We start from the raw sequence: 72089 nt of genomic DNA, 5'->3' as shown, positions 1-72089 counted from the left end.
CTTGGCGAGCTTTATAGCATACTCTTGTGCTTCAGCCGTAACCTGTGCTATCTTCATTTTAAGTTTTCTATTTAATTTTTGCATTCTCCACCGTTTTAATAGACTTTTTCGGGCGTCCCATAAATGTAGGAGATGTCTGTCTACTTCTGGGGTTTCTGTCGTTGTGTTGATGGTCTTGGTCGTTTTTGCATGAGCATCCTTCAGGCTTTGAACCCAATCTTCAATTGTTGTGATGCCGTCGTGTGGCGGTCTAATTTGTCTGAACTTATCCCAGTCTGTTATTTTAGTAGAGCCAATGTTCTTTTTCATACGGGTTGTCATTAGGGATAAGCTAAGGATTTTGTGATCGCTGCCAAGTGTTTCTTCTAGATTGGTCCAGGTGCAATGTCTTATGTTTTTGGTGAAAGCTAGGTCTGGGCAGGTGTCTCTGCTTACACTGTTTCCTATTCTAGTGGGGGACATGGTGTCCGTCACAAGACAGAGATCCAGCTGCTCAGCCGCTTCCAACAACTTGGTTCCATTCGGGGTGTCCTTGTGGTAGCCCCATGCCGTATGTACAGCGTTTAGGTCCCCCATAATAATAAGGGGGTTCGTTCCCGCTATGCGTGTGCATTCCAGTAAAAGTGGCTTGAAATCTGCCTGCGTGTTGCTTGGAGGACTGTAAAGGTTTAGGACAAACACACTCTGCTTTCTTCTTTTTTGAGAGATGATCTCGATGAGAACTTGATTAATTTCACTGAAGGGAAGGTCGTGCGGTATGACTATTAGTGTGGGGGCCACTAGTGTAGCTATTTTAGGTGCCGTGTCATGGGTGTATGTGAGGTATCCTTTGAGGTATGTTGTGCATCCTGTTTCTTGGAGACAGATGACGTCCGGAGGTATCGGTTTATTTTGAATAAACACCTGCAGGGAGCTGCGTTTCCTCTTGAAGGAGCGACAGTTCCACTGCCAGTGCTCTAGGTGGTTTGGTTGCCGGTTAGGGGAGGCAGCCATCAGCGTTACTTGCCACTGACTCGCAGTCGCTGAGATCTGCCATGCCAGCGGACCTTCGGTGGGCTTTTAGTCGAGGGTCATCGGGGATTCCCGTGCGTTTTCGCACCCCCTGAGTTATTATTTGGATTTTCGAATTGAATTCTTCTTGAACTACCGCAAATTGAGTTTGCGTGGCAATTTGTTGGTCTTGGAGTTGTTTGGCTAGTTGTGTCATGGTCTGCTGCATTTGATTAATCATTTGTTGCATTTGAGTAAGAATGCTTGGTGCGTTATCTTGAATGTGAAGTCCGAGAGATTGCGTAAGCGGTTTCTGCCGTTGCGTTTGGAGTACACTCGCCTGTTGAGGTTGAGATGCGGAGGTGTTTACAGCATTTTGTACCGGTTGTGGCTGTATCGATGCTATTGATGAGGGTTGGGGGCAGTTTGCTTCTGACCCATTTGTAGGAGTTGTTGTAGTTGTCGTTCCACCTTATTAAGGCGTTTCTGTTGTTCTGATAGTTTTATTTTCAGTTCTCTATTTTGCTCTTCGAGCCTAGTGCAATCCTGGCATGGACCATACCCGTTTAGAGCAGTGGGAGAGGCAACCTGAGCCCAGCTTACCCTTTTGCTGTCGTGCTCTAGCTTGTCTGGCGTCGCCCCTATCGCTTCTGGTGGTCCCTGCTGGTTGGACCTAATCTGTTGGGCCAGGCGTAAATGTCAAGCAACTCTACGTCTAGTTAGTGTTCAGCCAAGTCAGCTACCGCCTGCCAGCGCCATCCTCGTGATTTTTTCCCATAGCACCAACGTCGGAAGACGGCCGTGGTGCCGGGTTTTCGGTGAAGGGGGCCTTTAAAGGGACAGAACACTGGTCAAAATATGTTATGAGATTATGGTGGAGATGAAAAGATCTTGCCTCATATAGTACAGATCGAGCACTACAATATCAAAGAAAAGAGGCTTTACAATTTTAATTTGCCATTGAAAATCGCATAAAAACAACCGAGGCGCTATCTAGCGGAGAAACGCTAGTACCTTCAGTGTAGCCCCCCACGTAACTACATGTCAGCAAAATATAGCTGATTTTCGTAACTGCACATTGTTCTCTTTTCTTCTAGGAGTGCTTGCCATAATTTATTATATTTTGCGCTCTCTCCAGTGCGTTCTTAAATAAAAACCACCCTTGCTTTCGCTAGAGTCCCTAGAAGTATTTGCTAGTCTGCCGTCCGAGCAGGGTCCCCTACGGAACCGGTTGGCCGCTGCACGCATTCGCAGGGGGCGCTGCACGCATTCGGAGCGTGGTCGCGTTGTGTGCGTGGTGCTGTGGCGGTTGTGCCGTACTGCGAGTCTGCGCCGCGCTGATCCGTTGGTGCCGTGGCAATTAAGGCTCGTGCACAACGTTCACTTCTTTTCGCTCGCGAGCCGGAATGCGCGCATATTAGCTAGCATGTGTGCAAGTGTGCCTTTTTTATGGACGTGTGATCGCGTCATGTCCAGAAAACTGGGTAAGCGTGAGGCACGTGTTTCTTGCCCGGGTGCAAGAGCGGGTAGCGGTAGCGCTCGTGCAAGGTGAAATGCTCTCTTTTCAGGACACCGAAAGACGCAGGGAAGAGGCAAGAGCTAGTGGGAGCGCAACATCAAGCGCGACGGCAAAGGCAATTGTTTATTGCCTCAGCTATGGCATAAAGGAATATGTAAAACGAAAATTAAAAGGCGTATTAAATGAAAGAAAATAGGTTGGCTGTTCAAGAGAGAACGATGATAAGGCCCTTGCGTGCAAGCAATGTACGAAGATGGGTTGCTCAGCGAAAGGCCCACTGCCGTCAGGTGCCGATATTGTCGGCTTCAGTGGCGGGCAAGCCCACAAGTGGTGAATATCTTCCTCATTATTTTGTGAGTTGCAGACAGGAAATCCTGGACGTTGATATAAATATCGATATATATAAATATATCGGAGGATCCGGATCTGGGTTGCCCTCACATTACGGTAACACGAACAAGCTATAGGCGACGTTTGTGAGCGACACTTCAAACCCTGCTTTATTGAGCGAAGTTTTAAGACAGGTAAAAAGGTAATTGAGATTCCCCGGGATGTTACGCAACTCACGAAGGATACCATCTCAATGCTGTTTCTTGACACTTCAAAATACTTGTTGAAACCCCTGCCTCTCAAGAGAAAGGAGCGCAACTTATACGAGCAAAAACAGTCAGCAGGGAGACCTGCAGAGAAAGAAAAAAGCGCACTGATCCTGAAGCATCAGTGGAGCCAGTTGAAGAATACAGCGGTGGTGGATCGTGTGACGCGAGCCTGCTCCAGGAATGCAGAAAGCTGCATGCCACCGCCACTGGGGACAAATGTCGATCTTTCTGATGTTGAGCAATTAACATTCGCATAGTGCCACTCAAGCGAGGATGAATCACCGGAGGCAATCTACGCAAATCGGCGAGTTCTGTTCCATCGCAGTGATACAGGTGAAGCTGCCATGAATGCTGCTGTGTGCATTCGAGGAAACAAAGTCAAGGAGATAGCTGTAAAATCGACAGAAGAGGTAATTAATCTTCTTCAGGACATTGCGAAACTCAGCTTATGTCCTGGCAGCGGATTGAAGCCTATTACCAATTCTTTCTCTCCTACAATGGGCGTTATTTAATTTGCGACGAACTGTACCATTATTTCTGATGCAGCAAGCATATAGCCTGCAAATACTTGCGAAAGTTAACTCAGAACACCCTGTCAAGAAGAAGAAAAAAATTAAGAAACAGACTTCTAAGTCTCGAGCAGTTTGTAGTACGAAGTACAAGGTGGCAAAGCTGGTAAAAGCTCTAGGTGAAATGAAACATGAAAGTGAACACCTTTCAAGGACAGAGTTTGAAAGAAGTGTTAGTGCCCTTCCTCTCAACTAACAGCTAGCTGTTAAAATATGTTTTAGAGGTTGCTAAACGCAAGTCAACAAAAGTAATGGCATACTCTGATGAGTGGCTACTAGGCTTCATAAGCAGCAAAGAATGCCTATCAGCAGTTTGCCTGAAGCGCGGTGCGATTTGAAGGGCTCGTGTTCCCATCTTGCGTGCTTTAATTGTGCATGCATCCGAAAGTTTCTAGTTCTACATACGTGCTATAACTTAGCTAAACGTCCCAAGAAGTTAAGATGAAACTATAGCGTGAATGAAAACGCCGGCGACAGCGCTCTGTTGCTCGCACATATGGTCCTTGGAGCCTAGAATGTGCGTCTAGTATAGTCTTCAATGCAAGCGCAATTGTTTGCACAAAATCCTCAGACGTCTTCATTACAATACGGCACGGCGGTAGCTTCAGCAGGATAATAGGGTATAAAAAGCAGCTTCGTTTCTACATCGGCTCAGGGGCATGCGCGCAAAACTTCGCTCACGAAAAAAAAAAAAAAATCGTATCTGTGGTTATGGCAACAACTCGGCTGCGAATTCAATATTACGACTAAACTGAAATCAAAGACTAAAGAGCGGCATCGCATGTACAAGACACCTGACAATGAGCATGCAGCGAATGAATTTCGAAGCGCACGGGCGCGCGCGTCGTCTGCTCTGTCGGCAGTGGCACTCCGCTTCACCGCAGCGCCACCGCAGCGATCATTCAGCGGCCGCCTCCGTCGCGGCCGGCGGACGAGAGACTAGCAATATTTCTAGGGACCCTACTTTCGCACCGCGAGAGGTATGCTTTCAGGTTTTGCCACTAGAAGGCGCCACAGTGTTTACAATTTCGTGAATGAAGGAATGACAGTGCCCACTAAAACTTTCGTCGACGAGGGCGTGCGTTATTGTGCCGTAACAGCATTGAGTGTGAAACTGAAAAGGACGTTACTCTACGCAAAAAATATCTGTTTACTGTCTGGCGAGTGAATGCCCTTTTTCGGTACGTCTTTTTTGTCGACCACCAGTCGTCATCGCGGTCGCTGCTCATGGTTTTCAGCATCGGACTACATAAAAACGGGTGCACGCATTGATCGAAAAATTCCCGGTCAACATTTTTTACAGCATTTCTAACAAAACCGTTATGGAATCAAACATATTAAACATCAATCTTTCAACTGCGGCGAAAAAAAATCGAGACCTAAATTCCAGTGTTCTGTCCCTTCAACACTGTAACTTTAAAACACATTCATATCGTGCCCCCTCGGAGAAGCGTAGGATGACTGCCAAAATAAGGCCGCGTGAGAAACGAACTATCAGCAAGAAATGAAACGCGAACAAATAAGCTGAAATGCATACCCAGAAACACAAATATATTATACAGCGTCCGGAGAGGAAATGCAAGTGATGTTAACTGACACACCTAAAACACAATCTTAGCACAAGTTCGACATTAAATTAAACGACACTAGTATTGAGCTTCTTCCAATTTGCTGTTCGTGTTTCAACTGCAATGTTGGCGTTTCAGTTCTTGCTGATAGTATAGAATGATTGTATGTAGCACGGTGGCATGTAGTAGTCCGGGCGAGGCCAAAAGCTGGAGCCATTCAGGCAGACGCGCGCCTCGAGAAGCCTGAGCTATAGGCAAACAGAAGAAGATGACAAATATAACTTCGAAGGCCGAAGACAAAGGCACGCGACAAAAGAAGACGAAAGCTGTGCTGCCGGACGTGTTCGATTCGGACCGGGATGACACTGACGGCCAGGGCCAGCTGTACCCAGCGAGAATTGTGCGGCGCGCCGCTTTCCGCATCCTCAGCCTTAATTGAGGATGATTTCGAGAATGGTGACAAGTCCAGTGAAGGCGTGGAGCCGCCCACGTCGCCCCTCGACGAAGCGGAGTGCCCTTGCTACGAGTATCAGGTCCTCAAACAGGTCATGCAAGGCATTCAGAATACGGGTCCAATGTGGGTTGGCGTGCTGACGTCGGGGCTGCTGTCCGTCGACCAGCAGAGATCCCCGCAGAAGGTGCGTGTGCTGACCAGAGGAAGGCCGCCGCCGAGTCAAGGTGGATGGAGAAGAGTGGCGGTTGTGTGTTCCAGAACCAGGCGCCACTCTCATCGCCCAGCCCTGGTAGCACGCTCTTCTTCAGGCAATGGGAACTTAACCAGTGAGCTTCCATTTTATTTGTATTCGTTGCTTTACTTTGTTGTGCTTATAGGTCGAGTTTGAATGGGGTTTTATCTGTCGTACGTTTTTCTCTTCAGCCCTCTTTTTGGGCACACTCATATGCTCTTTTCGTTTTCCTTTCGCGGAGGGGAATACCACTCACCTGGTTGTCTGAAGAAACGAGTGTCCGCCAAGGGGCCTTCGCCACCGTGACCTGCTGTGAAAAGCCAGTGCCCTCGTGGACTGCAGTACTTCCGGCAGCGCTCGCGACGCCACTGCGCATGCTCCCTAATAGTCCTATTGATTTCCTACCAATAACTATGCGATAAAGAAGGCGACAATAAACGTTACTAATCTTCGCAAAGCTGCTGCACGGCAGCTTGCCGATGCTGTCTGCTGTAATTGTAAAGCTCTTCAGTGCGTTATTGTCAGTTCCGCTATAATATACAACGCATTCTTCAAAGTTTTTCAATAAAAATGTTTTCTGAACATTTGTTTCACCGTCGGGCCCATTTACTGTGAGCGTCGCTCATAGCCTGAGTCGCTTTGGGACGTTAAACCCCACAAACCAACCCACTATTTACTGTGACATAATCCAGATAAGTGCTATCCAGCGAACTATTTTCGCACTTGATTCTGGTCAGTATTTCCTCTCGTTAAAGGTCCGAAGTGTTCTATATACGTTCGGAGATCTCCCCTATACGGCGTCCCACATAGTCCATGCATCATGTCGGGAAGCTATACCTCCCAATTTACAAGTACTGATTATTGAAATTCAGGTTGTTGGGGTTCATGGGCGCAGGCTGGATTCATATTCGTTTCATGTTGGAAAATTGGGCGCTGGTGGACGAGCACAGAGGGCCCGCAACTGGCGTCTTCATATGCGAGCGCCCAGTTAACGCGTTTATGGCACATGACGTTTGCATTTCGCCAACAGTCGAATAATTCATTATGAAAAAGAAAAGGTGCAGTTACTGTTTCACGTTTCAATAAGCTCCACTTCACCTTGAGCGAAATCACGGAGGAAGGAGTGAAAAAATGTAGAGACAAACGATGCCGTTCTCTAAGGCTCCGAACTAATATTGAGCACTTGAGGTCCTCTGTGACTGAACCGGCTGATTGTAGAGATTGGAATTCAGAGGATGAGAAGGAGGAGCGATAAGGGAACGGAAATCATGCACCAGAACTGTGCCGTTAGTGAAGTATGCGGTAAAAGGTGGTGGGGCCCTGCACCATATATCTTAGGGCCCGTGGCGCGCCGCGCATTCAAAGGCCGCGCCACTTCCCAATGCTCCCTGCGCGCTGCCTGTTTCCCTCTCCCCGCTCGTTCGGGGATAAACGGTCCCGCGCCGCCGTCTCGCGCTCTTCGCTCCTGGCTCTTCACTACCGAGACGACTCGCGGTTCGCTGCCTGCCCTCCCGGACGACGACCCCGCACGTCCCCCCGCACCGCCTTGGACGACCCCCTGCTGGAGTGAGATAAAGATGTTTGACGCCATTTGGAGTTTATGGTTAGCGTTTGTGTATATGAGGCGGAGTGTAGTATAGTGGTGTTTGTGCAGTGTAATTTTGTTTTGGGTTATGTGTGTATTGATTAGTGTCGGGCGGTTTGTGTTTTAATTTGTTTTGTGCATATGTTAGTTTTATGAAGTGTTATCGCCGCGATTAGCCTTTGTGAATAGCCGCCTCACGCGTGATAGGTGGTACTCGTGCGCGTGCAGCAGTTCTGCGGCTCCCGGCCGGCCTTACTTGTTGAGTGCAATGCCTCCGAGAAAAGACGTGACGCCAGTGCGTCCGGAAGTGAGGTGAGGGACGCGGTAGAGTCTGCGCAGGTTATCGATGCGGCCGCCCTGATGAGGCAGATGAACGAAATGTCTGTGTTCACCCGTCAGCTCGGTTCGGTGGCTAGCGCCAACCAAGCCACAGCTGCGGCGACAGTCTCGCGTGCGCGGATAAATGTAGAGGTTCCCTCCTTTTCCGGCTACACGGACGTGACGTCCGTCCATGAGTTCTTGCAAGAACTCGAGGATTATCAGACGGCACTGGGTTCCCCAGACGACGTGGTGCTAGCGCAGGTAATTCCCGTGGCACTTGTTGAGCGCGCGGAGCGATGGAGACGCTGCCAGCCGGCCTTCCAGTCGATGGCAGACTGCACTGATCGCTTCCGCGCCGAGTTCTTGCAGCCCGATTACGAGCGCCGGATGCTTGGGGAGCTAGCGTTGCGCACAAAGCACCCAGAGGAGAGCCTTCTCGAGTATGTACGCGCAATGCAGGAGCTCTACAAGAGGGCAGATCCCACGGCAACCGATCTTGAACAGGTCGCGCGCGTGATCAGGCAATGCCATCCGCGCTTCAAGCCGCATTTGCGGGGACGTGGTTTTGCAAACCTCGAGGCCCTAGCACAGGAAGCGATGGTAGTGCAGGCGGATTTACTCGCTGAATTGCGCTACCAGCCACCCCCCAGGCCAGCCGAATCGCTAGAGCCGCGATGTGCCTGGGCCGGAGACCAAGACTCCGCGCCGCACGCCAGAGGCGCAGACGTAATGAGGGTAGGGCAGGAAAGGCCAGCGGAAGGCTCCGCTATTCCTCGCGCTTTTGACCCGTACGCGTTCGAGCAGCGGCATCGAGCTGGGCTCGCCAGCTACGTCCGCACAGGCGCGGAGAGAGGGGAAAGACGTCCCCAACCGCTTCGTGGAACGCGGCATCCCCCGACCGCGCGGCAGGTGAACGATCGGCTTTGCTGGAATTGCAACCAGCCGGGCCACGTGGCACTCGAGTGTCAAGCAAGGCGCATGCAGGGAAACGCGGACCGCCGGCGGCGATAATTGGTAACACCAGCCTGTCGCCGTCGGCGAGAGGATTTCAGGGTAGCCACGGCGGAATATGGGAAGTCTACTCCCACGCCGCGTCACCGGGCGACCGCACCGGTGGCGCAGAGGCTTTTGTCCCCCTCGCCTGTAGAGCGCAAGGAATGTTGTCGCGCTCGAGCCCTTTTATGCTAGTGCGGTTAGCTGGTCAAAGCTACTCGGCACTCGTTGACACGGGCTCAACACTGTCACTGGTCGAGGACGATGTGTTCGAGGCCTGCCGTAGATGTAACATCCGTGTCAGACCAGCTGAAACCCCTTTGAGCTTAGCAGCCACGACGGCAAAAGCGGAGGGAGCGGTGCGTCTGGTCCTGCGTTTTGACGGCAGAAAGCGGAGGCATCGCTTCGTCTATCTGCCCGGCTTAGCCATACCAGTTATTTTGGGAAGAGATTTTCTTTCAAGCGAAGGCAGGCGAAGGCATTGTGCTCAACATGGGGGAGAACGGCTATCGCTACAGCCCCTTCACCCCCCTCATTCCCTTTGTTAGCGCACCCAAACAGGAATGCGTCGCCCAGCGGGCGAGCGTGCATGCTTGTGTGGCAGACGGCTCCCCCGCGACACTGAATGGTAGCCCATTAGAAGCAATTATCGCGTCCTTCTCAGGAACCGGTAGTCAGCGCCGAAGGCTTGTGGAAACTTTACTCCCGTTTTCGGATTGCTTCACAGAGAAACCAGGCAGAACCGACTTGCTTCAGCACGAGATCGAAACGGGTGATGCGCGCCCTTTCAGATGTAACGCCGCGGCCGTTAAGCGCGCATAAGAGACAGCTTCTCGACAGCGCCCTTGACGAGATCATTGATACCGGCGCGGTGAGACCCTCACAAAGTCCTTGGGCGTCCCCAGTGGTTCTAGCGCCAAAGAAAGATGGTTTGGTTAGGCTGTGTGTTGACTATCTAAAGCTCAACTCACTGACGCCTACGGTTGCGTACCCTTTCCAGTCGATCGAGGCTGTGATGTACGCGTTAGGGAACGCAAGGTTCTTCACAGTCCTGGATGCAAGCAGAGGGTACCTGCAGGTTGAGGTGGCGGAAGGTGGCATTCAGAAAACCGCATTCACCTGTCACTGCGGGCTCTTTGAATTTACTCGGCTCCCGTTTGGTTTGTCTAATGCACCGAGCACGTTCTTGCGATTGATTGACATCGTGCTGGGCGATGCAAGGTTCAACTACGCGATGGCGTACCTTGACGACGTCGTGATATGCTCACAGTCGTTCGAAGAGCATCTCATTCACCTGAATTCCGTTCTTGAAAGAATGAGGCGTGCGGGTATAACGATCAACCCAAAGAAAGTGCAGTTGGCATCAAAGAGAGTGAACCTCTTGGGATTTGTGGTTGATGATGGCACTTTGAGACCGAACGATGACAAACTGCACGCAATTCTGAACTACCCCTGCCCGACGGACGTGAAAAGCTTGCGGAGGTTTTTGGGAATGGTTGCCTTCTACAGACAATTCATCCCTAGTTGTTCAGAGCTCGCTAGGCCGTTGAACCAGCTGTTGCGTATAGGCTCGAAGTGGGTCTGGGGCAAGGAACAGAACGACGCTTTTGTTGCCTTGGCTCGCGCGATAGCGAACACCGCTTGCTTGCGCCTCCCCGACCTGAACAAGCCGTTTGTCTTGCAGACAGATGCTAGTGATGCCGGTGTAGGAGCTGTTTTGTTGCAGGAACACGAGGGCAAGCTGCGCCCTGTCGCGTTCGCTAGCCGCACGCTCACATCGGCGGAGCAGAATTACTCCGTGACGGAAAAGGAATGCCTGGCGATAATGTTCGCATTGTCAAAGTTTGACATGCACCTAGACGGAGCGGTTTTCACCGTGCAGACAGATCACCAGGCACTTTCGTGGTTAAAGAGGCTGAAAAACCCCGCAGGCAGACTCGCGAGATGGGCGCTGACGTTGCAACGTTACGCGTACGCCATTGAGTACCGCCGCGGAAGCATGAATAAGGTGGCCGATGCTTTATCGCGCGCACCCTTGAAGGCTCGCAGAAGCGCAGAAGAGGCGCAGACCAGCATTGCTGAAAGCGGCGTCGCCGCTAGTGGAGAGGAGGAGAGCGCGGACGCGAGTGTCGCGCCCTGCGTAGTTAAAGAGAGAAAGGAGGCGGACAGAGTTGCCGCGCTGTGCTGCGAGAGAGAGAAGGCGCAGCAGCTGGTGGCGGCGACTACTCGCCTGCCAAGAAGCGAAGCAGAGAGAAATCTGTCTTGGGGAGTAGCGGTCAGTAGGGAAGAGCTAACTGAGGCCCAGAAAGCAGACGGTTTATGCCAGCGGGTGCTGACAGAGCTTGCGAGTAGTGCAGCTTGCACTGGAAACGCTGAGGGCAAGTACGACGCGTATCTGCTGGGCGATGATGGCTTACTGCTCCGCTACATCCCCCAAATTGATGAGGAAGAGGCGATTGCATCCCCCTTCCGAGTCGTGGTCCCGAGGAAGTTGCGGAAACGATTCCTCCAGTACTTCCATGACTCAGCGCTGGCAGGTCATGGCAGTGGCAGTAAGACTTATGACAAGTTATGCCGTGTCGCGACCTGGCCAGGTAGGCAAGCCTCGGGCGGGGAAACCCGCTGGCATGAAGAAGCCGGTGGTTAGCAACTATCCGTGGCAAGTGGTCGCGTGCGATATCATGGGACTCCTCCCTCGCTCCGCGCGCTGACACCAATATATCCTGGCAATAACGGACCACTATTCCAAGTGGGTTGAGGTTTTCCCCCTTAGGAAGCTTGTGTCAGAACGGATTTGGGGGAAACTGTTGGAGACATTCACTCGTTTCGGTTTCCCTTCCGACCTGATTACAGACAATGCTTCGTATTTCACAAGCAAAGTCTTTGTTGATTCCTGTCGGGCGCTTCAAATCCGCCACAGGAAAACGAGTCCCTGCTACGCTCAGAGCAGCATAACCGAGAGAGTAAATCGGAATGTTAAGAGTATGCTGGTCGCGACGACCGAGCAGCACAGAGATTGGGACACATGGCTGTCCGAACTGGCGTTCGCCACTAGAACAACCGCGAACAGGTCGGTGGGTATGACACCTGCTTACTTGAATTTTGGGAAAGAGATCGTTTTTCCGCTAGAGAACGCCCTACTTGACGCGGCGGGGCCCGCGCCCCCTCCACTTACGCAGTACGCGGCAAAGCTCCGCGAGCGCCTTGGGGCAGCGCAGCGCACGGCTCGTGAAAACCTCGATGTCGCGCGCATGAAGCAAGCGGATCAGTACAACAAAGGTCGTCGTCACGTCGTTTTCAACACGGGCGGCTTGGTACTGAAAAGAACGCACCCGCTTAGTAACGCAGCGCGTGGTTTCGCCGCGTCGCTAGCGCACAAGTGGGTTGGATCGTTCGAAGTTACGGCATGGACTACGCCACTCACCTACCAGCTGCGGTTGTTGACGAGCGGTGAAACCGCCGGTCCGGTGCACGTCGCAGACTTAAAGGCTTACCACCTTTGCAAGGACGATAACTGCGAAGCGGTGGAAGCTCAAGGCGATTCAGCGATCTCTCCCCCAGGAAGGCGAGCACGTAGTGGCACGGTTTGCAACCGACGCTACAACCTGAGGACCAGGTAAAACCCGTGCCTCTCGTTTAACCCCCTCTCTGCCCCTCGCAGCATGTCACCCAGGCGGTATCCCGGCACCCGGGTCGAGGGCGCCCGCCAGGTGCACGAGCAACAGAGGCTGCGCCAGCGGCCTGGAATGAGTAGGCGCGGTGCCCATCGCCACCGGCCTACCGGCCCGCAGAAGCACTGGAGGAGCCCCCCAGTGATGTGGGACACGGAAAGCGTTCGGGGGGCCCAGCCCGGCCCTGGAGCCGCAGTCCAAGCGGCAGAGGACTGTGCGGTACACCGCCACCTGGATCACGGTCGCCGACGGGGCGGCGGTCTCCTACTGCGCGCGGTCCAGGTGGCGAGACCATGGCCAGGCGCCTCCGCGGAGAGGCCCCGCAGTCGGTGCCCCTGCCGTTCCGGGGCCTTACCTTAGAGGACCGGGACGACGAGCCCCCGGCCCACTATACAGAAGAGGAGCGCGCAGGCCTGTGCGGGCTCTTCGGCACCCTGCTTGTGTGCCGCGCCATCCACGAGGCCGGGGCGCTGCATAGGAGCCGTGCAGAGGCGGCGGAGCAGCTGCACCGGGCAGTGGTCGCGGCGACCGCTTTGACAGCCGGACGGCCCGTCGAGAGGGGCAGCCCGGAGGAGGCAGCCCTACGCCTCCTTCAATCGAGCCGGCCCGAGCTGCTGTCTCCGGCGGCGGAGGCCATCATCGCCCAGGCTCGGGCAGGGCCCCCAGCGCCCCCTTCGGACTCCACGGACGTCAGCCGGGACCCGGACGAGTTGGATCGCTTGCTGGCGGACTCCAGGTCGGACGCTGAGGGGGGGGGGGGGGGGAGATGTGGGGCTCTGCGCCACATATCTTTAGCGCCCGTGGCGCGCCGCGCATTCGACAACCGCGCCCCTATCCCAAGGCTCCCTGCGCGCTGCCGGTTTCCCTCTCCCCGCTCGTTCGGGGATAACCGGTCCCGCGCGAGGGAGCTATAAAGGAAGGCTCGTGCCGCCGTCTCGGCCTCTTGGTTCCTGCTTCTTCGCTCCTGACGCTTCTCCACGGAGACGACCCGCAGCCCCCCGGACGACGACCCCGCACAGCCTTGGACGACCCCCGCGCTGACGTGAGATTAAAGATGTTTGTTATACGGCCCGTTGTGTATTTGTCGTGCGCATCCCTCGGGCAGAGGAATCGCCCACAATGTATAAGCATGAAATGTTTACTGGCTCCACGCGGCCTCGTCAGCTTCGTGAGCGGTCGCATATTTCATGACTTTGTGCAAGGACGAACACTCTTCTGCAATTGCGCATAACTCACAAAGCGATCACTCCCTGCAAGACGCTTTCTTCCTCTCCTTTATGGGGTCCATTGGTGACGGTGACGGGATTAAAATGCGCAATGGAGATGAGTTTGCGGTCAGGACGCGACTAAGGCCTAGGCGCGTTCGAGTGCTCTGGGAGTATGCATGCACCGCCGATGATGACAAACTGGTTTATAGTAGACATAAAACGCAGTATCTGTCTCACATCCTTTGAGCACCTTAACTGCATCATGGAAAGGAAGAAAACGAGAGTGAATGTGGAAAGAGAGAAAGATGTGCTGGTAGTGGAGGGCGGCGAAGAAATTTCGACCACCCGAGGACGTTGCTGTTCGCCTCCACCGAAACGCGACCACCGCGGTAAGGTTCGAACCCGGACGGCACGTGTAGGGAGGCGTGAGGCGGTGGTTGCCACCCTGAACATGCGTGTGCTTCAATCGGGCCCTGTCGAACATGTCATTATTGTTGCGAAAGCAACAACGGGCGCGTGTGACTCAGAGGTGCCGCCGCTGACGAGTGACGTCACGCCGCGCGCCAGCTGCGCATGCGCCAGGAGGGGCTCCACACGGTGCACATCTGGCGCGCCTTGGCTGGCCTTGGCCACTCCGACCTCTCCGCGGCGTTTCTGAAGAGGAGAAGGCGAAAGCCTACCCTTGCTCTCCTATCATTTGCTTCTCATCGTTTGCCTCTTTTCGGCGTTTTACTGTTACAGAAAAGGAAAGGCGCAGTCTATGGGGCCGCCCACTTTTCGCGTTGCTGCTTATCACCTTTGAATAAGATCCCAGAATTGGTGTAGTTTTGTTAGCGACAGGCAGCTTTTTTTTTAAATATATTCTCAAATAAAGCTGTAATTCGCCGGCGACAAAGCTCGCTTGTAGGGCGCTCATTTTGTGAAGGGCGTGCGTGCGTATCACACCTCGCCAATTATCAAAGCACCAGGGGTCAAAAGTCCTGAAGCCAAAGGATTTTCATCTCAGGCGCAATAAAAACCTGCCACGCCATAATTAAAGGGCGAAATGCATTTAAAATGCTTCGAAATGATTTATCACCACAGCCAGAAACTGTCTGATAGCATTTCACGGCAATTCATTCTTTAATGGCACCGTGACGGCTTTATTTTGCGGCCGAGACAAAAATCATCTGGCTTCAGGACTTCTGACTACGACTGTACATAACATGTTAGATCCAAAATTAGCTTAATTACTATATTAATCAAACAATTAAGAGGTCAATCAATTAACTAAAAAATATACTGAAATCGCCAGCTTATTTATGCCAGTGCTGAAAACAAAACTTAGAGGAGCTCGTCTTTTTAACTCAAGTTCTTGATGGCCCTACACACGTGCCTTTCATCCGTGTAGCCCCAGTCAAGTTTAGTACTAGGATATTTCATACATGTGGTATAGTAAAAGTGGAGTAAACATTGTAGCGTAAGAAAAGGATATCAGTAAAACAAATGAATGATTTTACAGATATACCCAAACATCACCTTGTCAACTGCAGCATAAATGACCCCCGTGAATAAGTGAAAGTGAATGCAGATTGGCTGTTCACAACTGATGCACACAACATTCCTTGCATATACATAAAGTGTGCTTTCTTGGACACATGACGATTAATTGCAAGAAATGATTTGCGGCTGCTCTAAAGGCCGAGACTCATTAGACAGCTGTCAAGTGGATCTTGATAAGATGAGGCCCATCAGCAGTGTGAGAAAGCCAATGCACTAATCAGTTTTTTGTGTTTGATGACACACTATTAAAGGTGATGGCTTTCTGCACAGCAGCTAATATTTAATTAATTCCACAGCTTCTTGAGAGTGTTTTTCTACATGTGCAGTGCATGAGAGTAATTGTGCATAAGCCCTCACTACATAACTGGGTTAGAATAAGTCGATGTACACACAGAATCAAGAAAACCAAGTAAAGGTTGCAATGAGCATTCAATTCAATCTTTATTCAGCATTTTTACAGAAAAATGCAAGGAGCGGGGAGAAAAAGATGCTCTGCAGCAAGCTTGACTCAGTTTGCAGTTGACTCGGCCTCAGTTCACAAGCAAACATTTTAACAAGAGGATATGTCTTCACCGGGGCAGAAGAGAAGTCTTGTCGAAAAGTTTGCTTCCAAACTGAGACTCCCCCTCAATCCTTGTTTGTTTTTCTTTGATACTAAATGACCAAGACTTCCATTTGTGACTTTTCCAATGTTCTATTTTCAAACTGATAAATACAAGATTAAAGGCACATCATCTGGCCCAAGCATTAATTGCCGTGTGCCTCCTGCACCTGATATCAGATTTCTTCTCTTTGCAGCAAAGCATTTCTAACTTTTACACCCAGCCACACGTATGGTCTTGCATCTTCCTAAGCATTAAATAAGCCACTCAGTCTCGGCAACACGGTAACTCAGAAAGGTGTCACAAACTTCTTTCAGTAAACTGCACGCTTGTGTTAATAAAGCACTATTGCATCAATGTCTAAGTAGTAGCAACATACTGTACCTGAATACGTGCCTGCGCCCGAAACAGAGTTCTCTTAAAAAAAGTGAAAAGTTTCGCTTTCTACACCTTTCTCACTTTTCCAGTTTACAGTAACAGCAGCAAGTCTGGCATTGTTCGAGTTGTGTGGAACTATAATTGGGCATCAAGTAAAGAAAGAACATAAGATATGGCCGCCATGTACCATAAACCATAAGTATGCATTATCAGCTGCTCTGCAGTGCAGCTTACATGAAAGGCAAAACTACTTTCCACATACAGACAAAGTAATCAGCACAGCCTTTGGCTGGAACATAGTGTTTCCAGTCACTGAAGCTGCACTTATGCTTTCACTTGGGGTTCACAAATGAGTATTATCTATCAATGTTTAATTTTTAAAGCAGAGTTTTTCTGCTATAACTCCGGCAATGCTGGGATCAGCTTGCAGTGAGCATGAACTTTCTTGTTTTCTCATGAGAAAACACTCAAACATCATACATGATTTATTTTTATTACAAACCAGGGAATGATACACTAGTTTCCTTCCTAAAAGCTTTGCACTGCTCTTCTGAGTCCTAATCTTTGAATAGCTGTAACAAACACATAAAGCGGCTCTGTCCTCATTTACAGAGGAATCCAGGAAGAGGAAGGAATAGAGGAAGTTGCTTAAGCAGGTGCTGGAGGCATGCATGTGAGTAACAGACCTGCAGAATCCCTACTACACAACAATAACGTACATATTAACTGGCAAAATATTATTGCACTCACCAAAGTGTTGTGTTACAAATGGACACCAATCTCCATCAGCAGTAGCCATGCAACACTCATGAAAATCCAAGCACAAAGAAATGTCAAGAGAATGGAATACAGTGTAAGAACTTCACTCACGTGAATCTTTGCTGGGCTTAACAAAACCAACAGCAGAAGGTTTGAAGGAATTCAGCTAATTATATGAACGATATATGAAGTGTAGAAGACGTTGGCAATAAACTGATGGGCTTGTATAAAGGCGCATGAAGCCTTCTCATCCCCATAAATCAACTGAAAAATTGTCACTGTATGTTCTACAGATTTAAACCTTATGTGCAGTGGGGCTTTAATGTACAAACTTATGAAGTATTTACAACCATAGATAAGCACATATTTAGCTCCAGGGAGGCTAGTTTGGCAGTCTAACAGTTTGTGAACTACTTTACTGAAGATCCAGTGCCAGAATAAAAACTTTTACCTCCTCCCAGTGTGGACTAACAATGCCTGACAGTTTTTGTGAAGGAGCTGTGATGATTTGTGCTTAGTACACTTTTGCGAACAAGTCTTTAGGAGCCTAGAATGCAGCACTGTCAAAGCATATATTCACATAATATACAATAATCATCACTGCAAAATAAAAACCAACTATTTTAGATGGCGTTCAGGTGAGTTGTGTCACCTACCTACCTACCATTAAAGTGCTACATAATTGAATTTAATGTACCAGTTTTGCCGCAGGGGACACCTGTTAAAGCAGGTGTTTGTGTCTACTGTGCGACACCATGGACCCCGAGCACCCACGCTTAGCTGTGCGTGGCATCACAGTGTTTGGGGAGAAGGGATTCTGGTGGTTGAGCTGATTCCGAGTGTTCGAACCTTTAAGGCCCCTCGGCGGAGGCAACACACCACTTTGGCCCACGCTTCCCACAGATGGCACCTCCGGCCTGGCCTGACCGGAGGAAATCGGCAGTCACCTTTTTCTATCCTCACCTCCATCTTTCTCCTATCTTCTATCGTACAACTCTCCTGTCCTCTACTCTCTTCTTAGTTTTTCCTTACTTCCTGGCAGTGAGGGTTAACCGTGTGTGGAGTAATTATCCTGTGTTGACCCATGTTAGGTTATAGCTATGGTGTACAGCTAGTGGAGGCAGAACTTGTTCGCAATTTCCTGCCCCGTCCCCCTATTAGGTTCCATGGTGGGTGGCTGGCACCGTGGCCAAACAGCGCACTTTTTATGGATCCCTCCTCAAAACCAAATGAAACCAAATGATCGCCCTATAATAGGCGGACCGAAGCAGCATCCTACAAGAACCCAGAAATTTTCATTAGGTTTCACATAATTCACAGTGAAAATCCAGAAAAGCAAGCCCCGCAATATCTCCATTTTTTGTGTCTAAGACCCAAATCCTAGGAAGAGGATATAAAGTATCTTAACTAGCCAGTGGAGACCTTCTACTCGTAGTCCGAGACAATGTCCAATCCTTGAAAATTTCACACCTTCAGCACTTTGGGGAAACCCCCATTATAGTGTCTGCACGCAGATCTCTGAACTTTGACCGTGGAGTGATATCTGGAAACGATTTCTTGAACCTCACAGTTCCATGGCAGCTGCGTTTCGATGGAGGCGAAACGAAGTGGCGTCCTTGTGCTGTGCGATGTCAGCGCACTTTAAGATCCCCAGGTGGTCGAAATTACTCGGTAGCCCTTCACTACGCCTCCCCTTTCTCTCTTTCCACTTCCACTTCCACCTTCATCCCTTCCCTTACGGCACGGTTCAGGTGTCCACAAAGCAATGGACCCCTTGCAAAAATCGTTAAGTAGGCTTTCCCACGCTGCTTCTTTCCCCAAACATGGCGTCACTGGCCGCCAGAAAAACGGCGATATAGACCTGAAATCGCATGTTGCTTCTACACAGATGCATGTAGTGGTAATAGAGCAATTATGCAAATATGTTCTGATGCATAAATGATATGAGTTATGGCCATAATATAATGTTTCAATACATTGCTGTTCCGCCATTAGAGGGGAATGCAGCATAGAGGTGAAGCTGACTTAACATTTATGAAAGGGGTCTATTGTGACAGATACTGCGCCTTTCCCTTCCTGTGAACCAATTATTATTATTATTATTATTATGAACCTCACAGAGGAAAAAATGCTAGAGGGACAATGTGTTCTTTGCAAGTGTTTTTACTTCCGATGACAGAGAACCGACACAGTTTACGTCGCATAACAATTTACCCGAATTAGACGAATTGCAAGTGTCATACGAGGGAATTCTGGCTTCACTGCTGAAGCTAGACACTTCAAAGGCTGCAGGCCCGGATGAAATACCGAATTTATTTTTAAGGAGGTACGCTGAATGGACGGCCAGTTATCTCTTCGTAATTTTTAAGAAATCTTTAGCCACAGGTATGCTTCCTGATGATTGGAAGATTGGTAAGGTTACCCCAGTTTTTAAGGATGATGACGCTGCTAACATTTCAAATTTCAGGCCAATAGCACTAACATCAGTGTGCTGTAAGCTTTTAGAGCATATTGTATCAAAACATATTTGCCAGCACTTAACGCGCAATGATTTTTTTAGTGAATACCAACATGGCTTTTGGGAGGGCTTGTCAACAGTGACACAACTATTGGAATGTTGTCATGATTTTTGTAAAGTGGTTGATTGCAGGGGCCAGATGGATGTTATATTCTTAGACTTCAAAAAAGCCTTCGACAAGGTTAACCACAGAAAGCTTCTAATTAAGGTAAAAACTGTTTTGGGACATAACTGTGTAGTTCGATGGGTAGAGGACTTCCTAAGAGGTCGCAGACAGTATGTTGTCATTGGGGATAAGAGGTCCGATTGTTGCGAAGTTAGATCAGGTGTACCCCAGGGGTCAGTTCTTGGCCCCCTCTTATTTCTGATATACATTAATGACATGATCCGGGATTCACCAGTAAAAGCGAGGCTATTCGCAGACGATTGTATTATCTACCCTGAAATCAGATCCGTTAATGACCAAATTCAGCTTAACGATTATCTACTCCAAATCGATAATTGGTGCACGGAATGGCAGATGTCACTGAACCCACACAAGACAGTTTGCATGACAATTACTCACAAGCTTGAGCCCCTGAACTATGTGTATAGCTTGCAAGGTAGCCCGCTTTCCAGAGTAAATGAATACAAGTACCTCGGCGTGACCATCACTTCAAATCTTAGCTGGGCAAAACATATTGACAACATTGTCGCGAAGGGAAACAAGCGATTAGGCTACATTAGACGCGTCCTAAAACAGGCTTCTACGGACACAAAACTGACAGCGTACAAGATGCTTGTACGGCCTTTACTTGATTACGCATGCGAAATATGGGACCCATATCACAAAAAGTCTGTCTCTAAGCTTGAGCAGATACAGAGACGGGCGCTACGGTTCATTTCCTCCCGGTATCGACGATTGGATTCAGTGACCTCTCTTAATGCTCAAGCCGATGTGTCTCTTTCCCACAGACGAAAAGAAAAAAGACTAACTTTGTTTTATTGTGTACTAAATGGTTTAGTCCTGGTTAAGAAAGAACAATACATAAACAAAGCAAAGACACGCGTCACTCGTAATAAGCATAATGAACACGTCCAGGTAGAAAAATTTTTTAAGGACTGTTTTAAATACTCTTTTTTTTCTGCCACATCATCCGACTGGAACAGCCTTCCTAACCATGTTGTGAATGCTCAATCCCGAGAGCAATTTGCTACCCTTATATGCAAATATTTAATGCAGGAGTGCACATAATTTGTACATTACATTGACTGTATTTTATTGACTGTACTTGCTGTTTTATCGTACTGGCCTGCGTTTATAAATTTTGATGTCAAACCCACTCCTATCTTAGTCCAGATGGACTGATAGTATGTGCAAATAAATAAATAAATAAAATCAAAATGTGACTGACGTGCACAGATTTAAAATAAGAAAAGACAACACGGAAATACCTACCAAACACATTGTCCTGACTTTTGCAACCTTAGAACGTCCTGAATCGATTGAAGTAGGGTACATCAATGTAAATGTTCGACACTATATACCCAACCCCAGACGCTGCTTTAACTGTGAACAATTCGGCCGTGGCTCACAAAGTTGCCGTGGCCGCAAAACATGTGCTAGATGTGCTGCAAAAGATCATGTATCCGATACCCGTGCTGCTGCGCCACGTTGCGCAAACTGTGAGGGTGACCATCCCGCATATTCTAGGTGGTGCCAGTCAAGGAAAAAAGAAAAGGAAATTATAACCTGAAAACAACTGAAAACATCAGCTTCAAAGAAGCACGTTAAAGAATCAAAGACAAAAACCTGTTTGTTTTCACAGCGAAAGCAAACCACTCCAAAGTGGCATGGCGGGGCGACGTGCCACACTTGGATCTGGTTCCTACTCAGGCTGTGCCTCAAGCAGGGCCACCTCCGCCTCAAACAGGGACAGCATAAGTTGCCCTATCAGCTGAGAAACAAGGTCCGCCGGTCCCTCAACCGGCTGCCCAAAAGGCTTCTTTGCGGAAGGAGAAGCCTGAAATCTCTGCTCCCGCAGCTCCTCTGCGAACCTCCAGCGCCTCCGAGCAGGCGATGAATACTACTTCTCACTTGCCACCGCTCCAGCGGTGGCACTCTCTTGAACGGAAAAAAAGAGAGCAATAACAGAACTGGACAATCCGGAAACCTAAGTTTTTAGTTCCATCCTCACAAATCAATAAACATGGCATTTCTGGTCCACTGGAACTGCTGTGGACTCATTAGGAACTCAAGTGATGCAACCGATCTTTTAAATTCACTTGCCCCCGGTTGCTCCATGTTTACAAAAGGCGAACCTAGGTCTAAACACACAAACATTCTAAAAAAGTATAGTCTTTCGCTGCGATTGACAACAAGCAAGTAGGCTATCCGGAGGTGTTGCTATTATCATTCAGAATTCAGTTGCAACTCATCAAATTAACCTCAAAACTAATTATGAGGCTGTTGCGGTCGCTATCCTTCACTACAAAACAATAATATAATGTTCTGTATGCCTCGAACCCCATTCTGATGTCACACTTCATGACCTGGAATCACGTTTTAAACAGCTACCAGAGCCTTATCTAGTAGTTGGAGATTTTGATGCACATTCTACATTTTGGAGAAGTAAACAAACCGATAGCAGGGGCAATATTTTAGAAGATTTTATTTTGTGCAACAACGTTTGCCTGCTCAATACTGGAAAGCCTACTTACTGCTCGCCAAGTACTGGAGAAGTGAGCTGCTTAAATCTGTCTTTCAGTTCACCATCAATTTTTACAGATTTTAAATGGGATGTTAAGGACAACCCACAGGGGAGTGATCATTTCCCTGTCACAATCAGCTTAACACCTTCACCAGCCATCATGCTTAACAAACCACGATGGTGGGTACATTATTTCTGGTCATTACTTCTGGCCATTATTTCAATCAAGAGCTAACCTCGAAAACATTTAATCAGATCACCTCAGCGTAGATGAGCTAAATGAAAAGATTACAACTTGCATCATAGCTGTGGCATACTTAGTTATCTCCCAGTCCTCAGGAGCTGTGCAAAAAAATCACAAGATCTGGTATTCGTGAGAATGTAAAGAAGCAAAAAGAAAACAAAACAAAGCCTGGTGAATTTTTCGCAGGCGCCCCACAGATAAACATCTCATAAATTTCAAACATGCAAGAGCCAAAGCACGATATGTCTGCCGCAATACCGAAAAATCTTCTTGGCAAAAATATATATTTTCCATAAATAGCTCAATCACATAAAAAAAAAAGTATGAGCAAGTTCGTAAACTTGATGGAACCTTCTCTCCTTTCACAATTCCATTTCTTACAGATCCCAGCATGCAAACGAGCAAAGAAGAACAGCCACCACTTTAGGTGAACACTTTTCTTCAGTATCAAGTTCATTACATAACACAAAATTCTTCTTAAAATACAAAGCTTCAGCTGAAAAACAGACTTCCAACAAGTGAGAGTAGAAATAAACCTTACAACTCCTTGCTCACAGTAAAAGAAATAAATACCTAGCTGCTGGTAAAAAGATCTGGGCCGGACGAAACATTCTATGAAATGCTAGCACATCTCTCCACACCTGCGATAGGAACCCTTGTGAATTTTTTCAGTAAGATATGGGCATATGGAAAGATCCCAGAAACATGGAAGAAAGCATTTATTGTGCCTTTCCTGAAGCCAGGAAAGCCACCCACTGCCCCCGGTAGTTATAGACCTATATAACTCTTACAAGTTGCCTTGCAAAATCATTTGAAAGTGTTTTAAATATTAGGCTGACCTTTGTCCTTAAATCTCGGGAACTTATAGACATCCACCAGCGTGGTTTCCAAAAAGCATGTTCTACAACGGACCCTTTAGTCCACCTTGAAAACACGGTCCATGAAGCATTTATACATAAGCAGCACTGTCTTGCCGTCTTCATTGATATGGAGAAGGCATACGATACGACATGGAGGTTCAGCATCCTTCGCAACCTAGCGGATTTGGACATCCGCAGTAGAATGCTGAAGAGTCTAAAAGACTTCCTTTCGAATCGTACATTTCGTGTGTGCTTAGGCTCAACTTTTTCAAGAAAGCTAAAGCAGGAGAATGGGGTGCCACAAGGCTGTATATTAAGTACAACTCTCTTTATGGTAAAAATGAATTCTTTAAATAAAATAACACCGAAATCTGCAATGTATTCACTGTACGTCGATGACCTACAGACAGCATACACATCCTCCAATGTATAAACATGTGAAAGACAAGTGCAGCTTACCATAAACAAACTGGCGACATGGGCAGATCAAAATGGACTTAAGTTTTCATCACAAAAAACAGTGGCTGCTCTATTCTCTCTGCAACGAGGGTTACAAACCGACCCTAACCTGCACCTAAATGAAACAATACTGCCAATAAAAAATGAGCACAAATTCCTTGGTGTAACTTTTAACAAGAAACTCACTTTTTTGCCACATATCAACAACCTCAAAAAGGAAACCTTCCCGATGATCCCTGAACATAGTGAAAGTACTATCACACAAACGCTGGGGCTCTGACAGAACATGTATTTTACGTGTTTATCACTCAGTAGTACGCTCTTCCCTGGACTACGGATGTGTCATGTATGGGTCAAGAAGACCCTCTTACTTAAAACATCTAGATCCTATGCAAAACCTTGGCCTGCGGCTTACAACTGGCGCATACAGAACATCCCCCGTAAATAACCTCCACGTAGAAACAAATGAACCACCCCTCGAAGACAGAAGAACAATGCTTACATGTGCTTACGTGCTAAAAATAAGGTCCATCCCAAAACACCTCTGCCTCTCTATAGTCACAAACCGCCCATCTAGAACACTTTTTAACAAACGTCAAGCCATAAGACCACTCATTCTTCGTTTTGAACAGATATGCCCGGAACTAAACATACTTGGTACACTTCCAAACGTTGCCCATAGTCCAGAACAAATTGCCCCTTAGTACAGCTTCGCTTCAGTATGCGACCTCTCACTAACACAGTTTGGTAAAAAGCAGACAATACCTGATCATATAATACAAGAGTTCCTAGCCTTAGAGGAAAAGTACAAAACCCACGAGGCATGTTATATAGACGGTTTTAAAACAACTTTATGTTGGTAGTGGTGTAATAGAAGAAAAACTAGAAAAAACAGTTGGGCTACCTCTGTGTGCAACAGTTTTTACTGCCGAATGTTATGCCATCTCCTTAGCTGCGGAATAGGCAGTAAAGTGCAACATTGAAAAAAGTATAATCTACACAAACTCACTTAGTGTGATCACAGCACTACATGCCAGAAATGCAACACAACCCTTATTAGGAAATATAATATGTTGCATAAGAACAGCTGAAACACGGGGACACGAAATGAAATTCTGCTGGGTGCCAAGTCGCGTAGGGATAAATGGGAATGAAAGAGCTGCTGCATGTGCTGCAGCCGCCCAGAATGCAAAAATAGAATGAGTAAATGTACCTCATAAAGATGTCATAAAATCTATACAAAGAAAATTGAAAGAGAAATCGCAGGATTCATGGGACAAAGAAATCAACAATAAGTTACAAGTACCAAAGCCCGTGGTAGAGGAATGCAATACATGTAGAAAGCAAGAGTGTTTCGTTGAAGTGGTTCTATGTCGTCTTTGTATCGGTCACACACATCTTACACATAACTTTTTACTAACGAAACACGATCAGCCTACTTGTGAAGAATACGGAGAGGTGCTCACAATCAACCACATCCTAATCAGTTGTACAAGACTTCAAAACCTATGACAGAAGCACTTCGCACAACTTTACAATGAACATATACCTTTCCACCCAAGTTTACGTTTAGGAGATAGGTCACTCGTTGACACTTCCTGCATAGTTTCATTCCTAAAGGAAGCAAAGTATTTTAATAAGTTATAGAAGCTATAATAACTTTTTAAAGCCTTTTAGCCAAGTTCAGATTTTAAACCTTGCTTTTGGCGCATGATAGCCTTAGGTGTCTATGTGCCATAAAACACAACACATTAATTTAAGAGTTCATGGGCACAGCACCCAGAGATATGAAACTTGAGTAACGTGATGCCTATCTTATGTATCTCAACTTGGTGTTTTTATCTGTAGCAACTTTTGTATGAAAATAATACGAAAGTTTCTTTTAGCGTTCAAGTAATCGTGGCTAGATTACAGATAGGTTTACTTTTAAGATTCGAGTAAGCAATGGATAAATGTCAGATCAGCATTTTGCATAAAATGTGTTTGCACAGGCTGCAGATGCATATTTTGTAAAAACTGATGAAGCATCAAAGTTTATTTCTTAGTCATCCAAGACAGCACTATGCTACTTCCAAGCTCTAAGCTTCTACAAGGTAAAGAGCACCCTTTTCCTCGAATTATATGATGTTCTAGTCTTTAGAGGTGTTATATGGATATGCTAAGTGGCTGAGAAGCAAGCCTTGTTGTCTGGTAAAGATGGTATGTGCAATCATTGCAGTGAAGCAATCCTTTTGATATCTGAGTCATTCAAGAGAATGTTCAGTGTCATAGACTCAACTGTCTTCCTGTCACCCTCTGCACCGCGTGCTCCACACACAGGCATCTGCCGGTCCTCTCACAGCTTTCTGCAGAAGCTCTTTAGCCTTGGAAGTTTCAGCAAAGTAGGTTGATGTGGACAGCAGGCCTTTTCAGCTGCATTGTTAAAAAGCACAATCTGAACAATGAAAAATACTAGCAGTAAATGAAAGAGCACTATGGTTCATAGAAATTGTATGAAGATAAAATTATGGTAAAGAAAGCCTCTGCAAACAGCGTACAAAAAGAATAACTTCACAACTGAGTTGGCAACTGAAATTAGAGAAAAAATGACTAAATTCCTTTACCAAAGATATGTAATATGTCAAGAAACATGTTTAAAATGACAGACTAAAAATAACAATCACATGCTGTTCTACAGTCTAGTAAAAAGGTCTAACACATTCAAAGAAAGGGCAAGTGACTCTTCTTGAACCAAGCTCTGGTTATTAGCTCCAAAAATGTGCAAAAGTATATTCTTACTCAAACAGAATTTCTTTCTCTTTTGAAATATCTTCCTAGTGGTACTTTGCAGTCATAGAGAACAGGTTATATATCATGTAACCAGAAAAATTCCGAACTCAGAAGCTGGTGCCAAAAAATAATAAAATAAAGAACTCTCTTGTCACCCATCCTACACCAGCGGTGCCATGCTCCCTTAGCTTGAAATCATTCCAGTCTAAAAGTAATGGGTGAGATACCTTGTAACACATGTTATGGTCCAAATGATTTAGGCATCCGAATGATAAAGGCCCACACATCCAGGTCGTGTGCCTTGCCACAAATGATAACTACGGTGTAGAGTGCACAGTAGGGAAGTCAAAGGGGCCATAATAACTCCACTTTCACTTCAGATGTTAAATCACTTTTCTGGTGTAAGCATCAAAAGAGCAAGACGAAATTGAGGCTGACGAACCATGCAGGACAACGGAAAGCACAGTTTTATGGTTTACTTTCCTGTCTGCCTTTTTAGCAATTTTCTTAGCGTCTTTTTTATTTTTGTTTAATCCAGTAACTGGGTTGGAAGCACTTCGTCGAAAGGTAGACACAAGCCAGACGGGCCGAGCAGCGTGTGAATACGACACAATACGTTATTTATACTAACAAGCTTCTCGATCACAGACTACCTGCGGGAGCGAAGATTCCCGAAGACCTCGCTAGAGAACGAGTTTATGGTATCCGATAGCCTAGACGTAGATACACACCCGAAAGAGGCGACGGAGCAAGCAGGCTTTTCGAAGGCTTCACTTATCACGCTCGCACTCTCGAGGAAAGCAAATGCATACGTGCACGACACAGACAGTCGGCGTAGCGACATAACAGGTAAACGCAAAACATCTTCCTGCTGAAATTGATACCGAGCAATGCAAGCGGCACCATCAATCACGAAAGAATTGTTCCACTAGTCAGTGAAATGCGCCGTTAATCAATACAAATCTCATCAAATCTACATTTAAAAAAAAATAATCGTGATGACCTATCGCGCCACGAAAAGCTTCAGATTATACTTGGAAAAGAACAAATACCGTAGACTGAAAAAAAAAAAAAAAAGTTATTACAGCTGATCGCTATCAAACAGCGGCAACAAGCGCGACGACCGGAGGCTCGCCCGATGAGCGGTGCCTTTCCAGTCACGAATGGCGAAATAGTTTAAGTCCTTACCTGTAGCAATATGTAGTGCCAACGTGGTTCCGTCTCTCAGAAGCATCGGCGACAAACACGTCGCTTTTCTCCACGGTAGACTTCGTAAACACGTTCGTCAGCTGATCACGATTTCTTGAGGACCTTCAGCGACGCCGGCGCCTGAACTTCGGTCTGATAGTCCCTGGTGCACTTGAATCATGTCAGAATGAAGCGTGAACCGTCATAAACGCGACCACTTTTCACAAAACACTACAAATTTCATCACAAACAAGGAACAGCAATGCATTTCCGAGGGACGAGTTCCGAGGGCGCGCGCTCGCGTGGCCGCCGCGGTGATGCCTTCCCGTCGCAACCGCGGGGCGGCGCTGCCAATAGAGAGATTTAGCTTACCGGAGACGTATTACGTCTCCCGAAGACGTACAGACGTAGACGTATCGGACGCCTACTGCGCATGCGTGAAAACTGCCGATACGTACAGGCGCTGGAGACGTACTCCGGTATGACTCCGGAGACGTATGCCGCGTGACGTCCAGCTTGCCGTAATCTCGCGAGATCTCACGAGATTTCAGCAGCCATGGAGCCAAGCCGCCAAGCTAAGCCAAGCGCCGATGGGATGGTGCTACGAGTGCTTGTAGAGTGCTGCTGTGCGCAACGGGCCACATAGTTCTCCCGTTTTCACATTGGCGTCATCAAATGCTGTAATACCCTTGCCCCGGCCGTGCCAAGAAAACATCATGCGCAAGCGTTTCAGTGCGGCGGACGACCAGCAAGTAGCTCGAGATCGCCATCATCCTGTACATACACTGTACAGCGCAGGGAGAAGGCGCCGTCGAAAGAAGTTGCAACGATTTCTAGGGATCCGCCGACGGCGAACGAGCGCTCGCTCCGCTGCGCAATGAAGGCGTTCGCAAAGGCCTTTGCAAGCCATCCAGCGTCAGAAAAAAAAAAAAAGAAAAAAAAAAGATTCTGGTAAGTCACTACCCACTACCTTCTCTGTTCAGACGATCGGACTGGACAGCGGACTGTCCGAGCGGAACAATTAGTTATCATATGTGAGGAAAACGGCCCTTTCGAGTAGCTCGGAATGGCAGTGACTCGGCGCCTGCCGATCGCGTGCGCTCCGAGTAGGAGTGGTGGTGGATGATGCTTTCCCACGATACATACGGCCCGACCGTCTGAACACCGCCTAGTCGATTGCTGGGGAATAGCAGCGCAAAGTAAAAAGCCACTTACGTTGTGCGAATTAGATACATGATATTTCAGCATTTTTGCTGAGCATGGCTCGAGTTGCATAATATAATACACGTCGTGTAGCTGCTTTTGTTTACATGTGCATGTAAATGTGCACAGCCACCAGGAGCCACAATAAATGAAAATTGTTTGCAAGATGATTTACTTTATCTTCTCAGACAATTGTCTGGCACCATTAGCTAACAGCACATGCTGAATGCAGTGCCAAAGCCAAATATTGCAAGAGGTCATTTATTTTATTTTTTTTTTTTGCTCCAAGCTTATGAACTTGTGTCCCTGTGTCAGCACGTGAAATGAAGTGCGCCAATATTTTATGCTGTTGGACAAAACATTCAGGCACTGGAAGTCCTATTAGCATTTACAGGTCGCAGAGGCTGAACTGGTTTGCTCATTGTGTTATAAAAACACCTGAAAATTAAAAAAGGATCCTTGTTAAGGATCATTGCATTGAAGGCAACAGTGTCTGCGTCGTGGCACTTTTCTAGTGTCCTGGCGCAACTTTCAGCTGCACAATTAGATCCTGTATTATGTTGGCAAGTTAATTACCAATCATCTGTGTCTCGTATGGTTATTCCCTTTCAGATGAAAATGAGCTTGCAAGTGCCTGAATGACATGGTGCCCAGAGAGACTCATGATGATGAAAGCAATCATGACAACTCCCGGAATAGTAAGCGACAACACTTCTTATATTACTTTCTTCAATGTTGTTGTTGAACATGTTACAGCTATTTACAAAGCACTGCAACGTTCAGTCTTGATTCTCTTACTGCTGTGTACAAGGTTTAGCCAGAGTGCTAAAGTAAGCTCGTGCATGTTGTTTTGCACCGGAAAACAGCCCAAGATCTCATGGCTGCAGAAATAATTATTTCTTTCATTTGTTTGCTTGCTTCCATGGCACAGCCACAAGTCTGCACAGTGTGGAGCCGCTGCCGTCAACACCAAGCCTGCAGTCAGTGCCCCTGAGGGGTGAGGACATATTTACATTATTTTGAGCAGTACCAATTTGTAAAAAGTTTTATTTATCTCAATGCCTTAACAACTTACTATAGTTTAAAACACAAGACTGCTTAGTACAACTGCACTAGAACCTAGTTGTTAGCTTTTGTATTCATGCCAAATCTATGCACGGACCAGCAGCAGCAACAGTGCATTATACAAAATGCAATGGTCTATGAAAGCAGCAATAAATGAAATAAATGAGTAGGAAAACAAATTATTCACAAATTTTCATGTTCATGGTGCACACTCACGAGACCATCGCAATGCTTTGTGTATTGTTATGCTTGTCTCAGACTGTTTTGAACCTACACTCCATTTGGTGGCATGACTGAGTCTTCGGCTTGAGAGAAGAATGACGTTTCGAAGATGAGAGAACAAAAACAATGAAATTTGATTGCACTTCTGCAGACTTATGTACATACTTCAAAGGTCTTAACAGCAAAAGGTCAAAAGCAAGTTCACAGCAATGATAGACTATTGAGCCTCTTGCCCAGGGCCAGTATTGTTTTTTTTTACTCCACAAGAAACCTTTAAACAATCAATCCAGCCCTCTCACAAAACTTTGGCCAATAAAACACGGCACATCTCTCCGGGTCAATCAGCCAGTCAATCAAACAGTATTGGTAAGCAATGTTCCTGCAGTCATACCTTGGGAACAGGCGAGGAGACATAGAAACTTCCTTTTTCACTTCGATAGCGTTGCAATAGTCGAACAAGGAGTCTGTCTGCCAGAAAAACACAGGGCATGTCTGATGTCACATAACAGCGGATCAAAACAGCATCTGTAGAACTCAACTCCTAATGGATCAGTGTAATGGTTTTATGGCCATGTCCCTTCTCCCAAACAGCCACCGTATCTTCCTGTGCAGTGTGCCCTCAGGCACCCCTCTCCAGAATGTATTCATCATCGGGCAAAGCGTGGGGAGTTCCCATATGCTTTTTCTTTTTGCGGCTTCACACTTTTGTGTGATGTTTGCCTGGACGCGTGATGCATTTCCAGCTCTTAGGACATTGCACCATGACCTAAGAGCATAATGTGCGTAATCAACGCAAAAGCTCAGAAGTAATATTTTATAGAGAAATTTCTACCGCAATTACCCATTTGGTGAATTTTATTTATCCTCAAGAAAAGGATGGCAAAATTATATTATTGTTTACTCCACCCTCCACTGTGGTCTTAATGCATTGGTTGATGTAAAAAAATGATTCAATTTGTTTTCAATGTGCATCAGAAGGAGCGTTCACTGACATAAAATAACATCAAATACCATGGAAAATCTTTTGCATATGCCAGCAACAGGCAAGTCCCAGTATAGATTGCTGTTGAACGTGACGCTTAGTATTCTCTACGAGCCTACAATTGTAATGTTCCGGCTCTCATTGCTGACAGCACGATTAAAAAAAAATTCTTTTCTGGGAAAATAATTAGCGTTGTCTTTGAACAATTTATATTAAGTTTGTTTGATTGAAGCCACAACAATAATGTTAACAGGAAGGCTTTGCTTTACTTTGTCAACGTGTCTGCATCTGTGCCGGTCATAATAGAACAGTCATCTGCATGTGGTGGTGGCAAAACTAATAAATATCCAACAGGAGCAAGATAGGTGTCAACTTATCCGCAAAGATGACGGCCTGGAGTCCTTGGACATGGGCGACGTCAGCTAGTCGGATTAGACCTAGCAGAGTTTCAGGGCGTAAGCTCGACAGTAGTTTCCCAAAATTTTTTGTCTCGATTTATATTTTAGATTTCTGGACACGCCCATATCATATGTACCAGATCCACCCTATATATGTACGACAAATTTAATGGATATGTCGATGTGGGCAATGTCTTTGATGAACACTTTCAACAACAGTGGCCAAAGCAGGCTTCCTTGTGAAACACTGTTAGTGACTGTTGTAAATCGTTCAAATGGTGATTACTCAGGCATGCTATTTGTGTTTATTCTCCTCTCCTTTGGGGCAAGTGCCAAGGGATATACCCTACAACCTGTGTGCAATTCTGTTCACAGCTATATAATCACACCAGGTAGATTGCTACAATGAGAATTCACTGCCTTTTATTCTAGTTTAAGATTCATAATTATCAACATACTCAATTGCTTGTCCATGAACCTTTTGTACTTGCTATATACCATGGCCTATTCCCCTTGAGACGCTTCCTAGTGAGCGACATCTTTGGAGTACCAACCCATAACGATTCAAGTATGATTTTGTCTGCCGTAGGCCCGACAAGCTTGTTACTGAAAAAGAGGCTCGATAAGTGCCTGCTTGTTCTTAGACCACAACCATTAGAATAACTCATGTGGTTTTTCCAGTCGGACAAGTTTCCTTCCGAACGACTCACAGTAGTTTGCGCCTATCTGCTTCGCTTGCTGCTCTTGCTTCTCCCTCCACCGGCGATTCAAAAGGCTGAGAGGAGGTGCTACGGCACATGCACAGTGCATTTTTTTTGCAATTATCTCCAATCGCCAGTGACTCATATTAAATTTACTTACAAACAAATATTTATTATGCCACATGCTTCCTTCCCTTACAAAAATTTCGTTTGTATTTAGCCCAGTGCTAGATGCGTTATATCTTTGCCACTGGTGCAAAGACATATTGTTTGCGTGTTGCACTAAATTTGATGGTAGAACATTAAAACAGCCAGTTTGGAGCAGTTTTGGAGCAATATTGCATTTTGGAGCAGGATAGAGCAGGAAAAGCAGTTTGGGAGCAGAATGGAGCAAATGGAGCGGCAATTCCACCCCCGATAGGTGCATTCACAAGAGGAGACTGGTGCACTTCTGTGCCATGATATAGGGGTATGCCATATGCCCAGACATTTCATGAATAATCATGTGCGTAGTTATTCACTGCAATACCAGCTGGAGAGCAATATTAAACAACCTCCAGCTTTCTCATAACAGCTTTAATTTTACAGTAATTTCTGTGAACACTGCGCCTTTTCATTCCAGGAAGGTAGAAGAATACAACACGGATGTTTTATGCAGCACATGGTGACGAACACTGCCCCGTGTGAAGATGGACATATGAAGATCAGCTGGTGAAATCTTGGCATCAGTTGACAAGATGCTGATTGCGCTGATGAAAGAATGAAAGTTATTTATGTTGGCACTATATCACATTGCAGATAGCACGTTTATTTTCTCCAAAACTCTCTCGACCATGTTCACTTTGCCAAATAAATCCCAAATACATTTTTGCAACACAAATGCTGTCGGTGTGTTTCTGTTCTTGCATTTTATGGTGCATAAGTAGCTAAGGCTACAGTTTCGCAAATACAGGTCCAAAATTATCTGCAAAGGGCATTACACTAATTTTAAATTGCATATTTTAAGAAATATTTGCATTGTTAGAATTGTAAACATATGCAATGACTCGAAAAAAAAAATATGTGCACAACCTCTCTCAAGTGAGCCTCAGCTACAACGTTGAAAACACTGTTAGTGGCCTGTGGTCACCACTTCACCAAAAGAAATTCAAAATGTCCCGTCACATAGTGGTAATTGCTAAAAGCATATCATAGGTCAGTGTTTCTCAAATAAGGGCTCACGAAGTGATTTTCAGGGTCCACGAAACCCACAGCTGCAAAAAAAAAGAAAAGAAAGATATGCGTGATAGCTTTAGCCTGACTAGACACAGTTTTGCAGGGTTAAAATTTAGGAGATTCAAAGGCGACTTTAGTTTATGAAAAAAAAAAAAAGAGTGCAGAAACAGAGGGAGAGGGCATCTGCGGCATTCGTTGATGCCAACGTTGGTAAAACTCGAGCTCTGGCTGCACTACTGGATGGGGCTACAATGCAAAGCGTCTCGGGCATGATGACAACATGGCAGCTCAATGAGAGTACAATTAATTCAGTAGTGTACAGAAAACTCTGAATAATGACTCTAGCAGCACATGCGATCAATGAATACATGAGCTGTGAATTAGCAGCATGAAGTGAAAAACCATAAAATGGCATCATCACTTTTTGCATCTGGTAGCACAGGTTCTCACTGAAGCCGTCAGACGGCCTGACAAAGACAAGCTGTGGTGGTTCGCCAAAGCAGATGGCATTTCACACATACACACACTTTTATAACTCAGATGCCACCTTTCCTTAATCTAGACAATACACAAATGCACACACAACCGTTCGGGTGAAACACTAGAGACGGCCCACGCAGCACAACTCAAGTACAGCGTTCAGACTGGTGGTCTAGTGCATATTTGCGGTCACAAGCATCTCGTGCCACTAACAGTTCGAAGTTAGCGTTGGGAACAAGTGAAGCCGTTGGTCCGGAGCGCAGCTGTCAGGTGTTCACCGGTAGACGGTCACGCAGTCAAAGGAGCATGGGAGACAACGCCGAACCAAAGTCATCGCGTCCTTTCAGTTCGCCAAGTAGCGAGATGGCAAACCGAAGCTGTCATATCGCTGCACACAACACTCAGGCAAAAACCCCTGCATTTGAACACGAACACTATCACACGCCACCCTAAACGCCACCACGCACACACCATGTCATGTTGAACACTGTGAGACGAGAACAACGAGAAAGTAGTCATGCACTGCTGCAATCAATCGAGATAAATATTGCTGCATCTCGCATAAAAAAAAATTCATAAAGCTGCATCTCGGCATAACAGCGTCAACAAATGAACAGCATAAATCTTTGGGTAGCATTGTTGCATGCAGTGATGCTCATCTTGGAAATGGAGCAACTGTTCTAGAAAACACGGACAACAGAAACAGAAGTGGACATGGACGTACACAGGCTCACAACTGTATTTTACTAACCGAAAGAGGACATATATACAGCAAGCAAAAGTATAGCGTTGAGCATGTGGTGTTGTGCACTTTATATGTGTCATCTTTACTTAGTAAATCCAGTTGTGAGTCTGCAAGCCTCCTGTCCACTTGTTTCTAATGTCCAAGTTTCCTAGTGCACTTACCCTATTTACAAGATATGCACCACTGCATGCTGCAATTATTGCTGTAAGGAATACAGAGATGAATTCTGCGACTGTTGACAAATGCCTCAGCTATGAAGGTCACTGCTTGCCATGCTTGTCTATATTTTACTGAGAAAGGCAGCCTAAAAAAAAAAAAAAATGTTCCAAATTTTTTGACCGCAGGACGTAGGCCGACTTATGTCTGAAAAGGCACAAGGTACTGACCAACTGAGGCAGACACAAGACAAAGTACATAGACACATGACAGCTGTACAAAGATGTTCAGCAGTTCATTGCGCAACTTTATACATGCGCCCTACCTGTTACCATCTCAAAGTTTGGTTCTTGAAATAGTCAATAAAAGCAAAATCCCGTGCTACGCTGCCAAACCCGCCCTCTACATCTTTCCTAACACTGCTCATTGCCTTGTTGAAGGCAACATGATGAGGCTGCAGTACGGCACCTCCAAACAGCTTGTAGAGTAGAGGCCATCGGGGGTAGGCTGCATCACTATAGATCACATATTTATGACCCATGGTGATCTTCTGCAGGTTCTCAAAGTGCACCGTCTCCTTGAGGATCCCTAAAAGATAACAAGAATTAAAAATATAACCAATGCGGGTCTACACAGGTGCCTCTGTTCTTTCTGTATAATGAGATGTAATTACAGTTGCAAGTTTTTAGATACAATTTTTTCCTACAAATTTATAAAATGCCACAATCACATACTTAAGTGCCACGTTTCTTTACAGATGAAAAGCTGTTTTTCATGAGGTGGGTCATTGAGTACCCTTTCCCAAAAACCACTCAAAAAATATAAAAGTACTTGTGGAATTTTCGCAGCAGAGATGTTAGGCTTTAATTTGGAAATGCACTCCCCTGAATATGAAAAACATATTACGGCTAGTTACTGCAATGAAGACATGACTGAACAGGCTTACCTGCATCGTGACGCCTGCCTTTAAATGGCCCACTGGCAGACTATGGCATTGGTACACATTAGTGCCTGATATTTCTGCACAGGCTCCACTTGTGCCCAGAGAAGTCCTCCTTCTGAGCCACAGACGGTCGACAAATTTGCCTTGCTGTGCCATGATGAAACCCCAGCAGTTGAGCACGGGGGCCTTCCTTTGCGTGCACCGCCTGAGGAGGAAAAATTGAAGCGGCTGCAAGCAACGATCGCTTATAGAGTCCCTATAAAGTGGTCATGAGAAAATAATCTTTCAGTGTGCACCTTCTTTACTGTGCCGTAGCATAATACTTATTGCATTGCTTTTGGACGAGTTCACTAGCGTTACCTCGTACAGGCCCATCAATTTTAAGGTGAAAATCTTTAATGGCTCATACTGTCGGCATTCGTTTTTGGTCACACTATAGCTGTCAATCAAATGACGTCCTGATGATGCCGTCAGAAAAAATCGAAATCCTGTTTCCGCTGGGAGCTGAACCTCTATCCCTTGCATCCCCATCCGAGCGCTTTAGCCAACTGTGCAACGCTCGGGATCGTGAAACACACATCAAAATTCTCCTTGTCTACAGTAGCGATGACAATGAAGTTGGAATTAGCAGTGATGACATAAGCAATGATAATGACGGTGCATTTAATTCATAATGATGAGAGCAAACGTGATGCATCGTGTGCACCAGCAACGCTTAGATTTTCACATTTCTGCAGTGTAGATTCCGCAGTGCTCCCGGATTTTTTCAACGCTATCATCGACACTTGATTTTTTTTTTTTTTTTTCAAAGCAAGCGAAATTCAGAAACCTACACTAGGTTATTTTCTTTTTTTTTTTTTGTAATTGAAAGATCATATATACATCTCACTTTTGCAAACGATTTGAGACAGTAAGGATGTAAATAAAGACCAGGAATTTCACAGAAATCATGTGCCAAATCAAAAATGAGCCAGATTCTGCTGATGTGCAGATGGAAATGAGCCAAATCTATTTTATTCTTGACAGCTTTCTTTCTCAGCTTTAGCATGATAGGGTGGACTACTGCGAGTGTAAATTCAATTACTGCTTCTCCATAGCTACTTCCTTATCACTGTCTAGGATACGAAGAGATCACAGGAAAATCTGAAGCCAGAAGATAAAAACACTGGGAACATAGGCCTGCAGCAGACGAAGCAGTTTGTGCATAAAGCTCGCAAAATAACTTATAAAAGACTACATTCAGTTTAGCCTGTTGGCAGCGGCTTTCTGCATTTAGCAACATAAGCAAATAGCCGAAACTGGCAAGAAACGACAATATTTGCCGCTGTCTTGTCGCTTTGCATCCTATGTGCATCTACCATTCCCCGGCAATACAATGGTGCACTGAATTAAAACAGCTCTTCATTAAACACATTCCAACTAATTTCTACCAATAGAAAATAGCCTCACATCTTTGCTTGAAGCAGAAGCCCACTAAGCATTTATTTGCTCACTTTAGAGCAAATCAGTGCTGCTGATTGTGTGACAATGAATATTACAACTCTTCATCAGCTGTATTCACAGTATGATCATTTACAGGTATTATTTTCACAAACAGACTAGAAATGACTCTGAAAAAAATTTTCAGTCAAAGTAGGGTCAAATATAGATTTTCATATCGATAAGGGCCAAATCCAAAATTGCTTACATTGTTTAAATTATTGCATAAAATTTTATGATATTTCTGTGTTGAGTATTTCTAATACATGAAGCAAATTAAAAAATAACTTGTGCTGATAACAACCTTTTGCGTATTTCTCAGTTTGCGTTTCCGTGGACTTCCCTAATTTAATAAAAAAAAATATTGACTTGTAAGTGTGCTAGTGTTTATGTTGATGACCTTATGCTGTGCTAGTAGGCAAGATCGAAAAGCAGCATAGCACTGGTTGCATTCGGGACGTTAAACAGTTTCACTAAATTCGATGTCGACAAGAGAGCACCTTCCCAAAGCTCTACAACCGAGTTGGAGAGCAGGGGTATATATATATGCCTTTGCACAAGTGTGCCTAAGTTAATTGACGTAAAAAAAAAAAAAAAAAAATAATAATAATAATAATAAAAAAATAAAAAAAAAAACTGAATGATTACAGCAGACGTTCGGTGACTGGGCACGAGTCAACTGCAATCGTTAATGTATATTATGTTTTACAGTAGCCAAAACTGCTCGCCTGCTAGAAACGACACAACGCCGTTACGCGCCAGAGAGCATTGGCCCCATGCCATCATCCCTAGGAGCATGAGCGCTGGTGCCTTTCGACTACAAAATGGTAGGGTTTTTACGTAGTTATATCGAGTAGAAGGCTCGGTAGCGTTCATGCACACATGGAAGCTGATGGGGATGATGTGCAATGAGTAGCGCGAGAGTGCGTAGCAGTGTGCACGCGGGATGATACGATATCCCGTCCAGCTTCTCACAAGGAATTTATCGCTTTAAATCCGCTCCGGTCTTTTTTTTTTTTTTAATTTGAAAGCGCTATAAGCGGTCGCACAAGTGTTAGACTGTTTTGATAAGCTCTGAACCTCAGGATTAGCGCTAATTCGCATTCAAAGATGACTACTGAAACGCCACAGCCAGTCAGCTTTGCTTTACATGTTTCGGCGGGCATATTTATTTGACACAGAAAGCACTGCTATCAATAATTTGGCTTGTAACCGTCAAGCCACCACAGCCACTACACCATGCGCTACTTACCTCGGAGAATCGCTGAAGAGCTTGCAGATCAAGCCACTTGTCATATCGTAGAGTAGATGACCGAAGTAAAAATCGAGCTGTGCCAAGGTGCCTCGGAGCCGGAGACTCTGACACGCTGCGCACTGATGACCTCATTTGGAATTAGGAGGGCTAACTGCAGCTCTCCGAAATCCTCTTTCTAGAATCTAAAAATCCTGTTGAACACTGTGTTGTTGTTGGCGCCGATGTTGAAGGGTACCACGCTCACGTAAGTTCCTTCGAGGCTTTGGAATATCGCGCTCCCGTTGAAATCTATGCATGTCTTCAATTTCATCCCATGATAGGGTGCTTAAAAGTTGCCTGTCGTGAAGGGTGAAGGATGCTGTCGGCATGATGTAACGTAACATGGGCAGGTTGCACCGATAGCAGGAGCAAATTCTAGCACACGACCGAACACCAGCAAACACGAGCAGTTGTTTCCTTCCTCCATGCGAGCACCAAAACAAACGGATTTAATGCAACTAGGCTTGGATTGTTCAGGCTTGCTGCAGGTGGCAAAGTGGTTAAAAGTGAGCTCAAATTAATAATTATTCGAAACACAGCTAACACGTCAACATGATGACTTCGGGGGATCTGCATGTGACATTTTTGTGACATTATTTGAAGTATTTATTACAAATAACTTCTAACTTCTTTTATTGGATAGCCATCATCATCATCTGCATGTACGTCACGCGATACGTCTTACGTATGGACGATACGTACAGCTAAAACGTGTTTTGCCCGGTGTCAGCCGAATACGTCTAAATCAATTTTCACGCATGCGCAGTAGGCGTCCGATACGTCTACGTCTGTACGTCTCCGGGAGACGTAATACGTCTCCGGTAAGCTAAATCTCTCTAATAGCTAAGGTGCTATCGCTCCGCGTTCGCGGCCTTGGCAGCATAGGCGGCATAGGTCCGGATAGTCAGGCGCTGCGCTTTTCACTGCGAAACCTGTCTCTTGACGGTTTGAGCGCACTTTTTGTCTAAAAACAGTCTTGATGGAAGACAATCGTACCGTCCTAGTACTGTGCGGAGAAAATCATACGCTGAAATAGCGCTCGAGGAAGCGTTTAACAAATACTGTCGGGTCCAGTCTGCTAAATTTTACTGTTTTATTTACTCTGCTCAACCTAAGACGGTCTTAAGCAGAACGCATATTGACTGTCTGATATCCAGTGAGACAAGAAATTTGAAAGAATCACCTAAAGTTGCCACGCTGGTTGCAATACTTTGTTTTTATAAACGATCGAGTCCGAGCCGGGTTAAATATATTGCTGCTATGAAATATTTCAATGGCGATTTTATTTGATCTGGAGCCAGTCGATTGCGATCCACGCATCGCGATCGCGGATGTAGGGTATCGTGTGCATCTTCCTTCTGAGTGAGTGCTCAGTCAGCTCGAGCATATCCCAGGTGGTTGGCCCGATTGTTATGGCAATTACTATTATCAATCGCGATCTAACCTGAAACGGACCGACGACGAATTATTGCCCGTGTGACACAGCTGGTATCAAAAAATACCCTTAATATATTTACACAGTTCATTAATCCAACTTTGAATTTTATTTACTCTTCGGTCTTTTCTTATGGCCCATATGGTATATCGATGCCGCAGTCAAGTCAATACGGGTCTCATGCTTTCGGACCTGTTACATCGTGTTTCTGCAATTCAGTCATGCTTATTGCTAAGGTGATATATCTCAGGTTGCTGACGTTTCATAGCTTCACATATATGCTACAGAAAAGCAGGGCAATATTGCTTTGTTGTAACATGGCACGCGCATGTTTTCAAAGATCCATGCGACAATAAACACAAGCAGTCTGAATCGGACTCTTCAGTTTTTGTTCGTACTCTTTATTCATGTGTTTTATTATGAAGTCACTTGTTGCTTCATACATAAATGATTATCATGCGGTGTGCTTCCTCTTGTAACAGAAGGAAAGGCAAGAAACAAAAGTGGTGATTGTACCATTGATTCTTTTTTTTTTTTTTACAAAGTCTACTAAAATTTCAGCAAAAAGGCGCAGCAACAATAGACAAGTAAAAATGTAGAAATGCAACGTAAAGGTTTTGAAAGAAGGCCGCACATGACACGCAATTTTAAAATAGTATAGAGACCAATTTTTTGTGATATTTTTTTTTTTTCTTGCTAATGATGCGCAAGATATTCCTATCTCCACGTGGTTTTTCGCCTAGCACCGCTAAGTAATTTATAATTGCACCCGAAGAACACCTGCCGGACGCTCTATTACCGGTTTCTATACTTCATGGGTAAAGACGCATCTGCACACTGGCAAAGGGGCGGACTTCTTGATGTTTGACCAAATAGGCGAACCAAAGCTACACTGACCTGCTGAAAAGAATTGATGACGAATAGGCAAAATGCCTTGCACGCCCCTGCTAATCCTCCTGTCCTCATAGTCATCCTTCTGTTGACCCGAGGTTCGCGTGAAGCAAAACATCCAGTCATCTACGCATTCTTCCAATTTGAAGGCTTACCTGAAACCGGGTTAACCTTATGAGGTGCAGTTTACAGAATTTAAGCCTTGCTTGCAGCTGGTATGAGTAGCTACGAAAGAAGTTCCCCGAGAAAAAAAAAAAAAAAAAAAGCATTGCATTTCGCATAAAGAAGTGTTCCACCATACAATGGGTGTGTGTGTTGCTCGATAGCGTCTTGCTATTTCGTCCTTCATCACTGTGGGGTAGGCATGGTGCAAGCGTTTACCAAGAGTATAAATTTGTGCTTCTCGCACGGAGAGGACGCTCCAGACTTCCACTAGATAATATTGATGCGCTGCTATTCCCGCAAAAAAAAAAAAAAACAAAAAAAAAGGAAATAAATAAACTGTCAGAGCTGTTCAGAAATTAGGGGATTTCACAGAATGACCTCTCCTGAATTTCGCTGTTGTGAGCGAGAGATAGGTCGCAGTCACACAAAATTTGATGCGGGTGATGTGCCACGTACGCTTGTGCATGCCCATCTACGAATATACGTCGGGAATGCCGCTTTAAGCTGTTAAAAAAAAAAGAAGAAAAAACGAACCGCAGGCTGCTAGGTTAATACTCACGTTGCAGACAGACGACGACGCCGACGGCAGCCATCTACCTCGTTTCATTTGAACCATCCAGCCAATTTTAAACACTTTTCTTTCATTGGTCCCCTCACATTTGAGCCTCATACATATAGTGTGGGTACCAGGACACAGCAGTGTAACAGCCAATGAGGTTGCTGACAGACTGGCTAAAGAATCTCTGAATGGCCCTGTATTGCCCATCCTCCCGGCAACAGCGTACATAACAGCAGCACGATTTCGGCGGCGTGCCTTATTAAGCACGCAGTCTGGATCTATTTTATCATCGGATGACTACCTGCATCTCAAGTATTCCTGGAATAGGAAATCATGTCAATCAAGGCAGACTGAGGTCTCTCTAACCAGGCTACGCTGTCGTATTCCGCCCCTAAATTTCTATATGCACAGGTCTGGTTTGGCGCATTCTGCGGGGAACCGGAAACAATAGATCATTTCTTGATATTTTGCCGCCGTTTTACCATGATGAGAAAACGGTATTTAGAGAAGCCGTTACAACAGCTGGGTCTTAATTTGAGCAGCCAAATTTTATTATCGTTCGGTGCCACCATGCTTGGGTACAGCCACAGGCCTGTTTTTAACGCCATTCAAAATTTCTTAATAGAAACAAAACGTCTACCTTGCTAATATGCTTTGAAGTTTTAATCTGTACATATAAATCTTACTATTCTCCTACTGCGTGCGTTAGTATTTACTCTTTTTTATTTTGGTTTTTCATATTTACATTTTCTTCTCTATTCCCTAGCATTTATTTTTATTTATTTTTGCGATGTAGTTATACATCTCAAAATCTAATATCTCTGCACCCCAATTCTTGGCCGATCCCCCTGTGTGGGTATGTGCCATCAAATTAGAGGAGAACAACAACATCCATCACTTTCTTCGGGAAGACCTCTGTAATGCGGAACATTCTCCAACCTTTCCGGCTGTTGTTGGTGCATTGCGGAATACAACACCCGGTCATGTTTTCCTGATGTCAAAGCGCGCACATGTCGATGTGCTGTATCCTGAGCGTAGCGCTTCCTCACCCCGACAGCAGACACAGCCGGCGAGGCAGGCGTATGTTAAAAGACAATTTCGGCCAACCTTCACTTGCTCTCGCGATGTGGGGCGTAGGTATAGTGCTGAACGTCAACGGAAGCGTGTAGTGACAACTGAACACAACAAGCAGAAGAAACACAAGCAGCGAGTACTACGACGGGTATGGCTGTTGCAAAGCCTGCGAGTCAGCTTCCCTGTGCAGCAGAAAGTCCTGCACAATGGTGGTATAGACTTACTTTGGGGTAATAGTTGGGTGCAGTGCTGGCACATCGCCTGGCGGGTAGGGTAATTCCCGCACCCCTCGCCCATTCCTAGCAGCATTCCGCGCGTGCGCATTGTCGCTCCACTATTATCCTATCCGGTTAGGGTCCCCTGTTCTAAATCTTCTTTCCTCAACCCCAGGGTGACAGAGCTCCCCTCTTTATACCCGCGTTAAGAAAGCCCGAAAACCCGTTCTCACTCTTTACACAGATCCCGATGTGCTGAAGATAGGGAATGGTGTCTGCGAGAACACATCCTCAGACCTGACATTTTCTAAAAACACGAGAGGCCTCGAATGGTATAATTCGGAGCAAACCTCTGGTAGCGATCACTTCGTTATAGTCGGCACTGAAAGAGGCCATCAGGATGTGGAAAGCGCGTCCGCCGTCTGTGATATGGAATCGTTTTCGAGCGCTTAGAGGAGCCTCGGAGCTGGGACGAATCGAAAACATAGGGGAGTGGGCCGATACGCTTAAGAAACACGTCGAGGACGCGACAAAGACGCTGGAAGGGAAAAATACTCCTGAGATAGCCGACAGTCGGGTTCTCCACATGTGGGAAGCCAAGCAAAATATATAAAGGAGATTAAAGAAGCAAAAATGGAACCGCAATCTTAGGAAGAGGATAGCAAAACACAGTAAAGAAATTGAGGAATACGCATTCAAACTATGTGAACAGAATTGGGGCAATATGTGCGACAAAATGGAATGAGGCATGAATCTCTCCAGGACGTGGAGCATGCTCCGGCATTTATTGGACCCAACAAAATCGAAAACGCAATCAGATTAGTCTAGCCAAAGCCTGGCATGCCTTCGAGGGAGACGACGCGGAGTTCATGGATAAGATTATGAAGACGTACATCGCGAACACCCAACGCTCCCCCCTGCCGGAGTACGGTGGGGCGCCCAAGGAATTTTTTATATCCTCCTTGGGGGCGCCTAACGATGCCCTAGACGCTTCCATCAGAGATGTCGAGGTGCGGGCAGAGATTGTGCGGCTCAAAACTAAATCCGCCCCTGGCCCTGACGGGGTTACGAATAAGATGCTTACAAATCTAGATGACTCGATTAGATACCTAACAGAGTAATTCAAGGTGTTTGGGACAGGGGGCAGCTTCCAGAGGTGTGGAAGGCGGCAAATATTATACATATGTCGGGCAAGCCGTCGCAGCTAGAGAATCTTAGACCAATTTTCCTGACGTCATGCGTACGGATATTTGATGGAGCACGACGTCCAGACCAGGTTAACATCATTCATTGAGCAGAACAATCTGTGGCCACAGGAGACAGTCGGGTTTCGACCACACTTGTGCACGCAGGACGTGATGCTCCAATTGCAACATGACATACTGGACTCGCACATTAAAGACGCAAGGTAATCTTAGGACTGGACCTCACGAAGGCGTTTGACAACTTCATATATGACGCGATCCGACGAGCTTGGGGTAGGGAAGAAAACATACACGTACCCGGCGGGGTGGTGCAGTGGTAAGACGTCCGACTACTGTGCCGGAGTTCCCGGGTTCGATCCCGACCGCAGCGGCTGCGTTTCGATGGAGGCGAAACGAAGTGGCGTCCGGGTGCTGTGCGATGTCAGCGCACATTAAAGATCCCCAGGTGGTCGAACTTACTCCGTAGCTCTCCACTACGGCTCCCCTTTCTCTCTTTACACTTTCACTCCCACCCTTCCCTTACGGCGCGGTTCGGGTTTCCACAGAGCAAGTGTGACAGTAATGCGCCTTTTCTTTCCTGTGAACCAACCAACCAACCAACCAACCAACCAACCAACCAACCAACCAACCAACCAACCAACCAACCAACCAACCAACCAACCAACAATGGCCTGTGCGACGGGAACGGCATCCGAAGCAGCGTAGACTGTAGTAGATGCATGCACTGCACCTACCTATTATCCCTGAGTCAGGTTCTGTCACCCTTGTGCATGAATTCCTGCCTCACAGGAGAGCTGACTTGTGAGAAACAAAATGGTGACTGCATATGTTAGCAACACTGGTTTTTGACGGCGATCTAGCGGGCGGCGGCATAGACCCTAAAAAAAGGCGTTTGCATCGAGGTTCCGTAACACAGGCGTCACTCGACATTGAGTGACAGGCCCTCTGCGCTGCCGTCGTAGCGCCGGTAACCCGGTTGCAGCACGCGCTTTTTTATTTTGTTTTTCGAGCTGTAGGAGATCTATAGCAGGGTAAATAGCAAACAAAGCCAATCGCTGTCATTGGTTGCCTGCTTGTCACGACCAGTAACTGGTGTGATCCAGTTTTCTAACTTCTAGATAGCCGAGGCAGATGCGGACTTTGTTATCCTAAGCCGGCGCTCTTGGCTCTTTTGGACAGACTTGTCAATTTCCTTGAAAAGGTTGTGGAGCAGTTACTCTTTGTAAATACTCCTGAGGTGCTTCAGACAACAACTGAGCCGCAGTTTGAATGGTCAGCTCTTATCAGATGCCCAGAAGGCGGACAACAACCATGCCTGCTTAATTTCTGTGAAATTCGTACGAGTACTCGTCATTAATTAGACACTAGTGGTATCTAAAAAAAAAACGATGTCATCTGATTATGATCACAAGCCTTCAAGGAAACATTTGTAGGTCTAATGTTCCGTGAGATAGAGTTACTCCTGCTTGTGCGATAGGTTCAGTAGCAAAGTATTACTTCGTGTCAAAAAGGGTATTTCATGATACGCAGTTTTTTTCCTCATGAAAAACGCGAATCGATAACTTTGTACGTACATTTAGCATCTAAGAGTTAATGTGCCAATGGTTTTTCATAATTTATATCATTTTATACAAGGCGGCATACAGTGACAGATTTCATTGATGTGCATTATTGTTATAATTTTTGTTACTGTGAACAAAACACATGGCAAAGTTTCTGATCTTTGTTATTTAGTTCGGAACCTTTATCGTATAGGTGCATTTCACATAACGTTATCGCACGGTACTAACACAGTTGGCAACCATGGCAGCAAAGAGGGGGACCGTCGTCCGCCATTTTTTTGGTCATGGTGACCGGACGACGCTGTCCGCTCATCGCATGCCTTCACATCTGGTGGATTCACACGACAGACCAAATGGCAAAACGTTCTCGCAATCCCGCATGATCTGACGATAGAGTAACATTCTAGCACACTGTTGACGTGACGCCTACGTCGGTGATTTCCGCTGCTTTGCTTCAGACCGTGAGCAGTGCTTTCACAGTTCGGATCCTTTATGAACGACACTTTGTATTTGCCTAGTGAAAGCTCTCCAGCCGTACTCCAGTGTCCAAGCAACACAACGTAACATATATTGCACTAAAAGGCCGGATGAAAGTGAGAAACAGCTTTGAGAGACTAACTTGTTCTGCCGCAAAGTAGGCACGAACAGGCGTCATACTGTTCTGTACCCCGATCATCTTAGCCCGATGCTTGTACTGCGCGCAGTGGTATGTCTCTTACCCACAGTCACATAGAAATGATAGCAAGAGCTCACTGATACCTTGCAACAGCTAGAAGGTATTCGTTTCTAAGGTATACGGACAGCGAGTGACCGCTAATCTGGACAACAGCGCGCCCGCGCGAGGCTCTCCCTTGCGCAATGCTCTAGGAGCGAGAACAAGTCCTCCCTATTGTCTGATATTTTCTCCTGCCGTCTGAATGCTCGCATCAGACTGGCAGACCGCGTGCAGAGTGACCACCTAGTTATCGCAGTATCGACGAGACCCTATTTCGACCATGCTCTTACGCGGAAGGCATGGATCCTATACGGCGAAAAATCATTACGAAGACAAAATCAAATTGTGCAGTTGTATTGATCCCCTGCTACTTGAAAGCGATGAAACGTGCTTTGATGGAGAACGTGTGCCGAAAGTTGGGCTTTTGGACATCAAGAATTATTTGGTTCACGCCACCAGCTATGTTACTGGTGGGCAACTGAGGGCGAAGAGGTCGCTCGAAGCCTACAATTATTTTACAAGCGGCTTCGTTCAGGAGCCGCTGTTGAAGAAATGGATGATATCTTAATTGTCCGTGGAAAGATAAGGATCTGCGTCGAAACTATAGCCTTTGAAACCGCGAAAACCTCGATCATCGCTTAGCGCTGTGCCGAGTCTCCCTTGAGGTGCGGTGCCTTAAATATGCGGAAATATGCTCTTTCTGAGGCTGCGGATGTGTGAAATGCTGAAAAGGCAGTGAACCTTGCGCTTTCCCGATACGCGTAGCAAGTCAGCGCAATTCGAAGTGCGGCTCTTTCGCAATCTTATGTGCGCAATATCTGCTTCCCCGAAGGAATTCACTAGTGTAGTATTTAAGGGTCGCTAGTTTCTCATGTTTGTATGCATGCTAAAGTATACCTGCGGCGATGCCGCACATCGTGCGTCTCATATCTATTGCTCAGCGGAACGATTTTTTTATTGCGAAAGCAATACTACGCCAAGATTCGGCTCGTCGCGTAGTCCGCGGCCGCAGTCCCGAATGACCTTGAACAGCCGCGAAGAAGAAGAACGCTCGATCACCCGCAGCTAATGATTTCGCTCCATAATTCGGTTCAGCAGTGTTGAACCCATCAGATTTGATTTTTTTACTCTTAGACAGTAAACGTAGACAGCGCTATTCACCTTTATTGCAGCAAATTATAGGGTTCACAGCTTCATGGATCTCCCACCGCGCCAACGCTCCTAATTACGTCGATGAAACGACGACGCGACGACGACCAAGGCTATCGCGGACCGGAAGCGGAAACCGGTTTCATTCTTCCCGTCGTCCTCAGCGCGGTGTAGATAGCAGCCGACAGTAAATACAACCTATAGCTATGCGCAGCTACAGCCTGCCGTAGCGGTTACTGCTGGGGAACCCGGTCCCGATATACGAGCGCGTCCGCACACCCGCACACATCCCATTTACTGCACAACATTCAAAAATATATTTTTAATCGACGACGGATTGCTATAGATGTCGCATTTAAGTTCTTCAATTAATGAGACAGAAAAAATATCAACACTCGCCAAAAAATTGGCAGTGGCTTAGCTCAGCTATGCCAGGATATAAGCAGCGAGAGGTACGTTTCTCTGGCTTAGCTTGTTGTGGTCGTCTATGAATAGCAATGAGAGTCAGATCCTCTTATGTTGGTTCCCGTTGACTCAACTCTTGCATAAGTCTAATCTTGACGGCTATGCTCCGTCTATTACGCTCGGCAGTCTGGCATCACTGTTTGGCAAGCCGTTCCTCTCTCTGCTCGGGCGTCTCCGCTGTTCTCTTCGCCTTCTTATTCTCATTCTGGCTTTGATGCAGCTGTGCGCGCACGGCGTAACGTCCGATCGAGAAGGCGCAGCGTTGGGAGAAGTGAACACGATGTATAAAAGATGCGAGCCACGTGTCCTTGCGCTGCTCCGCAGGCATATCAGCGATGGTTAGAGTTGAGAGGACGGGATCAGCCGCCGTGGAGCAAGCAGTGCCGCTGGATAGAGGAGAACAAGACAGAGCGTTGGCGTCCATGTGTTTACGGCCAGAGCGATATATAACGCGGATGTCAAATTCATGAAGGCGGAGAATCCATCGTGCGAGTCGGCCGGACGGGTCTTTAAGAGAGGACAGACAACATAATGCGTAGTGGTCCGTGACGACGTCAAACTGGCGGCCGTACAGGGAGGGTCGGAGTTTCGTTAGTGCCCACACAATGGTCAAACACTCCTTTCCGTAACTGAGTAGTTGCATTAAGCTTTGGAGAGGACACGACTCGCGTACGCGACGGCGCATTCATGAAAGCCGTTTTTCCGTTGAGCCGAGACAGCTCCGAGGCTAACGCCACTCATATGTTACCGGTGGGTGCTGTCGGGTCGTAGTGGCGAAGAATTGGTGGCGATGTGAAAAGATGGCTCAATGCGGTGAACGCTTCGTCGCACTCGGCCGACCACGCAGTTAAGTCACTGTTTCCCCCGAGTAGCTTCGTCAGGGGTGCAATAATCAAAGCAAAATTTCGTACGAAGCGCCGAAACTACGAGCACAGACCTATGAAGCTTCGAAGTTGCTTGAGTGAGACCGAATTAGGAAACTCCGCCACTGCGCCCAGCTTGGCCGGATCAGGGCGAACACCTTCCTTAGAGACGATGTGCCCCAAAATTGTCAACTGCTGGGCACCGAAGTGACACTTCTTGAGATTCAACTGTAGCCAGCGTCAGTAAGACAAACCAAAACTTGCCGCAAGCGCTCTAGGTGCGTGGCGAAGTCGGTGGAAAAGACAACAACGTCTTCCAAGTAGCACAGGCAAATATGCCACTTGAACTTACGCAAAATGTTATCCATCATCTTCTCGTATGTAACGGGCGCGATGCACAGACCGAAAGGCATCACATTAAATTCATAGAGGCCATCCGGCGTTACAAATGCAGTCTTCTCTATGTCACAGGCGGCCATTGGCACTTGCCAGTAACCGGAACGTAAATCAGGAGACGAAAAGTACTTGGCACCTTGGAGGCAATCAAGAGCGTCGTCTATACGCGAAAGGGGGGGGGGGGGGGGTAATTGTCTTTGTGGGTAATTTTGTTGAGGTGCCGGTAATAGATACAAAAGCGAATCGAACCATCTTTCTTCTTTACTAGCACCACTGGTGAATACAAGGGGCTTGAGACGGACGGACTACACCACGTTGTAGCATGTCCTCAACTTGCTAATTGATCACGCGACGCTCTGCCGTTGAAACGCGATAGGATTGCCGTCGAAAAGGCGAGATCTTACTCCGTGGGCTAGTTAGAGCCGGTCTGAATGTGATGCGCGACTGTGGAAGTGCGGCTGAGAGGTGAGTGGGCGGCGTCAAAAGCGAAGCGAAACGTCTGTAAAAGGGCCACAAGCTGCGTGCGGTATATGCAAGGAAGAGCGTCATCTATAGCCGTTCGGAAGAAGTCGTCTGTCAACAGATCAGACGTCGGGTCGGACTGCAGGGCATCGATGTACTTACTACGGTAGGTCTCGGAGGCATCCAGGTGGGATAGAAGGTGGGCTGGTTGAATGGAACCGGGAGATTCACCACGTAGAAGAGTAAGCGGGCGCGAAGACGGATTGTAGATGAATAGCTGAGTGAAGCCACCGTACCGTGAACATCGGCAGCGGCAGGTACTTGCGGTGGATGAAAAGGATGTAGACGGCGTAAATAAAACAGCAACGACTGACACGGCAGGACACGAAAAAGGCACAAGGGCACTAGCCTCTGGTGCTACGTCGACATCTTCAGCGTTGGTGAGCTTTTGAGGACACACTGAACGGTTGTCGTTGGGCAGTGCGTCCACTTCAGTGGACACACTGCCCGACGCACTGCCCACTTCAGCTCGGGTTCAATCGATCATGACGTTATTTTTGGACAAGATATCCCATCCGACGATCACGTTTTGGGAACAAGATGACCAAACTATGAACTCGACACTGTACAAAAGATCTTCAATGACGACACGCGCTCTACATGCTGCTAAAGGTGCAATCCTTTCTTCACTGGCAGTGCGGAGCGACAAACCGTGAAATGACGTCATAACCTTTCGTAACCATCGCAGAGTCGCTCATGAATCACTGACACTGCATCACCTGTATTGACCAGCGCATATACAGACAGACCATCGATAGAGATCACAACATTCGTGGGCAAAATATGAGGCCTTGAGCTTTTGGCAGAGCACGCAGTTCTTGCCTCAGGAACCGCGGAACTCCCTCGTTTCCCTCGTCGGAAGGTGGTGGTCGCCGGCGCATTGGTGACAGTGGCCGGCGACGGGGAGAAGGAGAACGATGGGTCGTATACGGACGCTGTTCGGCGGCGTCCGAGGCGAAGAGGGAGCAGAACGAAGCAGCGGTGGGGAGTAATCCGAAGACGCAGGCTCGGGAGGCGCGGCCATGCGACCACGACACCGACGGGCCACATATCCAGGACAACCACAGTAGTAGCAAATTTGGCGGCTGTCCAAAGTGCGCCAAGGGTTGTAATAGAGCGGAGTCGGAGGATGAAACGGAGCCGTTTGAGGAAGCGGTGCGTGGAGCAGGACAGGCTGCGTGGGTTACGGTAACGGCTCAGGCGGAGGCCGCGCAGCCACTGCCGCATAGGTCAAAAGGGCTGGAACAGAAGGTTGCCTATACTGTACTGGTGCCCCGACGTATGCGAGTGACAGAAGGAGCCTCAGGAAGAGCGGGAAGTGCTTCTGCGACTTGCTCGGGGATGACCTGCTGCAACTTCGGCACCGAAGGAGACGGAACGTCAGGACGCTGATGAACGAGCGATAGTTAACGGGCAACTTCTCGAACAAACTGCTTTATTTGAGGCAGCAAGGACGACTGTTTTGAAACAGTTGTTAAAGCTGCAAGAGGCTGCGGGTGTTCGAGTGAAGAACTAGTGAGGTTACGGCGCTTGCGTAACTCATCAAAGTTTTGGCATGCGTACGTCGACTACGGTTGCTGGATGTCTGGCCAGAAGCATCATGAATTCCTTGTAAAATGTGATCAATCTTGGCGTGTTCTGTCATTGAAGCGTCCACGCGCTTGCACAGGTCTACAACATTATCAATATAACTTGAAAAATTCTCGCCAGGAAGCTGCGCACGGCCGCGCAGGCGTTGCTCAGCGCGCAGCTTGCGCATTGCAGGCCGACCGAAGATATCGGCATAACTAGCCTTGAAAGCAGACCACGATGTGATATCGGCCTCGTGGTTGCGGAACCACAGGTTGGCAACGTCCGATAGGTAGAATATGACATTACTGAATTTTAGGCCATCGTCCCATTGGTTGTAAGTACTGACCCGCTCATATGAGGACAGCCAGTCTTCCACGTCGTGGTCGCCGGTTCCGCTGAAGATAGAAGGATCCTGCTGGAGCAAAGCTCCAACGCAGAAGACGGGGGACGAGGGGCCGGTTGGACTAGGGGTGGTAGCGTCGGTTCATGGCTGTTGTCGGGAGTGTGCGGCTGTAGAGCTCTAGGGCGGCAGGAAATCCTCACCTCCACCAAGTGAAAGGGGTTTTACTGAGGGTTCAACAAAGGAGAGAGAGAGAAAGCGCTTTATTTGCACCCGTCAGAGACTATGGATGATCGGGGGAGACGCAGCTGCCCCTTTCACCATCTATCTCCCCCCTAGACGTCGGCCGGAATCAGTTGGCTTTCGGCGGCGGCCTGGGCTTGACGGATGACTTGCTTTTGGATTTGTTCTTCCTGGCTGTGAAGAGAGGATTCCCATGACTCTTTATTTCCATGTATCCCGTTTAGCGCTGGGAAAGCCCAGAGCATGTGATTTAGGGTAGCTCAGTTTTTACATTTGGAAGAGTGCACCTCAGGATGCCATTTGTGTAGGATATACGGGTTTGGAAAGGTGCCCGTCTGCAGTTTTCGCCAGAATTATCCTTCCTTCCTTGCGAGAGATCTATGGGGGGGGGGGGGGGGGGGGAGGGAGGGTTCTCTTGGTCATTCTGTAGTGTTCTAGAATTTCTCTGTATGTAATAAGTCCCGCTTTTTGGACAGGGAGTAGTCTGCCCGCGCTGAGGCACGGTGAGTGAGCCTTCTGGCGACCTCGTTGGCGATCTCGTTCCCAGCTGTGAGTCCACTATGGGCATGTGGCCATATTATTTTAATTAGGACATTGGGTACGTTCTTCTTGCCTGCTTGCAGAATTTTGCCGTCCTCTTTGGACACCTTACCGTTGTCATAGGCTTTGATTGCTGTTTTAGAATATGTGATGACTAAGGGAATACAGCCCTCTATAAGCTGCACGGCGAACAACACAGGAACACAGCCAGTCTAGGCACACACAAGCGAGCTCGAGCCACGCAGCGGCATTTCGTCGTTCTCTTCCTCGTCTTCATGATATATGTCCGCTCGTAGTTCACTACATTATTATTATTATTATTATTATTATTATTATTATTATTATTATTATTATTATTATTATTATTATTATTATTATTATTATTATTATTATTATTATTATTATTATTATTATTATTATTATTATTATTATTATTATTATTATTATTATTATTATTGTGAGGCAGAAGGAGGCACCAGCATAATCACTTTTCTATTTCAGATAGGCCGAAGCAGCAGCTACCGACTAACCGATGCTCATCAACACAACACTTCGTCTTCTTTCCAGGACACGATGACCGATGATGATTACGCTCAGATGAAGATGACGTTCACTCGCAGTGCTTACAACATTCCCCCTCCCAAACGAAAGCGACCATCCTGGTCGCAAATTAAATCTCAAGGTCGACGGTTAAAGTGTTTCAAACGCGACATGTGCACAATCTCGGTGCCGCGACACCGACGATCGCGAACAGGCGATGCAGGCGTGATGAGATAGTTTACAGGGGAAGTTTGTTCTAGAACCGTGTACGGGCCAATAAAACGGCTCAGAAACTTCTCACACAGGGTGGGAGTAGGCGTCCAGAGCAGCACTTCGTCTCCAGGGCGGATAGACACTGAGCGATGGGTCGTATCATACGTGTTTTCCCTGGAAGCATGAGTGGCTTCAGTTTGAAGGCGGGCACGATCACGGCAGTGGGCGATACGAGACACGAACTGTTCGTGGGAAGGCGCGGTAGAAGGAGCGGGAGCTGAGAAGACGCTTCGAGGGAGAAGGTAGGATGTCGGCCATAAACAAGAAAAAACGGAGAAAAGGAGGTGGTTCGTTGAATGGCAGTGTTGTAGGCGAAGGTTAGAAAGGAGAGTAAGAAGACCCAGTTGTTGTGCTCAGTGTGAATGTAGGTGGATAGCATATCAGAAAGGGTGCTATGAAAGCGTTCTGTGAGGCCATAGGTCTGAGGGTGGTAAGGAGATGTAGTTTTGTGCACCGTGCCTGAAGCACTGCGGCGAGGACGGTGGAGAGGAACGACTTGCCACAATCGCCAAAGACTCGAGGCGAGGGGCGCCGTGGCGCGTGTGGAGGATAAAGTTTACGATTTCGGAAGCGGAGCCGGAAGGAAGTTCTGCGGTTTCAGCGTATCGGGTGAGGTGGTCAACGGCAGTAACGACCCAGGGGTTGCCAGCTAGAGTCAAGGGCAAGGGTCCATACGCGTGAAAGGACCTGGGAGAGGTTGCAAGAGACCGGCAGGAGGCGACGTAGACCGCTTGCGTCATTGACAAGGGATGCAAGACGCTGCATATTTTAATACGAGGTTGAAAGGCCAGGCCAGAAGAAACGATTTTTGATGCGGTCGTAGGTTTTGTGGTATCCAAGGTGACCTACGGTGGGGTCGTCGTGAAAGGATTGTAGAATTTGAGGACGAAGGGAAGAAGGAATTACGGGAACCCATGTATGGCCCAGTGGGCTGTAGTTGTGCCAAAATAATGTGCCATCCTGCAACTTGAAATTGTTGAGCCGACGACGAAGACGGGCATTTGGAGGTCTAATAACACAGACTATCAATCAACTTTCGACAGTAAGAGTCTACATCTGGCGTGGAAGCAATAGAGGCGGCGCTCAAAGACTGGATAACTGTAGGGTTTAAATGGCGTGACTCCGATGGGACAGGAGAGGAATGCGACGGCATGTGTTGCAACGGCAAAGCAATAGGGCAACGAGAGAGAAAGCGTCGGCGTCTTTGTGCTTCTTGCCCGATTTGTAAGTAACAGTGAAGTCGTACTCTTGAAGGCGGAGGATCCACCGCCTGAGACGACCGGACAAATTTTTCAAAGAGGATAACCAGCATAGGGCGTGGTGGTCAGTGACGACTGTGAAGTGACGGCCGTACAGGTAAGGACGAAACTTCTGAGCAGCCCAGACGACGGCGAGACATTCTTGCTCGGTAACAGTGTAGTTTTGTTCCGCAGGAGTCAGAGTTCGGCTTGCGTAGGCAACAACATTTTCTGTAGAGGTGTCTTGGCGTTGCAGAAGGACAGCGCCAATGCCATGGGCGTCGGTGTGCAAAATAGTCGGAGCTTTGTCATCAAAATGGCAGAGGACGGGACCCAAAGTCACAGCACGCTTCAGAGATTCAAATGCTTCTTCGCAAGCAGGAGACCAGACGAAAGGCGTGTCATTGTGAAGAAGCGCATGTAAAGGTGAGGAAATAGAGGCGAAATTGCGGATGAATCGGCGGCGGAAGTATGATGCCAAGACGAGGAAACTGCGGAGATCTTTGACCCGAGTCGGACGGGAAAGTGCAGCGCAGCAGCGATTTTTTCAGGGTCAGGCTTAATTCCTTCGCTGCTTGCGAGATTGCAAAGAACTATAATAGATTTTGATGCAAAACGGCATTTCTTCGTGTTTAGCTGTAGGCCAGCACTGGAAAGTGCTGTCAAAACTTTACTGAGATGAGTAAGGTGATCAGAAAATGAGGAAGAAAAAATGACGATGTCATCTAAGTAACAGAGACATGTTTTCCATTTGAGGCCGCGGAGAACTGTCACTCATGCGCTCGAATGTAGCAGGAGCGTTGCAGAGTCCAAATGGCATTACATTGAATTCGTATAAACCGTCCAGTGTTGCAAAGGCGGTCTTCTCTTTATCATCTTCATGCATGGGGATCTGCTAGCAGCCTGATCTTAATTTAGGCTGGAGAAAAATTGGGCACCTTGTAAACAATCGAGGGCGTCGTCAATTCGAGGGACGAGATACACATCCTTGCGAGTGATTCTGTTTAGAGCACGGTAATCTACACAAAAACGAACCGAACCGTCTTTTTTTTGCACTAGCACTACAGGCGATGACCAGGAACTGGACGATGGGCGTATGATGTTGCGCGCAAGCATGTCAGCAAAATTTTCCTGAATAACCTTGCGCTCGGTTGAAGACACGCGATATGGCCGGCGTCTAACTATGCCTGATCCGTCAGTGAGAATGCGATGCGTTGCTGCAGCGGTCTGACCCAATGCGCCGGAATTGACGTCAAACGAGTCTGCGTGCTTGTTCAATACAGCAAGCAGTGCGTCTGTCTGGTCTACTCTCAGGTCGGTGGTGATCGTGTAGCGAAGTGCTGCACTGAGCGAGGCAGGGGATGAATCAAAGCGATCGGAGGTGGAAATGGGAAGAAGAGTGACAGGCTGGGCGGAAGCAACTGATGCAACAGTAGAGCCGCGGCGCAGAAGAATGGGCTCTAATATTGTGTTGAAGGCGGCGAGAAGAGAAGAACCGCTGGAGAAGCGAAGAAGGGACATGATGATAATACCTCTTGACAGGAGACGAGGGATGGGTGTAATCAGGATGTCGCCATCGGTGACGGCGTCAGAGGTCAGAGATAGAATATCTTCGTTGCCCGGATAGAAGAAGTGATCGGCAAGCATAACTAAACGGGAGCAAGATGGTTCTCTATCGGCAAGAGTGTTGCATTCAGTGACCTCAATTGTGGGAGGGGAACACGTAATGACTGCTGAGGCGTTTTACAGGAAATCCCAGCCGAAGATGAGTTGATGGGCACAAGAGGATAGACATAGAATATCTTCGTTGCCCGGATAGAGGAAGTGATCGGCAAGCATAACTAAACGGGAGGAAGATGGTTCTCTATCGGCAAGAACATTGCATTCAGTGACCTCAATTGTGGGAGGGGAACACGTAATGACTGCTGAGGCGTTTTACAGGAAATTCCAGCCGAAGATGAGTTGATGGGCACAAGAGGATAGACATAGAATATCTTCGTTGCCCGGATAGAGGAAGTGATCGGCAAACACAACTGAACGGGAGGAAGATGGTTCTCTATCGGCAAGAATGTTGCATTCAGTGACCTCAATTGTGGGAGGGGAACACGTAATGACTGCTGAGGCGTTTTACAGGAAATCCCAGCCGAAGATGAGTTGATGGGCACAAGAGGATAGACAGCAAGCTCAATAAAGTGCAAGATGCCATCAATGGTGACTCGGGCTGTACACGCTCCACAAGGGTTAATATTCTGTCCATTTGCAGCACGTAACAGAGGACCGGTGTAAGGTGTGCGCACTTTTCGCTGTTTTAAACACAATGAAGTCAAGCTTTATATTAGAAATAGCGGCACCGGTATCAATTAAAGCTTCCAGTACATTTCCTTAACGAATACAGTCAACATGTTGCATGGGAGCACAGGAGGAATTGGAGCGAGGGCAGGCGGTGCAGTTTTACCTCCGGAAACTGCACAGGTTAGTTTTCCGTGTGGCGGGCAGAAGTTGAAGATGGAGGGCGAAGGGGCGATTACGTCCGCTGAAAGGTTGATGTGTAGTGACGACGTGATGGCCGTGCTGTTATAGACCGGTTGGGGGAAGTCGACGGAGAGGAAGAGCGACGGAGGTCATTATCGGTGTAATACTGTCGAGGAGGAAGCTGGCACACGTCGTCACGTCGAACGTACCCATAGCTCGCACACTCATCTCGCAGTCTTCGGTGACAGACGCGTGTAACATGGCCGCGGATGATAGAAACATACTGGACAAGGTGGGGAGGTCGCCAATTACCATACACTGGTTGTCGCGGGGACAGGGTGGCGAGGCTAGGTGGCACAGGCGCGTGATGGGCAGGAGGACAAGGAGGAGGTGCCGCAGTGGCTTCAGCATACGTAGGAAGTGGCTGGTGGTTCTGTAGCCATGGGACGATTGAATGAAACAAGCTCCTCCTTGATAATGCCACGCATTGAACAGGTGGGCGTGAGAAAGCAGGCACCGACTAAATATCATTGTGGAGCTCTCTCCGTATAATAGAGCGGATCATGGTGCGCAGATTAGCTTCGGTATTTTGGCTCGGATCCCAGGTGTTATTGAGCCGGCGCGACTGTAGGGAGTCAAGTCGCTGGCAAGTGGCACAAATGTCTGCCACCGTGACGGGATTCCGGGCAGCTAGAGCTGCGTAGGCAAAAGAGCCAATTCCTTTTTAAAATATGGCCAACACGTTCAACTTCGACCATGACATAGTTGACTCGCCGGCAAAGGGCGAGTATTTCATCAATATAGGATGTATATGTCTCTCCTGGAAGCTGCACACAGGTCTCTAGCTTCTTTTGGAAAGAGGCCGGACCAGCACCAACAGTTCCAAAGCTCTGGCGGATCTGTGTCGTGAACTGAAGCCAGTCAGGAATGACGTCCTCATGGTTGAGAAACCACTTCTTAGCCACGTCACTAAGGTAAAACGAGACGTTGAGTAGCTTCATACAAGCGTCCCAGCCGTTAACAGCGCTGACCCGATCGTACTGTTGTAGCCAGTCTTCGATGTCGTCACCGCGGAGACCGGCGAAAGCAGGAGGGTGGCGTTGACGTGAAGTAACTGACCATGTTGGATGGGTCAAATGGTGAGGAGGAAGTTCACCATGGGACGTCAGCTGTGCAGAAGAGGCATGGGCAGCCGTCGAATGCACATCGGTAGCGACAGACGTCGGAACAGTTGGTCAGAGCAGGCGCATGTGACTGCGCCATGGCAGTTGAAGTGCCGCCAAGAACACGACCGGAACGAACTCCAGGGGGTGCCGCGTTGAGGACGCTGGAATCAGGACTCACCTCCACCACTTGTGAGGGAGAAGGACGCACCAGCAAATTCACTTTTCTATTTCAGATAGGCCGAAGCAGCAGCTACCGACTAGCCGATGCTCATCAACACAACACTTCGTCTTCTTCCCGCGACACGATGACCGATGATGATTACGCTCAGGTGAAGATGAAGGTCACTCATAGTGCTTACATTAATTGTTATTATTATTATTATTATTGCGCTCTGCATCTTGGCATTGCCGCTTGCAAGGCGTTCTTCTGTTTGTGTTTCTTCATGTGGTCCTGGCTCGTATCATCTTCGACCTGCTGCAAGGCCAGGGCACGTCACTTCGCTTCCTGACGACGTCTCTTAGCTAGGGGTTCCTCTCTTTGCTCCGGTGTCTCCGCGCACGCTTACCGTTCTTCTGTTCGCTTTTACTACGTTCAACGGCCAACTGCCAGGCGACAACCTACCTCGACGTCTGACGAGTTGAGATTTTCCAATCTCTTACGCCGCTTAGCAAAGGCCTGACTTTACCATCGCTCTCCATATAGAACTCCGCGTTCACCATTCCATATTTATACGCGCGACGCTATCTCCTCGCACATGCACAATAGCGCGCGCCGCTTCTGCTCCAGAAGTGGCAATGACGTTGGAGTACGTTGGAGTAACACTACCTAGACTAGGCCTCTCCGCTCCTCCATGACGTCATCGCTTTAAGACGTACGCGGAAGCTGCGCGCTGCTGCGCGTTGCTGCGTGCTTATTCTTGTTTCACTAGAATTGTGGTTGTTGCCGCATGCGAAAACATTATTTGGTGTTTCAAGCCCCGTTGTTCAATACATAAATTTTCAGTCAGCTCCAATATTGCAAGTAAACGTCTGAATATTCGTGCAGCGGATTTTGTAAAGATTAAGTTTCAGGAAACAGCCCATAATCTTAATTAGTTTATGAAAAGCCAGAAGCACTGCTTTTATTGTGCCTGTGTTAGTATAACGCTACGGATATAAGCAAGTCAGCTCTATAAACGGTGGAACATTCTTTAATCTCTGTACTCATTTTGGAAACAAATGGGCGAAAGTTTCGCTATAATTTCACAGCACTCAAAATATGTAGCTCCAAGATCAGCAGAGTACTTTGCTTTTGGCTCTAGAATTGATTTCAGCTCAATACATACATAAACTGTATCCAGTATGAAAGTATTTATTAAAATATGCAAGTTTCGAGGAAAGCTTTGACGAATGTCACAAAAAAAAATCAAAATTATCAAGGCTTCAAAGTGTTAATTCTACGCTTTTGAGCGGTCTTGGATTGCACAGCCGATCGTTTCATGTCTTGCAATAGTTCTTTAGCAGGATGTTGGTTGCTGCACCGCGAGCACATATTTCACCACTTGCTGCGGGCTGTGACCATTTTCGCATCTTTAAATATTTTCATCTTTCACCAGGTTGCTTGCTAAAGTAAAAAGAGCTTCTTTTTGGTTCGCCAGTGCCTGAAATTGAATTGCATGCTTTTCCCTACGGAGTTTATCAAGCACCATCTGGCTGTCACTACAGCGTTTACGACAGCTGCTTTTGGAAATTTGAGACCTCCGCGGGTCATGTTCCGAACAATTTCATCATTCTTCATTTGAAGGCCGTGGTCTTCAACTATGTTTGCTCTGCAGACAGTGCATGAGAGCTTCTTAAGAGCAGCGTGTGTGCAGTAACCGGCCACGTATGTATCGGCAGCAATAGTTGATTCCTTGCGTTCGAAATCATTATCATTTACTTCTATGTTGAAGCTGCCTAACACGAGCTCATCAGTTTTAATTTTTGGCGCTCCTTCATTCATTTATGGAAGTTGTAGGGCTGTCTGAAGATGAAGCTTTCGTTCTGATTCGTACGCCTGACGAATGGAAATGTGGTACTACTGGGATCCAGATAGTTGTCTGTATTTGCCGAAATGCGCCTCCTAGCAGTCAGTCTAGAATTTGCCCAGGAGGACGTAGTCAAATCCCAGGTCGTGGAGGCAGTAGCTGATGAGGTTTACCAACGCTTCCGTAGTTCGTCGAGGCGCACTGTGCGTCTCCCGTGTTAGAATTCTAGTATCAAATTTCAATCTTTGCCACAGGTCAAGCCATTTCAAGATACTCTGAAGAAATGCAACTTGTGGAGATGATGTTTGTGTTACAAGACTGCAACACGTCACGATGTCGTTGTCCTTTCTTGGGTGACTTGACGTTAACAATCCTCCACAACTTTTTAATGATCTTCAGAAAATCTTTCGTTCCAGCTGCATGCTGGAGACCATAGCGTTCACCACGTTTCAATGGCAGCTATGGTGGAGGGGCTGAAGACCTTCGACGCAAGGTTTTTTGACATTCTAATATTCTAGTGAACACTTTACCATAGGTTCTCCTCTCCGTCCTGACGCATTCTACAAAATTTGGGTACCGTACGATAATCTGGTCACGCGCAACACGGCTTTAAAATATGCCGTTTTCATGGCTTAAGTTGAAAGTATTTCGGCGGGCAACATTGCGTTTCTGACGTCACAAACAGTATACCGGCGTTACTGTCCACTTCTCGAGTGATTATGAAATTGTGAGGCTCATATTAAACTACTTCAGGCATTTTAGGCAGTGCGTCATGATTTCCATACTTTATTTTCACCATCCAACGGACGTACGACTGTTTTTCTCATACTGAGTGTGACGTCACCATTTCGTCACCTGGGACGTCGTTTCTGGCCGTGAAAGCAGTTTCGGTTTCGGTTTGCTGTTTTTCTTTTTTAAACATACTTGTAATCGGAATTTCGAAAAACGGCTTTTTGTGTTGGAGTCAGGACATGCCGAGGAATGTAATTCAACTAAAAACACAAAATGATGAAAAAACCACCGGAGTTGACTTTTAACATTCTGTCTCTTCATGCTTTATCGGTTGAAAGCTTTTACTGAGAGCGTCGGAGCAGCCTTGATCAGTAGATCTTGTTCCTTTAGGTGACGGTCGGTCAGAATTTTCGGGGTTGTGCATAGGTCCAGGAAGGCAGAAAAAAACATGCATGTTCCAGAGTTCTGATTGGTCCAGTTGTTGCGAACACATTTTAGCAGGTGAACGGGGTCAATAACAAAAAAAAAGCTGTGTGGGATCTGATGGATGACAGTATGAGCTGCTGATTGTTGACGAAGTTCCAAAGAAAGACATTGCTCTTTACGGTTGAAGGAGTTTCTGTCTGTAATAAGAGCAACAATGCGAAGTCCAGCCTCTTCAAGTTCATTTATGATTTTTCGGAGGACAGTATTAAGTTGTGCATTTATTTGCTCAACTGGTAAAATGTGAACGACGGTTTTTTTTTTTTTTTTTTTTTTTTTTGCGATGAAAGGAGGCTTTGAATCATGAAAACGTGTGCCGTTTTCGCAGCATTTGAGCTGTTGCTGACCATGCCGACGATAGTGCCACCCTTATAGTCAAAATACGGCTGTAGATGTATTTTATCCATCATTAGAACCACACATTTCTCATGATCTTTCATTGTTGCCACAACCTTTTTTACATGCGACAGGAATGAGGTGTCCTGCTGCTCAGCTGCTGGACTGACGTCATATGAACAGCAGACACGTCTGATAGTTGACTCATGAGGCAGAATAAGACCTCCGTAGCTTCTCAAGTATACATAGGAGTGAGGAGAAATGGTGAATAAAAGGCTCGAAAATCTGAGCAACTCAGAAAAGTAGCGGGGCGATTTGCTGGAAAGAAGAGATACTTGTTCCAACAAGAAGGTCAAAGCATCCTGTCGCTCCTCAGTTTGCAATTCTTGATTCAAAGCATTCTTAAGAAGGGACTGCACAAGCTGTGCTTTCTTACAATATCTCAAAGTAACGGCTTGAGGGGCTAGTTGGTGCTGCATCGTATTCAGAAATGTGGCGCAACAAACACAAACACAAGAGAAGTTAAGAACCCCAGGTGGTCGAAATTTCCGGAGTCCTCCACTACGGCGTCTCTCATAGCCTGAGTTGCTTTGGGACGTTAAACCCCACAAACCAACCAACCAACCAACAAGAGAAGTGTGCGTGTGTTGTGTATCTTCTCTTGTGTTTGTGTTTGTTGCGCCACATTTCTGAATATGTGCCGTCTTACCCACGGGCTTGAAGGCAGACACCTTGTCAAATCTCTCAATGGCATCCAGAAGATTTGTTAGGCGCCGAATGTCGTTTACAGTTTCTGGAATGTTTACACCATCAACTTTGGTCGCCTCTACGTCTTGAAAAAACAGCCTTAAGAACTGGTCATTTGTTACTTTAACTGATTTTATGATAGCTAGAGCACCATCAACACCGAGATTTAGAAAAAGCACGTACTCAGGATAGGAAACAACTTTCCAAAATTCCGAAACCTAGATGCGCGGAAGACCGCTAAACAGAGCCTGAAAACTGTTGATTCTGTTGCTGTGTTCTTCTTCTCGGTGCGTCTCAATGGTCTGGTTGATTGCTTCCTGTATTGCAGCTGCTTCAAGACGCGCCTTCTTGTGATCTGGGGCCTCTCGAGAGGCACTTGTAGCTGGACCAGAAAGATACGCTGGGCAGTTTGGGAGTATGCTTGGTACTGCATCAGGTCGAAGTCGTACCAGTTTGAGCTTAGCTTCAATCACTTTTCCTGTCTTCACATCCACGTAATTTGTTTTGTCGACCATGTCCGCAGCTTAAAGTGACGCTCTCAGACCTAGGATGTGAAATGACACGTTAGGAGGATGCAGTACCTGAAGCTAAAACAAAAAAAAAAAAAAAAAAAAAAAAACACACACAGCAGCCCTACGTTTTAAGGTTCTAATGATCGCAATTTAGTTCAAAGTCCGCGCGCACTAAATATCAGTAATACTGTGTCTCTAAGCCGCATTCACGCTGTATAGAATAAGGTTTGCACCTTAGCTATGCAAGCTTTTCTTTTTAAGGTAAGTATCGCAGACATATATATACTCTCGGAGTATCTAGGTAATATGTAGCGTTAATGATGCAAAGAAGTTGTCGATAATAAATAGTAAAGAGAAATATTTGCCTTACCACCAATCGCTTTCCTGGTGTGAAATCGGCACCATGGATGGCTTTTATCCTTTGAGCCCTTCTCACTGGGTCCGATGGGAACGTGAAACTCTCACTGTATCCCCACCATCATAGTTTCCGCGGCACCGTGGTACACACCATTGTCCAGGCAGTCTCAAAAAGTGCCCACTTGATGAAACACTGCAGCATCAGCGCATACCTGTCACCGCCACTCATTCCCAGTGCTTATTTATTAAATAAAATCAACCAAACTTTTGCGATACACGTTGCACAAAGGCAAAATCTCGCACTACAGTTAGAGCATGAATTGCGAAAAAGTCGAACAAGCAACTGGTGTTTACTGCGCTGCGGATGCATTTGGCAATCAAGCAATGCATCAGAAATTATTTAATTGGAAGAAATCTCGTGCACGAAGCAGTTTCAACGTTTCAAAATTTGCGTTTAGCACAAAGGTAACCCCTTTTTACGAAAAATAATATTTATTTTAGCATTCAGACAGCAATAAAGGCGTTAACGCGCGTCTACGAAAATTTGACACTTCGGCTTACTCAAATTCGCGCATGCGCAGCCGCACCACAGTCGCGAGAACCGTTCCTGACTGGTTTAGGCGGGAGCGGGCCACCTCTGTTGTTGTAGTGGTTATTTATTGTATGTAGAAAAGGAAAGAAAAGATGTTTGCCAGCCCCGGTATCTGCTATCTTATATCTGAAGCACATGAACTGGGGCGGTGGAAATAAAGGGATAGCGAGGAGAAGGTAGAGGAAATCAAAGAGGTGAGTGATAGGGAGAAAGAAAAGGGTAGGTAAAAATAAAAGAAATATATACACTATGGTACAGTATACAGTAGTTTGCTTGAGGCCCACCCGCAAATGTCTTAAGCCACTGAGCACTCGGCACATCGGGCGGGCCTCCGCAATAGCTCTGCGTCCAGGCAACTGTTCACAACGCACGCACTGGCCCACTGTACAAAACACTGACGGCTGTCGTGGGCGATCGGCCGTTATTGTGGGAAATAGCACACGTGGAGCGTTCAGTCACAGCGCGCACCATCTTTCGAGGTGAAATAGGCGGGTCATCAAGCCCGCCTGTTCGATGTACTCACACAGGCTCACGTGAGCTCGCTCGCGGACGCGCGCACAGCCCGGCGACCACAGGAGCACAGCTACGCTGTCCGGGATTACCCCCTGCGCTCTGTAAGCCGCCAGCAACTCACGTCGTGGTCAGAAGCGTTTCGGGGTAGCTCGGCTGGAAACGCTGATTGGCCCAAATTATGTGACGTCATAAATGACGTCACAAAAAAATGTCATGGGTCACGTGATATTTTGTGACGTCATGTCCGGATGTAGGCCGAACGTGTTTTCCTTAGACTCTCCCTGGATTCCCCGTGCTTTTGAGAGCACCCGGCCCGGCGGTGCCGGCATGGTGTCGGCGGCGCGCCACAAGCCAATGGTTGCCGGCGACGAGCCACGAGGCCTAGCTTGCGCGCGGTGCGGACACCGCGGAAACAGCAGCGACGTCAAATAACACATGTACGCATCGAGCCGCGAAGAAGTTTCCCAACCAGGTTGTTACACCGCACGATTTGCCAGGGAAATCACAGTTAATTGCTCTTCCTTTGTCTCGATCTGTGTGAGACCTTTCAGCGACAAAAACAATCGAGGTTCGCCAACGCGGTTTGACCTGTTCGTAGGTCGGCAGGGAGAGTTTTCCAGTGACAACTGTATACCATGTTTGCGGTGATTCCGCTCTTCTGTACATTTCGTATATGCAGTTATATTATTTGCAAAACGTTTACGTTGCAAAATAGTTTCTCGGAGCGACGTTTTTCAAGCGCGCGGGCTCTCAGCAACAGTCGCCCGCCCCGTTGCCACGCTTCCCGATATGCAAAATAGTTCATTATAAATTGTTTTAACCAGAAATACACCCGGTGACCGCTATAATTGGCTAAAACGGCCTAATCTCCTGCATATGAGGCCGGCCGGCAACACCATGGCGTCGAGTCCATCCTAGCTGCAATAGCTAGCTAGTCGATGACTGTAGGGGCTAAAAAAAAAAAAAAAAAAGCCTTGAGGACAAAGGGAATGGAATACTAGGTCATTCAACTCGGCAAATTTTTCAGGTCAGAATTGTGATGCTGAGGTGATGTTGATTAGGATAAAAAAAAAAAACTAAATAAGCTGTAGTATTAAAGGATGACCTCTCACTGTTTTGGTTACCTTGTCGCCAAAAACAATTAAGTGCCTGATGTATATCTACAGTCAAAACTCGATTTAACGAAACCCGATTTAACGAAAATCTCGATTTAACGAAGGTATCCTAATTCCCCCCCAGACGCCCATAGGGTTCAATGCTTTGACTAACCCGAAATAACGAAACCGATTCCGTGATCTGTCCCGATTTAACGAACCTTTTTTCGAGAAATAAAGGTGAAAAAGTGTTAATTTTTGGTCTATTTTGTAGACAGCACCCCAAAATTTACAAAGTTCACCGACTTTGGCAGAAAATAAATTTGTAGTCCCCTCGGGCCTTTCTTGTCGAGTAAGAATTTTTGTTGTTTCTTTTCATACGCGCTAGCGGCGCCGGTCGTGGTGTTGGCGCTACCCACTCGAAAGTAGCGCGGGGGGTCATGACGATGACCATACGGACCCCCAAAGATTGCGCTAGTTGTATGATTACCAACTTTGGCGCCAATTTGTCATTAGCTGTGTGGCTTGCCGTCCCGTCGGCGGTATTTAGGGAAGATTGTTGCGCCGCTAGCCGAACCGTCCTTTGGGTCGGTGCTCGTGAATTCGTCACGCGCAAGTGCGACGAAAAGTGAAAATGGTACGTGCTAACCGATACGACCGCGATAAGCTGGTACGGTTTATGCGGATGCAAAATGCATTATGTTCAATGGGTGCTCAGTCGCGGACTTGACTTTAACACTTTTAAAACTAAAGTACTGTTTAAGCGGGTACGTTTTAACGAGGTTTTACTGTAATCGAATGTACTGAATTATGTGCCCAAGAAATGCCTCATTCAATTTAACGAAGTTCTCGATTTAACGAAATAATTCACGGCTCCCCTCAACTTCGTTAAATCGAGTTTTAACTGTATTCTCATTTGGGCTATGATTATTATAATAGCATGTAAGTCATTTCACATTGATAAGGGCTTGTTTTAGATTAAGCTTAATAAAGAATCCCCGTCTTGCACTTAGAGCTTAATGCCTTCACACCTCAAATAAAGTTGGTGGAGCATATCAGGAAGTCACAATATAATCAGATTTTGGGACATTCAGCCTCAGGATTTCAGTAAGAAATGTGCATTGTTACGATAAGGCTGTCATGTTACATTTGGGTAACTAGGGGCATTATAAGCTATGTACTTCCTAAGTAATGCAGAACTGAGCGTTGCCTTTAAAAAACATGAAAATATTGTTCTGTAAATCACATGAAGAGTAATGGAATTGTATGTTTTGTAAGTGTTAGCATATGTTTGCTGTCAAATTGAGATCCATATGTGATGTGGGCATCTATTAATGACTTAGTGTTTGTTCTAATGCAACGCATGGTCCATTTCAGCTTGTCATGTCTTCGCATGTCTAATATGTAATAAACAGCTTGAGGATAACGTCTTCTGCATTTCTTTCACGGCAACAACTTTAGCATCCATCATATGTGTCAAGTGATTGTTAACTGGAACCTGCAGCCTGAAACAGACTGCTGACTGCCATTGCAAATTTGTTTATTATATATTCAACAAACTGCATATTTTTTCATAAAAACATTGAAATGCTTTAATAACTTTCATTGCCTTGAGTAAATGTTTGTCATTCGTTACATTAACTGCTTGCAGTCCAGAAATTCTTCACATACATTCTTATTTGGCTACCTTACACTTACAAATATATATATATATATATATATATATATATATATAGTTATATGTGCTACACTATTTTTCCCTCCATTTGGTAGCCCTTTCACGCAACCTCAGAGTTTAAAGACAATTATTTATCCAACAGCACTTGTGGATACTGTATCCAAGTGGACACTTTTTTTATTGCACAATGATGGCATAATGCAATGAAAAATAAAAGAATGTGCTCCATCACTTAAGTTTGCAAAAGACTTATGAAAGAGAAAGGTAGCATGCACTATAGCCGATTTTTAACATCAGTTTTCTGGCCATATGCCATCTTTTATGCAACCAATATGCCAACAGCAAAAAAAAAAAAAAAAAAAAAAAAAAAACACTTTCTCACACATTGGTGTGGAGATGCATAAAACGAGTATTTGCTGAATTTCAGGCTGTCCAGATGTTGTAGGATTGCTTTTCAGGATATAAAAAGGCCTTTTTTAGCGTAAAGCAGGAGTTAGAAGCACTGCTTTTCCAAAAGGGGAGTGTGGACCACACAGGTGCAGTGCTCAGAGGAATGTGGCTGGAGATTGGGGGGGGGGGGGTGGGGTCAATGAGAAGTAGCAATTAATTACTCATTGAAGTCTAAATTACTCTGTGAGAGTACAAAGAGAAATGAGTAAGAGCGGACATGTGCATTATCTGCACTTGTGCCCTCGTTTTTGTGTTCTTTCTGAGTTGTAAACCATCAACAGGTATAGTGAGGCTCGCATGCAATGGGTACCTTATACGCATGAATGTTGTTTCAAAGTAATGTAGAAATATTGTCATTGTTATTCCAGTACTGCTTATGAAGCAACACAACTTTACAAAAAAGGGTGGTCTTGAGCCACCACATGCATTTATTTTTCTGTTTTGAAAATGTTTCCAACTACAAAAATTGCCATTTTACTTTGGTAAAAGAAGCTATAGCTTTTTTCCAGAAATGTTTTTAGAGTATGCTAAAGAAAGAAAGTGTAAAGAAAGATGCAATAGTGACATGTAGCCTCTTTTATGCATGATGCTTTTGTGCCACACACGAAGTGGAAAGATATTTCTTTGTTGGTTAACAGCTCTGCAATCAGTTTATTATCTATGCAGTGCTGCATGGCAGACCACTGATGTACCTATGCATCCTACAAAAGACTAAAAATGAGAAAACATGGCCATGAACCTGAAGGCCCGTGATCTGCCAGGAAACAACGGGGTTGATCTGAGAAGGACTTTTATATTGGCAGTAGTAAGGATGGCAGTCCTCTGCTTTGTGGCTCTTCACTTGGCAGGGACAACACTGGTGTATACTATACTAACACCTATTACAGTTTTGCCCAGGCTGGCAGTTATTCTGAGAGCTGCGGCGGTGACTTTCAATATGTGATGCATTTATTCAAAAAATGCAAGGAAGCCAAGTGGTGGTCGATTGAGTTTTCCAGTTGGTCTGAATAGAAAAAAAATGTAAAAGCATGACACCAATTGACGTTAAATTTTCGGTCTGGTTGACCACTTCATTTGGCTACTCCAGTACCAGCCAGTGCTGTTTTAAGTTTCAAGGGCTCATTTGTAAATAATGTTCTAGATCCAGCTAGAGAATCTTGCATTATCCAATTGAGTTTAGAGTCAAAATTTATATTTTCTCTCGAAGCTCTCAATTCATTTAGGCATCTTTTCATTTTCCAATTTTCTTTCCAATTAGAATTTTCAGTCCCAATTTAATTTCCACAATCAAATGCTTTCCAGTTTCCAGATGACCTCCAAGCTGGAATAAGTACTTAGTCCCAACTGCATAGTTTTAACTCTTCGTAAACAAGCAATTTATTTTTATTATGGGCTGCTACGTTCTGGTCATCTTAATGGTTAGAATTGTTATCCCTAACGAACATCCAACCTGAATGGACGATTGTTATGCATGGTGAAACTGGAATGCAAACTACATTTCAATAATGCATAGTGTTGCTTGCTAAGATATTAAAGGAAGCTGGTGATCACAGAATACTCAGCTGCATTTTGCTCCCTGGTAGAAATAGACACAAACAAATCAGATTTCAATAGGCTTTGCAGTTAAAAACTTTGCAGCTAATTTCAAAGTCCAATCTGGAGTCAATGATTTCAATTCGAGCATATTAGATAGTCTCGAGATCTAAATTAAATGTTTCAGAGAGCAGCTCACTTAGGCTCTGGACCCATTTACAAAGGAGCAGCAGACGTTAGCTGCACAGTAGGATAAAAAAAGATACACATTATTTAAAAAAGAAGTGCAAGAATTAGAGACCCTGCAGCTGGAAGATTTATTAATGCGAAAGCATTACTTCGCTATGTTCACAGATTTCTGTCCTCAGAACGTGTCTGCAAAACTCATGTCTGCAGCTGTTGTGAGTAATTGAGAAGGGATGAGGTTAATGAGTGCTGTAAATCAATAGAGGTTGATGTGATGTTGTGTCTGAAAAATAATTAGGCTAGTAAGTTAATTAGGTAATTATTTAGAGTAAAAATGTAAAAGTAAAAACGAAAATGGTCTCATTAGCCAATGGCTTGGTGCCACATTTGAATGTATTAAATATTAAAATAGTTAATTTAGTCAGTCAATTAGGGTGACAATAAGATGTATCAAATACTAAATAGTTAATTAAAGCAGTCAAATAAGGTGATGTCAAGGATGTGAGTCGAGTCAAAATGGGCATAGGAAGGGATTGGCGTGCAATTCGAAATGTACCAAAGACTAAAATAGTTAATTAAGTCAGTCAATTAGGGTGACCTCAAGGACGTGACATCACGCAACTGGAAGCAGAGCCAAAAATGGCATAGGAGGGGATTGGCACGCAATTTGAAAGTAGCAAAGACTGAAATGGGTAAACAAGAAGTGAATTAATGCGATGTCAAGGATGTGACGTCACGCAAACAGAACTAGAGCCGAAAAGGGCATAGGAAGGAATTGGCACGCAATTTGAAAGTATCAAGGACTAAAATGGGTTAACAAGTAGTGAATTAAGCAACTAGTAGCAACCAGAAGCAACCAACGGCAGCACCCGTGCTTTTGCATTACTCCAATGCAGATTCTGCAGTGCTCTGATCGAGTGAAGAAAACTTTGACTGTCCTGCCAAGAAAAATAGTAAACATGCAACAAATGGTAATGGTACTCATAGTCAAAGGTAATTATACTGTATTCTGCAAGGAGGTGTCTTGTTGTCAACCGGCGGTCAATATCAGTTATGTAAGAAACGCAAATTTACTGTAGAACCATCATTTTATTCATATTTTTCTTCTGGTGCTTGCCCACACAAAACTGCAATACCTTATGTGTCGGGCCTTTTATAATTAAAGGCAAGGACAGCCCTACATCAAGATAAAGCTCACTCATTGAAGAAATCTTTTTTTTTGCAGTGTTTACACGAATTTCCCATCTCAAATGAAAAAAAAAAACTGAGTTTCGACAAGGTTAATATTTTTATCACAGGTAAGTAGCCATCTCTAAAATCATTTTCTTATTTCAGGCTCAGAACAAAATAGATTTTTCTGTGTTATTTCTTTATAAAATTGGGCCAGACAAACAATTTTTCAAGTGAATCATTTCAATGTAAAACAGTCTCATTGAAATCAAATGCAGTACTATTATCAGCATACATGATGATCTGAACACTGTTGTCAATATGAATTCTGTCATCTATGTACAAATTCAACAGAAGTGTGCCTAATACTCTTCCTTGAGGTACTAAACAAAATATATAAAGGATGTTTTTGTTACTGTTCATCTGATTCCTTGAATGGGACTTGAATATATCTCATCAAACACAAGACAGTGAACTTTAGATTCTTCTCAAGATATCGGCATCTGCTCAGTTGTTTCAATCATTTCCAATACCTTTGTCATCATCAGCCTGACTATACCCACTGCAGGGCGAAGGCCTCTCCCATATTTCTCCAGTTAACCCGGTTCTGTGCATTCACTTGACCGCTTTGAACTTCTTAACCTCATCCGCCCACCTAGCTTTCTGCCGCCCACTGCTACGTTTTCCTTCCCTTGGAATCCTGTTTGTTACCCTAAGCGACCATCGGTTATCCTCTCTTCGCACTACATGTCCTGCCCATGCCCATTTCTTCTTGTTTTCCATTCTAGTGGAAATACCTTTGTGAGTGTATGTAATCCATGAAAATATCTCTACGAGCCTGTGCACCATGCTCTAGCAGGAAATGCCATAATGTTCCCTGATAGAATATTGAGTTTTTATGTTATCAGCATTACGTGACATGGTGTTCATTGGATGTGAAGCATGTTTGTTCGACTTTCACAAATGCATGCCATTCCCAGAATTTCGACTCCCTTGTATAAAACGTTGGCACAGAGCTGAACAGAACTCGAACTGTTGCCATTAAATTGGACTCCAAATTGTTGACTGGGGGGAAAATATCTAAGTAGGAAATGGACATTTCTGATTTTGATTTGGCCTCAACTGTTTTGTTAAACTTGGAACAAAGCCATACTGCCGCGGTGCAATCCATCGCTACGTGGTGAAAGACATAGTGAAAGACACAGTGACCAATGACAATATTTATTTAAGAAACAGCCAACAAAAGTGAACTGAGAACATGGCAACCGCTCACCGCTTGTATGGTTACTATACAATTGCACACTGCACTTGAACCTTGTCTAGGATGCCTAGCGCGTCGGATGCTTTCGTAAAAAAAAAAAAAAAAAATACAACAGGCACATGGGTTCGAATCCAGGCGCGTACACTTTTCCCGCATTTCCTCGTGCTCCCGAATTAAGTGATCTTTGGATGGCGACTATAACCGTCGAAATGTGATGCATTTATAAAAAAAAAAATAC

The 72089-nt window shown here is 46.2% G+C and overlaps 1 protein-coding gene, 1 long non-coding RNA gene and 1 pseudogene across 2 annotated transcripts; 1 reads left to right on the top strand and 2 right to left on the bottom strand.

Moving 5' to 3' along the window:
- Positions 1-29528: 29528 nt before the first annotated feature.
- LOC146206426 (uncharacterized) lies at positions 29529-33034 on the top strand. The gene is made up of 3 exons (XR_014704438.1): positions 29529-29619; positions 29853-29918; positions 32912-33034. It is a non-coding gene; the product is annotated as an uncharacterized LOC146206426 (long non-coding RNA).
- LOC146206425 (uncharacterized) lies at positions 32144-39169 on the bottom strand. Its single transcript, XM_084591090.1, has 3 exons — positions 38560-39169; positions 35832-36033; positions 32144-35473 (listed from the first exon to the last, which is right to left on the bottom strand). Exons 1-3 carry the CDS (start codon positions 38601-38603, stop codon positions 35408-35410), a joined length of 312 nt encoding a protein of 103 aa, XP_084447216.1. The 5' UTR covers positions 38604-39169; the 3' UTR covers positions 32144-35407.
- A 20454-nt stretch (positions 39170-59623) lies between these two features.
- Positions 59624-64808, bottom strand: LOC146206424 (uncharacterized; annotated as a pseudogene).
- Between the last annotated feature and the right edge of the window lie 7281 nt (positions 64809-72089).

This window comes from Amblyomma maculatum, chromosome 1 (genome assembly GCF_055883805.1).
Source record: "Amblyomma maculatum isolate TAMU_Amacu chromosome 1, ASM5588380v1, whole genome shotgun sequence".
Classification (NCBI taxonomy): domain Eukaryota; kingdom Metazoa; phylum Arthropoda; class Arachnida; order Ixodida; family Ixodidae; genus Amblyomma; species Amblyomma maculatum.
The sequence above is the reverse complement of the archived record's forward strand: the minus strand, read 5'-3'. Positions and strand labels throughout refer to the sequence as shown.

What these genes read in the sequence shown, in the direction of transcription:
- LOC146206425 (XM_084591090.1), bottom strand. Translation starts at nt 38,603, where the DNA reads ATGACAAGTGGCTTGATCTGCAAGCTCTTCAGCGATTCTCCGAG. An exon ending in CTCTTCAGCGATTCTCCGAG is followed by an intron (nt 36,034 to 38,559) that starts GTAAGTAGCGCA and finishes TTTCCTCCTCAG; the next exon opens with GCGGTGCACGCAAAGGAAGG. An exon ending in AGGCAGGCGTCACGATGCAG is followed by an intron (nt 35,474 to 35,831) that starts GTAAGCCTGTTC and finishes GTTATCTTTTAG; the next exon opens with GGATCCTCAAGGAGACGGTG.